Consider the following 72,089-nt stretch of genomic DNA (forward strand, 5'->3'; position numbering starts at 1 on the left):
TCAAACTCAAGGCCTGCAGGCCTGATCTGGCCCGTGGGGTGCTTAGATCTGGCCCACAGGGCTGGCCTGGAAACAGTGAAGGACTGGCCTGGACTGGCCTGCCTTTGCCAGTGAAAATGGAGCTGGGAGAGGGGGGGCATGTGCGGCCCCATGCACCCCATTTTTGGCCGCAATGGCCTCTTGCAGGCCTCTGCCAGTGAAAAAAGAGTTCAGGGGGACCGTGCACAGAGGGCTGCAGGAGGCCATCATGGCTGAAAATGGGGCATGGTGGGGCATGTGTGTATCCCCAGGCTCCATTTTTGCTAGCAGAGGCACCACAGACTGTTTTCACTGGCAGAAGGCTGCAGGAGGCTGTCATGGCCGAAAATGAGGCATGGGAGGGCCACATGCCAGCTGATTGACTTTGGGCAGGTTACTCTCTGTCAATTCAACTACCTCATTGGGTTGTTGTTGTGGGGAAAATAGGAGGAGGGAAGGAGATTAAATATGTTTGTTGCCTTGCTTATAAAAATAATAAACAGTGGATATCAGTAAAAATACTCATAAAAGTAAATGAAAAAATAAAATAAAAAAACTGAAGTACAGATAGTGCTTGACTTACATCCTTTGTCTGGTGACTGAAGTTATAAAGGCACTGAAAAAAGTGACTTATGGACATTTTTCACACTTACGACCCTTACTGTATCCTTATGATCACATCAAAAGTTGGATCTTTGACTCATATTTATGACGGATGCAGTGTCCTGGGATCATCATATGATCAATTTTTGCACCCTTTAGACGAACAAAGTCAAAGGGGAAGCCAAATTCACTTACTAATGCGGCAAGAAAAGTTGTAGAATGGGGTACAATTCACTTAACGTCTATCTTGTTTAGCAACAGAAAAATTTGCACTCGACTGTTGTTGTAAGTCAAGAGTTACCTGTATAACTTTAGATCTAGTTACCGCAGTTGGGACTACTCTGTCTGCCATAGCCAAATGACTACTAAATAATAAAAAAGAGCTACTAGGCTATTCTTAACTCTACTGGTTGTCCAGATATATGGTCCTGCCAAAGCTAATTCTATGAGTCAAAGTTTGGTTTCATCGTTCTCTTTTTTTCAATGTTGTCCCTTCCTTGCAAGCTGATGCTTGGTTTTTCATTTCATGAATCCATATGCACAGCATACTACTAAGTAGCCCATGCCATGACACTGAACAGAAGCAACACAGAGAACTCTTTCACAAGAAGAGTTCTCCACTCCTCTACTCGTTACAGAATATCTTATACCACCAGACTTGAAATTCTAGATCGAGACAACCTTCAGTCCGATCTAAGTAAAGTGCATAAAATTATATATTGCAATGTCCTACCTGTCAATGAATACTTCAGCTTCAACCATAACAATACAAGAGCACATAATAGATACAAACTCAAGGTAAACCGCACCAAACTTGATTGCAGGAAATACAACTTCAGCAACAGAGTGGTCAATGTCTGGAATACTCTACCTGTGGTTTCTTCACCAAACCCCAAAAACTTTAACCTTAGACTGTCTACTATTGACCTCACTCCTTTCCTAAGAGGTCTGTAAGGGGGCGTGCATAAGCGCACCAATGTGCCTACTGTCCCTGTCCTATTGTTTCTTTTTTATTTTTCTTATATGTATCCATTTCATGTATTCAAAACTATGTTTATACTTATACCTATTATCTTGTAAGAGATTGACAAAATAAAATAAAATAAAAAATAAAAAATAAAACAGTAGTAACTTCTGCATTTCTGTCCAGGGAAATACATAGCACGGAACAACTGAGTTGACTTAGTGTGGATCACTTTCTGCCTCTTTCTCGCAGATAAGAAGAAAACGGGGAAGCAGAAACTTCCATTATTTATAAGAGAATAGCAAATCCACTAAATAATCTAGGACCCAAATACTATACAGCCTCTTCCTAATCAGCGTAGCTGGCTGGAGAATTCTGGGAGTTGAAGTCCACAAGTCCTAAAGTTGCCAAGTTTGGAGACCTCTGAGCTAGAACATAGAAATATGAATTCCTACTTTTCGTCTTCTTAAACTTGGGAGCATTCTAAAACCTGCAGAATTCAGTCCCAATCCTGTTCTGGTGAACCTGAGCACAACAGCCATAAAAATGGCAATATTCAGAATAGTCTTTCTGAAGACTCTTGGCTCTAAAGCAGCAGCTCTCGTTCCCCCCGCCTCAACCTTTTGGGCGCTAGGGCCCGTTTCTGTGGAGAGCGGTTGTTGTTTTTTTTAACCCCCAGGATAGGTACCGGGGAGCAGGGCTTGTTTCGCACTGTGCCTGCATCCCCGCGCATGCGCGGATGGGGCTTCACTGGTTTGCGTGGCCCGAGGGTTGGGGACACCTGTTCTAAAGCAAAAAAATGAAAAAGAGAGAGAAATGAGCTCCGCTGGGCAAATGTATTACAGTCTTGGCAGTACAAAGCAGCTCTCTTGGACTTCATGCCCTCCAGAACTGCTGGATAAGTTCCAATTCCACAGCACGGGGATAATGGGACGACGAAGTTGAAACATACGGAGGGTGCCAAGTTAAGGAAATAGAGTGGAATAGATTTCAAGAACTGTGGGGAAAGCTGGTTGGAATCTATTGTACAATCTGATTCCTTTGGCAACCTGAACATTTCTAAGTGATATTAATATTTTTTTAATCTGCTGGTTGAAAACAAATACTGAGGCATAAGTTGGGGGTGTCCACATATTCCTATCCCTCAAACCAAACTAAGTGCCTTAAAGCATTTTTTTTACAGGTGCCGCATGATGGGAAAGACCACTGCCTCCCCTAAGTACCCTAACCCAAAACCATTTATAAAGTTGGGCACTGTGGTTCCCAAACACCTTTGTGGGCATCAGGTTGGAGAAAAGCCTTTCTCAGCCCTACCTGAAGATGGCTGGGGAAGACTTTAACCCTTTCTACATTAAACCCCCATCTTCTCTCACTAAGCTATGGTGGGAGTTCCCAATGGTCATTCTTTAGTTACAGCGTTCTCCCAAAGGTGCTTTTTCAAGAGGCACGTGGACTATCTTGTTTTTTTTCTTTGAAGACCTTTCACTTCTCATCCAAGAAGCTTCTTCAGCTCTGACAGGATAGTGGGGAGCTGAAGATGTTTCTTGGGTGAGAAGCAAAACGTCTCCCCACCACCACCACCCCAAAAAACCCCGTCCAGTTGCTTCCTGAAAAAGCACCTTTGGAACAATCATGACTTGGATGACTGAAAATCTCTGGAGACTTTTAGCCCAGGATTCGTTTTTCTGTTGTTCCCAATCCGGCCCTTTTATTGCAGCAGATAATGATTTTATTTCTTTGAATACTGGAGTCGGGGCGGGGGAGGGGAGGGAGGGAAGCGGGACGGCATATAACACAAACAAGTCACCCTGTACCATTTTATAGCAGCTTTCCCCAACCAACCTGCTTACACGCGTTGGACTTCAACTCCCATCATTCCCGGTCCGCAAAGTTGTTAGCCGCGCTGTGCAGAGGAGCGATCCCTTTCCCGTCGCATTGCAAAAAAACACTGCCCGGCGGGGAAAGGGAGTTCTCACCTGCGCTCCCGGAGCTGCTCACGGGCGCTTCCCCGCAGGGACGACGGAGTGGAGGGGGGGGGGCGCGGACGGGACGCCACCCGAAAACGGCGGGAGGGAAGGAGGAGGCCCCGCGTTCCTCAAGCCCTGCCCTTTTCCCTGCTTCGCGCTCCTCCCCCCCACCTTCCACCTTCACTGCTGCACCGGGACATCTTTCAAAGCTTCGGGTCGCCTGCGTTGTTTAGGCTCTCAGCTGCGGCCGCCCACAGAGCCCCCTGTTCTGCTCGATCCCGTTGCGCTCTGCAGATATTTGCAACCTTCCTTTCCCCAGCGCCGGCCCGGAGAGGTGCGCGCTCGGTCTCTTCTTCCAGCCCTCCGATCTCTCGCTGCTGGCTACCCGCAAAGCAACCCGCAAAGCCGAAGTTTCGGGCCACTGCTTCGTTGTTTTTTTCCCGCTCCCCACTTCGCTTCCTTCTCCCCCCCCCTCCTCCCTCCTCATTCCCTTCAATCGTCCCGGGGCAAAGGAAACTTTACTCCGTGCGCTGCAGCGTCGGCGCCCTTCCTCGAGGCTTCTGGTGCTTCCAAGTTTTCCCGCCACCGGCGAGTGCTAAAAGAACCCGGGTGTGATTTCTCTTTTCTCGGTTGGGACGCCTTTCATAAAACGGAATCTCTATCGATGAAGGAAAGGAAAGCAGCGTCCGGGTTTATACTAGCTAGAAAATCGGAGCCCGGCCAGGACGGAGCATCTGGGACTGGGATCTGAAATCTCTCCTCCGTCGGCCTGGATTTGGTTGGGACGTCGCCCCTCTGCGTTGCAAGTGTGCGCTGGTTTACTAAGAGGAGGCGCGGGCTGCAGGGTAGCCTGCTCTTATCTAAACTCGTCAGTTCCCAAGGCAGAATTTTAGAGCTAAGTTATTCGTGTTTTGAGGTAGGATTAAAAGGCGGCGCCGGAGGGGAGGAGTGTCAGTTTGAGATGGACATTTTTCTTAAAAAACAGGTGTTTAAAGTGTCGTATAGGCACGGTAGAGTGGGGATGAGGAAAATTGTGTGTGCTTGTGGTGTATGGTGTGCGTGTGTGGAGGGAGAGGCAATCTAAGAAACAGAAAATGCTTTGAACAATGGTGATCCGGTTCCTTGCAAGATATTTTACCTTCTAACTTGAAACTGCTCTAGCCACAAACATCTGTGGAATTGGACTGTTCCTATTTTCTGACTGTGCTTTGTGAAGAGAAATGTTTAGGATTCCCAGCAAGGGTATTGTGCTTCCTTCTGCTACGGTATTATAGCTCCTGAAAGGCTTGTTATTTCCAAAGGAAGAAAATCACGCTGCAGAGATCTACTGTATTTTTCCAAAATATATTTTTAATGGGCGTTTGGATGGATTTCCTTTAAAGCATTGTTTACAACTGCAACCATGCACTGGTTCCTTAGGCAGTTGGCTGTAATAGTATTGGAACCCTAAAAGCAGAATATCCTTTTCAAATCAAGAGTTTGTTTGCTTTTTAGAACATCTTACTTGCATTTTAAAAGTGTGTTTGCAAGGGTTTAATGCTTTTTTTAATAGTTCTTCCCAGAAGATGGAAGGAGAGTTGATCAGCAATAAATGTGTCATTGATCAAAGTCTTATGCAAAGAGAAGTATGGGAACAAATTTTCCCAAGCAAAGGAGAAAGCAGACAGAAAATTCAGGTGCATTAATTATGGACTATGGAATGAGCTTGCTGTATGGTACAATTTATATTTCTGTAATGTGACCCATCAGTGAGAAGTATCTGTTTCTGCAAACATTGACTCTTGTTCTGCCTCGTTGTGCTGAATCTTAGTCCAGTTTGTCAGCAAAAGTGGAAAGTGATTAATTACAAGAGTACAGAAATATATTTCAATGCATTTCAGCAAGAGAAGGAACAAGGGAGAAGAAGGGCTGGATTGATGACTGCTGTGGATTTATACCTGTGTCTCTGTGGTGGAATCGGGTGGCTTATGTTTTTATTACTGTAGATGTTTTATATGGCCATTTAAAAATATAATTAAACTGCAACTTATTTGCTTTGTTGGTAGAAGCAAGTGTGGTAGAACTTGAGGGGATTTCTAAGGGCCATATGCCTTGTTACAGTAGTAGTATATTGTTATGCCTTGTTAGTTCTTAAAAAGAGCAATTATGATGTGCATTCATTCATGAGGAATCTGAAGCAATAGTGTAACCAAGAACATCATCAAAGGGCATTTTATGGGAAAAGAACATAGGAGGAACAAATAAAATTTGTTCTCATTATACTGTGGTCCCAATCTGGGCTCTTGCCCATTCCTACACTCTGGCTTCTTTTGGATAAGAAAGAACAAGCTGGATGCCCCCCCCCCCCGTCTTCCTTTACAGATGTTGAATTATAGTTTTGCCCAGCATCAGTGACTGGTTTGGGTCTCTTAGAAATTCCAAAAATGACCAGCAGTGATTTTGGTGAATTTTTTCACATGCACCTAAAGTTTTAGTGGATGACATGAAGTCTTTATCCTTGTTGCAGAAATTGTTGTGGAATATTGACTTTGCAGGTAACAGCTTAAGAAGGCCTATTGCTGGCTGTCTTGCTGAAATGGCTTTCTGACCAGTGATGACAGACTGAGAAATTTTTGCAAGCTCATCTGCAGAGTTATGCAACCTGCCAACTTCTGGGCCGAGGATCCAGAAACGACCAAACTTTGCAATGAGCCATTCCTTTCTACCTTTGTAAAAAAATGGAAGTTGATTGTTTACATTTGGCTACAGAATGCCTTTTTCTATGTACATCGAACCAGGATTCTGTTGTACTCCCCACACACAGACACAAATCCCAGAACAAATTTAAGAGTCTTTATTTACTGCGAAGGAATTCAGTAATTCCAGTTGTATACCTTAAGGTTTACTTCTAGACCACTGCATGTACATTTAAGATGCAGGATCCAAGCACACATAGCTTAAGTCTGATAGCAAAATAGATGAGTTTAAAGAGAGTGGATGTGTTGTTTACATGTATTTAAGGGGAAGTCTTGTTATTTAAATGTGTAAATAGACCCTATGGAAGTGAAAACATTCTCACTTATATTGCAATTGAAATTAAGAAACTTGTACTTCACTTCAGAAAATAAATGTTTTATTGGCTCTTCCAAAATATGAAGAATTAAGCGTGTTCTTAGAGTCTAGGGAATGCAGCTGATAAGTGGCCCCAAAACAAGTGCCAAGCTTGAGGTTCATAATCTCACTGTATGTAGAAACAGTGAGAAGCCAAGAATAATCTCAGCCCCTTCTGATTGTGTACTTAGGTTTGTTTCATGCACATGTTTGGATACACACACTGAACTTTAAATATATACTAATTATTAAAAAAGAAACATACATTGAACTTGCACCCCAGGTGTAAGTGATTTAACAACAACTAGAAAATGTGTGTAATGCTGGGCTGGAATTATTTCCTGGAATGAAAAGTAATATAATGTAATATAATGTACAGTATATCATACTGTATATATAGCTCTGGTGATTAAGCTTCATTCAGTTCCACAGATTACTTAGTAATAATGATGCATTCGTTACAAACTTTGTAAAGAAAAAGAAAATCAACAATAGTGATCTGGGGTCAAGAGTAAGTTTTACTGAAAGCAAAAAAAGGCAAAGGCAAAAAGAGCAGTGAATGAAGGAGCTGGCAGAAATGTTTAAAGAATTCCTTTCTGACTTCTTATTTCTTACTGCACTTTTCATTGTATAAGAATTTGAAATTGGTAGTAATAACAAGAATGCTCATGGACTATAAAAACCAGGGCTTCTTTTATAAATAAGTGACCTTTAGAAAAGATGGGAACATCTGCTTTGAATAATTCTTTAGGGACAAAAAGTACAGAGGGTAGGTCAATTTTTGCCCTGCCTTGACCCCCTGTTACATCAGGAAACATTCCCACAATTACAGTTCAAAACAAGCCATCATAGTCTGGTTGAGGAAGATGGGGGAACTGAATGAATAACTGGCATTTGGCCCTCTGGGTAAATCCTAATTATTTAATACACTTTCCCAGAGCAGTGAAAAGTCTTAATGGCCAAATCAATGTCACCTGGGAAGTGTAATCATGTGAAAGCTTTTGGCTCCAATTCAGGTTTTGCTGAATCACTTTGCTCAAAGAGTGTCTCGCTGCAGCGATCTGGAGGATTAGCTGGGTGACTGATGATATACAGTAATGGCTTTGCAAGTCCTCACAAATACTCCAAAGTGAAAGCGGAGCTGGATTAGACAAGCTACCTTTTCTCTGACAAAGCCTTCCCTTTACCCTCTTCCTCCAGTCCATAATGTATGGGTCCCACTGACTCAGAAAGGCTGAATGAAGCTGCCTGTAAAACACCACCCATCATCCAATGTCAAATCACTGAGTAGCAAGACTAGAAAGGACTTACCAAAGCTACATATATTTTCAATTACTCTTTGGCTGCAAAGCATCTGTAAAGAGATTGATACCATTCAGGCTTCTTCCTAGATGGGCTTGTTTTTGCTATATGTTTTTTCAGCAATTTAAACAGTCTGTGCCAAACTGCAGCTGCAAGAATGCATTCTCCGGCCCGGTGGGATTGAACCTGTGCAAATGATCTCCTTATTGTATTGCTTGTAAATATGATCTACAAAATGGAAATTTCTTAAGCAATATCATTGAATGTTCTCTCTTTGTAAGGCAGGGGAATAAAACAGGCTGAAATAAATGTAAAATGTTTTTTTTCTTCCTTTCTGAAAGGAAAAACAATGATATTCACATTTGAAAAGGAAACATTTTGCACAATTTGCTCATTGGGCTGCATAAACTGTTATCCTTAGGTAAGAATAAGAAACATTTCTAACTTGGAGAAAAAATACATTGAGACCTAGAGACCACTTTACTCAAGGTTTCATTATGGCTCCGTGACACTTATTCAACCTCCAACTCGTGAGACAATTTCCCAAACCATCTTCCTTTTGTTTTATTTTTTCCTCTAAAGCTGAGTTTTTGATGGTTCTTTGTGATTACGCTTCATAAATTCTAGTTAAAGTAGTATTCTTCCAACTGTATGTCAGCTCTCACTTGTAGGAATTACAAAGTCTGACCTTCTGGAAGTTTCAGACTTTGGTTGACTGAGAGGAATAAGGATGGGGGCCTGGCAAAATTTCTGCAAGGCAAAGATGGTAACCCATCAACTAAATAGCAGAGCAATGCTGATAAAGAAAATTAAAGGAAAAACAAATAACATATCTTCCGGATCACAGCCAATAGGAAAAATTCTAGCTTCAACCTGAAGTCCAGAATTGGAACAAAGAAGATGGGGGTTAAAGGAGGGAATAGGTATTTGCAAAATGTTCTGTGTGTAGAACTGCTCATGTCTAAGCTGGGCAATCAAGTATGAAGTACACTTGGTTTATACATGGATTCAGAACACATGCATCTGGTTCATGGGCAAAACCTGCTGTAGGGATATTATGATGTGGAAACAATAGGGTGAAAACCTGCTTGGCAAATGAAGGGCAGAGAGGTTGGGTGGCATTAGGGTAGCTTGTAGGATTGTGGGGATAAGGGCAGAGAAAGGTTTGGAGAAGGTAAGGAGGGTGCCACATGGGTTAAGCAAGTATATTATAATCTTTTTATTCTAATTTCCAAGTCATTAGAACCTTCTAAGTTATTAAAGTCTTCCAGAACCTCCCGAAGAATGCTAATTCAACTATTTTATGAATCATTTAGGCCAGGGTTGTCAAACTCACATCATCAAGGCAGCGTTACTGATGTATTGGGACTTTTTTCCCTTTCGCTAAACCAGGTGTGGGCGTGGCCAGTGCGTGACGCATCCAGCCCGTGGTCCAGAAGTTTACAGCCCTGGTTTAGGCCATTTAAATTTGAATGGTCCATTTAGTACTTTTGCTGAAGATGGCTACCCTAGAGTTAGTGTCAGGTGCAAGCAACCAGAACCACTCATCAATAATCTCAAATAGAAGATTTATTGTTAGTTACATATGTTACAGGAACCTTACCAACTCACTAATTTCTTTGGAAATGTTCAGATAAGTCTTCAGGGATTCTGGGGGGGAGATAAGACCTGTGCCACATTCTGCAATGCAAGGTACAGTATCTAAGCTCGGTACCGTTTAACATCTCCCTCTAATCTAGCTGGATTAGATTCTACCACAGTTGGTGATGGAATATCCTCCATAACTGAGAGTTCCTTTAATGATGTTAGATGTATTTCTTTTAAAAAAAATATTGCTCAGAAATCAACTAGCTTTTCCTTCTATATTTGTGTGTAGTATTTTGCTACTTGGAGACTCTTCCTTTGCCACCAGTATAGGTGTGAAACAACTTCAGGTTTCCTTGGGTGAAATTGCTGGTTAGGTGATACTATAATATTTTAAAAATGTCTTTTGACTTCAAGTTGTTATTACAGTACAGTTATAGTTTAGACGAATGTTGGAGGCCTCTGGTGGAAACAACAGTTAGCAGCCTGCCTTTTTTGTATTACAGAGCCCACTAGAAGTCTGCTGTGGAATTATTTTACCATGTCTGAAATGCTAACCTCAAGCAAACATGCTTTTCAAAAGCCGCTTGCATTGGAGAAGGCAGATTAAGTCCAAGAGGTTCAATGAGCTAAATTTCTCTATCCAAAAGATTGAATAGAAATAGAAATACTTGTAATGGAATTGACTTTGTGTATTAAATTGATGCCTATCAATGTATTGGAAATGTGTTAGAATTCACTTAATAGTTAGTATTTTTATTTCCATGGACCTATTTGGGGAAGGAGATGCATTGTTATTCATGACTGGGAATCATTCTTGAGAAAGAGTTGTAACTATTAAACATTAGATTCATATTGAATGATGGAGAGAGGTTAAAGGGGACTTTATATGAAAAATTAAAGTCATATTTTATTTAAAAGATTTGGGTGGCTACTCATTTTGAAACACAACTCTGGGTAGCTCACAATTAAAACCTCAAACTGTAAAAAAATAAAGCCACAAAACACCATAAAATATTTGGTGATATTTTGTTCCTCATTAGTTGTTTATTAAAAGTTCCATAATCATAATTTTATACTTTTTTATTAAAAAGAAGGGAAAGTAGTTCTCCTTAGTCTGGCTACATCTTTGTTGGCACAGTACCTGTGCGAGCTACTTGATCATGTTCTACACAGTTGAATGATAGGATTAGGCATTCATGCTGGATGGCGTTTCAAGCCAAATGCAATGGAAAGACTTTTGGCAGAATTTATTGCCGTATACATTCAAGAACGTGGCTGAGAGGAGGTGCAAAACTGATTTGGGGACAAGTAGTTCTAGTTACTTAATCTTTTATTTTATTTAATGGTCCTAGCTTGCACTTTTCTGAAATGCCTGATCTGTAACTTGCAGACCTCCCAACCTGTCAAAGAACATTTGATCATAGTGGCTGTCTTCAAGGCAACGGATGGAAAGGAGTCTACCATTACAATCTTCTAATTAGATGCACTATGTTTCATTCAAGTGATATAAACTGTCAGGATTTATCTTTATTAAATCAGAGTGCCTAAAGCTGTGTTGATTATCTTGGCCCAAATAAAGCCAGGCTGTAGTTGAAGCGATATATACATTTTAGGTAAATGAGCTTCATTCAAAGAATCTTAGTAAATATTTGTTTATGGTATATTCTCATATTCCCTTTTTAAACTGACCAATTCATGTCTTGCAAATTCTCATATTTTGTGGAATCAGCGTTGTACTGTTGGAGGTTGAACAAAATGAAGCTAATGATCCATATATAAATACAGTGAACTATCTTAAACAAGCTATTCCCACTATGTTTTTCTGGTACTGCTTAGCAGTCCATTAACCTTAATTAACTCTTTTTTTAAAAAGTACTTTTTTTGGTATACCAAAGTCAGTACAATATGTTGTTAATTTTTTTTGTGGGAGCAGCCCATTCCGGGTGCTCACTAATCTCTTTATAGTATAGATAGTCCTTGGCATATGACACAGATGCAACTTGAATCTCGGTCATTCAATGAGTATTCATTAAGTGAGACATCTATGTGTCCTTTTCAGGATTTTATTTTTAACATCAAAATAGAACACTTTGGATCATTTTGGGAATGGCATAAGGCATGTCTATAGGATTATTTATTTAGTATATGGCATATCATATATGGACTAGCAATATATATTAACATTTCATCTAGAGGAGTAGAACACAATGAAATATGAATGTTAAAAAGATCTATGTTCAAATACCAAGGTCTAGGCCATCTAACCATTGAAGCGAAGCATAGTTTATATTTAAAAAAATCAGATACTGGGCTGATATATGCCCTCAGCTTATAACTGGTCATGATGTGATCTACAGTTTGACGTGGCATGCTGCAGTCACACTAAGGGGAGGATACTATGCCCCATTTATACAGAGACCAGAGATGCCATGTTAGGTGCGAATTTTGTTCAGGATTATCCATTGCTGATGTGGTAGTTCAAAGCCTGGCACTTTTTTTGTGGGGTCAATTACGTTACCTTTATTGTTTCAGAGGATACTGTTTTTGACAAGTCAATGTTCTTTATCACTCCAACATACAGACACAAAACAATAATAATAATTAGACCCCCCCCCCCATATTACTTTTATAAGGAACTCAAGATGGCAAATATATATGATATTCCTTTAAGTCAAAAGAAGACAAATTTCACTGAATGGCAAGACCATTTTCCTAACAGTAACACCATTTGGAACGGAAAGTCAGTTACTCAGAGAAATAGTGCTTCCTGGACATGACCAAGCAGACCTTAAATTGTCATATATCACAAATACTTTAATCTGAGTGACTGCATTGAGCAGAAAATTGGATTTAATAACCTCAGTGGCCCCTGCCAACACTCAGAATTTATGATGACTATCAAAGTCTGTATTTTTGTAGCATCAACTGCTATTGGTATTTTATTTGTTTATCATTATGTCATAATAAATTAGAATTACAGAGTAATAAAATTAAGAACAAGCTGCTACTGAAATTGAACTCCCATCATTGTTAAAGTTTAGAAAGGAACTTAAAAAACATATTTACCCAGAATTTTTAACGTTCCTCTTTTACTTTAAAGTTTGTGTATCGTTTAAGTTTTTAATGTTATTGCCACGGATGTTTTTAGTGATTGAAAGGCTTCCAAACCCAATGAGAGATTGGACAGAATATAAATTTTCTAAACAACACTTAATTGCAGTGATTATCCTGATATTTTGAAGGTATATAAGTCAGATCTAGATGTAGCTATAGAAAATGTGACTCCTATAAAAGCCAATATGTGGGGGATATGTATGTGTATACACACACAAACACCACAGGAGTAAATTTCAGTTACTTGGTGCTTTGTGCCTAGCCATATGATCTTTATAATCCTTGCTGTTCGTTAAAAATAATGACCTCAAATAATTGACATCAAAATTTTAAGCTGGGAGGTTTTTTATTAAAATATAACAATATACAAAATTTACCTGTAAATGAATAAAGTAATTTTAAATTTTATAACTTAATGCGTTTTCTAGTCCTATGGTGGGAATTAGGATTCTTGAAACATAGGTGAAAGTTATGCTGTGTAGTGAAAGAACATACGGAAGTCTGAGACAGCTAGTAAAACCACAGATTGCATGAGGAAACCCAGAAGTAGAGGCAAACACTTCTGACTTGCTCCGTTTTGACCACAAAACCTCAACCATCAAATCACGGCTTCCAGAGGATCTGTATTGCAGATATATAGAAGTGAGAACCTGTGGTTGAACTTGGATATAGGGCTTATTTGGGTTTGTTATTGCTGTACTGGTTTCCCTACTGTGATGTGACATTCCTCCTGCCTGATTTGGTGCTGGATCTTGAGATTGATAATATTAAGTAATTTCAACTTGCCCTTATGTGGGAATTGAGTTTTGGGAGCAGCTCCATAGTTCATGGCCCCAATGGCAACCATGGATCAATTCAGAGGTCATGAAAACCTCTAACATAAATCTTTTGTAACCACATTTCGTATATCTCTTTTTTCTTATCAACATTGTTTTTATCACCACTTGTCTTAAAAGCTATGTGGGTAATAAAATAATCATGACCTGTTTTTGGTTTTTTTCCCTGTCCTCAGGTATCTTTGGATGTTTTTGAACGTGCAGAATTTGGCAGCTTGAAAGTCATTCCAGTTCTGGTTTGGTTGCAGCCCCTGAATGCTTGTAGATATAATCTGCTACAGTAAGAAATGCTTCTAGAACTGGTAAATGCTGTAAGAAGAGACTTTTTATCTTTCCTGGTAAGTAGCAAAATAAGAAATGTCAGAAAATGAAGAGAGAGAGAGGGAAAAAAAGACAATCAGTTATTTCCCAACTGAATTAAAATGCCAATATTAAGTACCGTCCTAAATAATGTGCCTTTGCTTGTTTTATAGATACTAAACTGGACATGATCACCATAACCAGTTTAATATCAAAAACAAATAATAGGAGAGATAAATAGAGGCTAAAAACAAGCCTTTGCAGATTATAAAATCTTATCTATTATTTATACAGCCTCACACAAGTCACTGACGATGTTACTTAATTGGATAATGAAACATCTGCAAGCAAACAACCAAGCTCAGAGAGCACCAAGGACTCCACAGTTCAACCCTGAGCTATATATATTCTCTTTTTTGGGACCCAAATGCTAAGCATGTTCACGCGGGACAAACCAGTTCTATGTGCAGGAGGCAGTCCTGAAGATACCCAAGAGCCAAGCCTTCTAGCTTTTACCTTTTGGCTTCTCCCTGAAATCCTACGTGAAGCTAATCCAGTGCTCACAACACAAGCATTATTTGGTTCTCAGCCACCACCATGTGGGTATCTGCACTGGGCAGCAATAGCAGTTTCCAGGTGGATTTCCAAAGAACCTCACATTGAACATGTTGCAGTAGTCCGTTCTAGTTGTGGTGAGTGTGAGTTGTCAAGGCCTCTTGCTTCAAATATCCACCCACCTGTCAATCGAGCAATCACTGGGAGTCTTCCAAGTTGCACATCTGCACTTTGAAATAAAATGAGATTTGTCCAGAGTTAGAACTCGAACAGATCAGGAACCAAAATCCATTCTGGACTTCTTCCTCGTGAGAAAAGGAAAAATAAGTTTGCTTAGGAAAACAACTTTTAAATTATCTGAAAGATTAATATTAATTCAAATGATAAAACTCTGAGAGCAGTAAAATTACTGATTTGTATTTTTAGATAGCTGGGTTGATGGAAAAGGTAAGAGAGTGTAAGGCATTCTTTGTTGTATACAAACTTGCTATTTCAGATCTAATTAACTGTCTTTTAAGTAATTTAACAGCACTTCATTGAAAACATTTAGTACTGCAAGATCCAATATGGGTCGGTCATCAGAACCAGAAATGTAGTCTTTCGAGCTTTCAGACTCATGCTAGAGGGAACTTCTGTCTGCCAGAATATGTTGGGCTCCAGCATGAGTCCAGAAGCTCGGATGACAAAACCACTGGTTCCAATGACTGACTTAGATTGGAACTTGCAACATTATTTGCCTTCATTCATGACATTTAGTATTGTTCATAATTTTCATCCTTCCTTTCTAAATAGTTGCAATGAACACCAAACTAGATTGGATCACCTACCTGTGTTTTGTGTTGCCTTTTTAGGTGCCGTGTAATATTATGTGCCTTGCAAGCAGAGCTCACAGTGATCAAAATGGTGTATGGTGAATTCTTCCACAGACCAGGACAAGATGAGGAGCTTGTCAATTTGAATGTTGGTGGTTTTAAACAGTCCATTGGTCAAAGTACATTGCTCAAATTTCCTCATACAAGGCTTGGGAAGCTACTCAGGTGCCATTCAGAAGAAGCTATTCTGGAACTTTGCGATGATTACAGTGTGGCAGACAAGGAATATTACTTTGATAGGAACCCTTCTTTGTTTAGATATGTGCTGAATTTTTATTACACAGGTAAACTCCATGTTATGGAAGAACTTTGCGTCTTCTCCTTTTGCCAGGAAATAGAGTACTGGGGGATCAACGAGCTCTTCATTGATACTTGTTGTAGTGGTTGGTTCCAAGATAGAAAAGAAGAATGTCCTGATAAAGAATGGGATCAAAGAAGCCCAGGTGGAAGTCTAGATTCTTCTACTTCTGATGATGAGTCTTCCATATTTGAGAAGGAGCTTGAGAAGTTTGATAAACAGTGGTTTGGAGAGTTGCGCAAGAATATATGGATCAGAATGGAGAACCCTGCATATTGTTTATCAGCCAAACTGATTGCTGTATCTTCCTTAAGTGTGGTCCTAGCATCTATTGTGACTATGTGCATTCACAGCATGCCAGAGTTCCAGAAGGTGGGTGTCAATGACAAAGAGGTTGAAAACCCAATCCTGGATGTTGTGGAACTCATATGCATCATCTGGTTCACCTCTGAGCTTATGATCAGATTAGCTGCTGCTCCAAGTCAGAAGAAGTTTTGGAAGAACCCACTGAATATCATTGACTTTGTATCGATTGTTCCATTTTATGCCACTTTGGCTGTCGACACCAAAGACGAAGAAAGCGAAGACATCGAAAACATGGGGAAGGTGGTTCAAATTCTACGCTTAATGAGGATATTCCGAATATTGAAACTAGCACGACATTCCGTTGGACTGCGGTCTTTGGGGGCAACTTTAAGGCACAGCTATCATGAAGTTGGACTTCTGCTTTTGTTCTTGGCTGTTGGGATTTCTATTTTTTCTGTTCTGGTCTACTCAGTGGAAAAAGATCAGGACAGTTCAGAGCTGAGTAATATCCCTATTTGCTGGTGGTGGGCCACAATCAGCATGACTACCGTTGGCTATGGGGATACCTTCCCAGTTACCCTTGGAGGGAAGATCATTGGCACAAGCTGCATTATCTGTGGAATATTGGTGGTAGCCCTTCCTATAACTATCATTTTCAACAAGTTTTCAAAATACTATCAGAAGCAGAAGGATATCGATAGAGATCAGTGCAATAACACTCCCAAGGAAAAGACAAATGACCTCCCTTATTTTAACATTAGGGATATTTATGCAAAAAGGATGCACTCCTTTATTTCTAGCCTTTCTTCAGTAGGAATTGTAGCCAACGATCAAGATTCAACAGATGCTTCCAGTATTCAAGATCTTGATGATGTTTATAACACAACATCTTTGCAGAATGGTACAGGAAAATGAATTGAATCTCTCTTTCTTTAACGGTTTCTTTCTAATATCAGCACAGCTTTTATAAAGACCACTTGATTCTCAGGGTATTTAACTCTCTGCCATATAGGGGCATTCTTTGCTGTGAAGATGTCGCACATTCTTTACTGTTTAGATGAGGCTTAAGGCTAGACAGATTGTGGTTTAGCTTTTAACATGACATAGGAAAAAGGCGTTGGGTGTTTGTTTCTGGACTTACATGTATGAAAGTATGGTTTGGATTGAAGTCTCCAGAGAAAGGGAGAATTGTGTGCAAGTAGAAAGTGTGCCCCAGTGAGGTGGAATTCTAAAATGCAGATATTCTTGGAAATGTATACAAGTTCAGATGAAAACCTGTTAATGTGGGTTACAGATGTTTTTAACGTCAATCATGGGTACCTGCTAGCACAGAAACTCCTGTTCCATAGAGAGGCTTCATTTCTCAGCCATACTTTTGTTAGTCCCAAAGATGCTTTTTCAAGAGGCAACTGGACTTTCTGGTTTTTCTTTGAAGATGTTTTGCTTCTCATCCAAGAACCTTCCATCAGAGCTGAAGAAGCTTCTTGGATGAGAAGCAAAATGTCTTCAAAGAAAAACCGGAAAAGCCAGTTTCCTCTTGAAAAAGCACATTTGGGACAACCATGACCTGGATGATTGAAAATCTCCATAGACAACTTACAAAAGCCTCAGGTGTTAATCAGCAACCCAACCGAAGAGATAAATTTAATCTCTGCTTCCCATTTATAAAATGCAATGTATAGCTTCATATTTATCTTGCGACATTTGGACATCAAACTTGCATGCCTGACCAGAAGAGATTAACAGATTATATCTCCTAGGTAGCCCCTTGGGCTTCTATTATGCTGCTTGAATCTGCTTTCTGAATCTTGTGAATCAGATTGTGGTAACGATGGGAGTGTCAGGTTGTCAGTTCACTGACCTTGAAATTTTTTACATAAGATAGCTATAAGGATGCTAAAAGCCATAGTTTATTTACCAACCTGTACAATCCAAGTCAATGCCTCATGGTTACTGAGAGTAAACCACATAGTGTCCTTTGAATCAGCAGAGCAGAACTATATAACAGGAAGTGAATTTCAGGACTCTCACTGACCCACTTTAAAACCTCACCTTTCCATCCTTTCACATGACTCTGTTCTTCCATGGCTATTTCTGCTTTGGCTACTGGGGAGAGTAGAATAATACTTAGCAACCAAGAGGTTTGGCTTTGTTTGCTCAGGAAGAATAATGAGCTCCCGGAAGAGCTTCCATAAAGTCAGTATTTACATTTCTGCACAATAATGACCAATTCCATTGTTGGTCTGAGCCTCCTTCCTACTTCCTCCTAGTAATGGAGCTCCTGCTGTTGTCACTACCATAAATCGCAACGCAGCCCATAAAGGCAAAGTTGCTGGTCAGGTTCTAGGTAGCCTGCTGTTGACCAGGTATCGCAAGTTGCCAGCTGTGGCTCCAGGACCAGAAAAAAATGGAATGGTGGCAGCAGTATTTGCAGTACAATAGTGCCAATTACATGGGTAGTGGAGAGGCAGTTCATCTAGACAGCCTTATTGAGGGTTCCAGTGCCTAGCCCTATAGAATTGCTGCCCAATCTGACCTTCTTAAGTGATAAGAAGAACCTGGGGAGAGGACAGGAGGCTGTAGTAGTTTTGAGGCTGACCTCCTTTTCTTCTTTATCGATCAAGCCCCAGTGATGTCTTTTTTGCTACTCTGGATCCAGGACTACTTGAGGGAATTCATTCCTGTACGATAAAATGTGATTCTTTTCCCCCCGGTTAGATTGGTTTCTGATTTTGAAAAGCACAATGCCCTCTCTTTCCTTAGTGTGGCAGACTTTGTCAAATGGCTGAATAAAAAACCTGGATGTCAAGTTGTGCCTTTGCGTTGTTGGAAGAGTTGTGGCTTCTCACCTGTGTACTTCTTTGGTTTTTGGTAATGATGACAGGATCCAGGATGATCCAGGAAGAAGCTAGTTCCGTTTTTCTATACCAATAACATAGAAGGAATTCATTAGGAGCTGCTATAAATGGTACAGCCTTCATTGTTTATGGCATTGTCATTCTGATAGACTGGCGACAGCCAACCAGTGCTTGAAATCTTGGGGAACCCTTATAAGATGTCAGATTACCAGATGACCTCATACATAGAGAGCAAAGGTTTTAAAGCCAGGGAATCTATTGCAATAAACTCCCTGAAACAGAATGTCCTACATTTGTGGCAGCCAGAGTGTGTGACCAGCTCCCTGTCAGGGTTCCAAGTAACACCCCCAAAATTTTAAACCAGCAAAATCCATTTGCAAATTACTAACCTGTCATTCCCAGCAATTTAGCAAAATCATCTGTGGAATATTAGTGATAGTTCTTCCTATCACTATCATTTTCAACAAGTTTTCTTCTGGTCATCTTGTATCTCAGCCTGCCTATGTTTGAGAAGGCCAGTAACTGTTAAAGAGAAGAAACATTATCATTTTAATAGAAAGTACCAACTAGAAAACTTCAAGGTATTGTTATTCTAGCTGTAAGTTTTCCTGCTCCAGTATTTGCAAAAATCACCCCAACTCACAAAACTAAAACTAAAACAAAAAAACCAATAATAACAGCTCTACTGTTGAAGTGCAAGAAATACATATGCGTTTTCTTACAAAGTCACCAGACTTAAAGGAAACTACTTTGTAGAAGTTAGAGGGATAATATGATTACTTCTCTATGCTGCAAAATAGTCTTTCCTAATCTCATTGGTCCTGTATTCTTGAATTCTAAATTAATAAAGTTAATACACATTGGCTACGGGATATGGGGTCAAAAGTTAACTTGGCATAGCAGCACCTTTTGCCAGCTGTGGGTATGCAAAAATGACAAAGGGGTAATACATCACTTTCCCCAGCTGCATGTTAATAAAAATAACAATCTTCCCTTGGCCTTGTAGAAACGGAAATGAAGAAAGTCCCGCCTTTCCATATTTTTTTCATGAATGAGTGGGGTTCCCTTACTAATGAAGATAGATATTGTCCTTTATCATTTTGCTACAAGCCTTTCCTTCTTCCTAGATTACAATGTTGAACAGCCGGGGTCAGTCAAGATTAAATTTCAACTCAACCACAAAGTTTCCTTGATAACTTTGGACCAGCAAAGATCTCGCAGTCATATCTACTTGCAACTTGAGATGTGGGGGCGGGAGGGGATAACCTTTAATCTTTCTAAGTGAAAAGACAAATAATTCATACATCCACTGGCTCATGACATCACAGGGTTACTAAATATATCTCCAAGGGCTCCAGGCAGAGCATGGAAAAATTAACCATCTGGATTTGAAAGAGGGGAGGGAATCCTCTACCAAATTTCATGCCTATTCTATCAGGAAACTCAAAAGAGTTTTTGGCTGAGCTGACTGATCTCCCAGCATATCTGCAGGGCAGCAGGTTAAGAATAATTGATTCAGGTTCTTGCCTTTATTCATATTTGAAATGTTTCCTTCAGTGAATCCCATATTGTCTCATTGCATGCTAAATGTATAACTCTGCATAATTGCATTGGTTATATTGGATCACTGAACTTTTAATTCAAATTACCTGAGCAATTAATATTCATGATATAGTCCACTTCTTAAAATGGTAATTTCTACAAGTTCTGCTGTTTTTGAAGAATCATCTATGTTCTGTCTAGTCAGGTTATGCTGGATTCAGTGATACACATACATCATTAATCATTAAAGGTGTCAAATCTTTAGCTGAATTCTGGAAGCTTTTCACCACTAGGCACAACACTTTTAACATGTCATAATTTTTAGGAAGTATTATTCCCTTAAAACTTTTCCCTTTTTTCAAGGGTCTCCTCCATTAATTTTACATGAATTTATCCACAAATTCAAATCCTCTTGCATCATGTGGGGTTGGCCAATTTTGTGTAGCTGCTTGCATTCTTGGGTTGCTCATTCTTGATTGCTCATTCTTGGGTTAGGAGAAGGATTATTTTGAGGCAGGATGAACAAGACTTCTGGTAGCAGCAGTTAATCGTCTAAGCCAGAGGTCTCCAAACTTGTCCACTTTAAGACTTGTGGACTTCAATTCCCAGAATTCTGGCTGGGAAATTCTGGGAGTTAAAGTCCACATGTCTTAAAATTGCTAAGGTTGGACACCCCTGCTGTGGGTCTTTCAAGCAAACGCAGGAAGAGCACATATATAGCTTAGAGACAAAGCTCACTTTTCTATAGTGAGTTGTTTAAAAGAGTTTTCAGTTAAAAGAGTAAGTATTACCGTATTCAGCCATTAATAATAGAAGCAAGATTGAGAACTGGGATAGATGACTTTTGAGACCCTTTCCAAATTATGGCTTTTTGTGTTTTAGATCGGGGGTCTCCAACCTTGGCCACTTTAAGACTTGTGGACTTAAAGAGTTGAAGTCTGCAAGTCTCAAAGTGACCAAGGCTGGAGACCCCTGCTTTAGACTGTAATAATCTGCTGCTGCAGGGACCTTTCCTGCTATTTTAGATACAAGCCTTGCTTGTGAAATGCAGATGAAATACAGGGTTCATTATATGCATTTATTTTGTGGATGTAACTTTTAAGGTTGTTTCGTACAGTATGAACAGATGGAAGTTGTAAATGGTTCACTGGGAATGGTTCAGTTTTTGAAAGCAATGTGTCGCTTCCTAGATGAAAGGAGGTTTGCTTTTTCTTCACTCAGCTGGTCTATCAGTTTGAAAATGCAAAAATGCCCTTTTGGTTTCCTTGGTTGTTGTTTTTATAAGCGAGTTTGGGAAATTCGATTGAGAAAGGCGATGCAATAACTCCAGCTTCCCGAATGCAGCAATTCATTGGGTGTTTATTCCCACCACTCCTCCATAAATCTGTGCTTTCTGCAGCAGATGTTGAAAAAGACTGAAATCTATTAGAAATCTGGAGAAAGCTCTTTTGGAAGAATTGATAGCTTTTAGAAAACCATTACCTCTTTTTTGATCTCCTGGTTCCTTGATGCTCTCTTTTTAAAAGTTCTAAGTAACCACATTCTGCAATTTGTGTAACTTAGCAGGGTTTATAAAAATTCCTGTGGCTGATGGGAAAGGATCAGTTAGGTATGCCTCTTAGCATTATCAGTCATTTAATCGCAGTGAAGTGAAAATCATTAAAAAGTTAGGTACATCCTGCCTTGTGCTCAATTTTTTAAGATCTCTTTCTGTTACCTTTGAACTGTTAGGATTAAAAGTCATTTTATCCAGTGGAATTAATAAATCAGAAGTCTCCTGCAGTAATATTTGTTGTAGAAGCATATAAACTTGAGAATACTGTAGTTGTTCTGTATTGCCTCATTAGCATTCTTGTAACCCCTCGTTCTGATTGGCCAGGACACACGGCGTTCGGATTGGCTGAGTAAGCCGCAGTGATTGGCCTGCTGCGAATCACCCACGATTGGTGGAAACCGATCGCGGGGGATTCAAAGCGGTGTCATTGGCCACGGCTGGCTAGGCGACTTTAATATAAGCCGCCACCGATTCGAGGGAGCCGAGCCAGATCTCAGACTAAATAAAGAGCTTGAATAGAGTCACTGAGCCTCGCACCTCCCTTTGTTCTGGCGATCGGCGAACATAACATTGGCGACGAAGGTGGGATCACGGAACTGATACCCTAAGCACGTGGCGCCGGACGAAAACAATCAACGAGATGGCCAGCAACATCGTACCACCTGCACCCTTTAACCAGGCTACTGAGGACTGGGAATCATACATTGATCGATTCCTGATGTTCCTGGAGAGTAGCAACCTCAAGGACGCGAATGGACAGAAAAAAAGAGCCGTGTTCCTGACACACTGCGGGCCCGCAGTGTTCAAAATGGTGAAAGCCCTTGCGAAGCCCGAAGACGTAAAAGCCATGGACTGGGCCGATCTCGAACCCTTATTGAGAAGCCATTATGCCCCTGCCGTGCCCACCCTCATCAGACGGCACGATTTCTACCAAAGAGACCAGAAGGAGGGTGAGAGCATCAGCGATTTTGTGGCTGATTTACGAGACCTGGGGGGCATGTGCGGCTTCACAGACATGGATGAGGCCCTGAGAGACTGCGTTGTCCTGGGACTCAGGGATCCTGTCCTTCAGAGTCCATTGATGGCGAAAGGCAATATCTCCCTCACAGACGCCATTGCCGAGGCAACCGCAGCTGAGGCAACCCGGAAGTAAGCAGCGCAAATGCGACGGGCAGACTGGCCCGCAACCACCGAAATAGCACCAATGCCCGAAACACATCCCTAGACGAGCTGCCAAGTGTTCACCACCACCCATCATGGCGACCTTGACTTCCTTTCCGACACCACAGACGAAGAAGAGGACATCCATTGACTCCAGACAGAACGAGACCAGCGCGAGCGGTGCGGTTGTAAGTCGGGACTGCAATGCTCTGGGTGCGGGGGTGATCATCCTCGGTCAGAATGCCATTTTTTCGATGCAATTTGCCGACAATGCGACAAGAGGGGCCACATCGCCAGAGTCTGCTGGCTCAAGCAAACCTACAGCCCCCAGCAACGAAACAGCAGTGGCAGACGACGAGACGGCACCCCCCAAGGCGAGAGACCGACAAGCCGAGAACCGGTGGAGCCGAGACGGACGGAGTCGACAGAATGGCGAACCCAGACAAAGGGAAGAGACCCATCAGACGGTCATCATCGGCCTTTCATCAAGTTGGGATGCCCGTAAGGTACATGTGGAGGTAGGCATTGAAGGCTAGCCATGCAAAATGGAGGTAGACTCCGGATCCTACCTCTCCATGATTGCATGGCGGGAAATCAAGCGCCTGGTGCCCACAATCAACAAGTGCGAGCTGGAAAGTCAGAAGCTAATCCTAAAGGACTACCAGGGGAACCGCATCCCCATAGTCGGAACAGGACAGTTCAAGATCACATTCAAAGGGCGCACTGAAAAACTTCCCCTGACAATCGTCGACAAAGACCGCCCTAGCCTCCTGGGACTGCAATGGTTCGCGCCGCTCAGGATCGAAGTGACAGGCACCGACCACATCGCCGAGGCAGACTGGGAGGAACAACTCGCGAGGGACTTCCAGGAGGTTTTTGACGGCAGCCTAGGCAAGTACCGAGGGCCCCCGATCTCTTTCAACTTAGATCCCAGCATTCCCCTGATCCACCTTAAACTGCGGCGAGTGCCCTTTGCACTCAAGCCCAAGATCGATAAGCAAATAGACAAGCTCATCGAGCAAGGAGTACTAGAGGCAACTGACCACACGAGGTGGGAAACCCCAATAGTCACCCCAGTCAAGCCCAATGGGTCGGTGAGAATTTGTGGAGACTATAAGGCCACCCTCAACCGCGCTTTACAACAAAGCGCCTACCCTGTCCCAGTAGTACAGCACCTTCTGCACTCACTGGGGGGAGGCAAGGTTTTCGAGAAGCTCGACCTGGCACAAGCCTACCAACAACTGCCGGTCGATGCAGAGACCGCCGAAGCGCAAACCATAGTGACACACCGGGGGGCTTTCTGCTGCAAGAGACTCCAGTTCGGAGTCAGCGTAGCACCAGGGGTTTTCCAGAGCCTCATGGAGAGGCTCCTACAAGGAATCAAGGGGGTAGTGCCCTATTTCGATGACATGCTGGTGTCAGCGGCCAACCAAAAACAACTGGAAGGCCACCTGAGGGAAGTGCTACAGCGTTTCAGAGACTCGGGACTAAAGGTCAAAAAAGAAAAATGTCAGCTGTATACTGAGAGGGTCAAATTCCTAGGGTACCTCCTAGACCAGCACGGGATCCACCCAACGGGAAAAAAAATCAGGGCCATCAAGGAAGCCCCCAGACTGAAAAATAAAACAGAGCTACAGGCGTTTCTGGGACTGATTAATTTCTATAATGTTTTCCTGCCCCAAAAGGCGACCGTGGCGGAGCCGCTGCATAGGCTGTTGGACAAAACAGCCACCTGGAACTAGGGAAGGCGAGAAGAAATTGCATTCAACTGGACCAAGGACCTTCTCACATCAGACGCCGTCCTCATCCAATACAACGAGACCCTTCCGCTCACGGTAATGTGCGATGCGTCACCTTTTGGCGTCGGGGCAGTCCTCAGCCACACACTCCCGAACAGAAACGAGGCACCCATCACATTTTATTCAAGAACCCTAGTAAAACCGGAAAGGAACTATAGTCAACTAGACAAGGAAGCCCTTGCAAACATTGCCGCCGTAAAAAGATTCCACGAGTACCTCTACGGCAGAACATTCACCATCATCACCGATCACAAACCACTGTTGGGCATCCTGGCAGGGAACAAGGCCACCCCGAACATACTATCTCCAAGAATGACAAGGTGGTCCGAGTTCCTTGCTGCCTACAGCTACCTGCTGATTCATCAACCCAGCAAGACAATCGCAGAGACGCCTTGGGCCGCACCCCACTACCTGACCCGGACGCCGACCCGGCACCCACAACATCCACCCTGTACATAGAGACCTTACCCAACCTCCCCCTAACCGTGTCAGACATTGCCCGCGAAACCAATAAAGACAAACGTCTGGCGCAGGTTTTAAATTGGGTGGAGAAAGGGTGGCCAGAAAAAGACGACAACGAACAATTTAGGACCTTCCGAAACCAACAAACAGAACTTTTTACTCAAAAAGGTTGTTTGCTATGGGGGGACAGGGTTGTTATCCCAGAAAAACTACAAGAAAGTGTATTGGAATTACTACATGAGGGGCACCCAGGCATTGTCAGGACTAAAGTCCTGGCCAGAAGTTATGCTTGGTGGCCAGGGATGGACAAGCAAATCGAAGCCTGGGTGGCAACCTGTAGACAATGCCAAGAATCCAGGCCGAGCCCTCCCGCCGCCCCAATTCTGGAATGGGAAAACCCTAGAGGGCCATGGTCCAGGATTCACATAGATTTCGCAAGCCCCACGAAGGGGCACATGTTCCTTATAACAGTAGACGCCAACTCCAACTAGTTGGAGGTAAGCGACATGAGAACTACCACCACAGAGGCCGTCATCAGAGAACTCAACAAACTATTCGCAACTCACGGCCTCCCAGATGTAATTGTATCAGATAACGGGCCACAGTTCACCGCATTGGAATTCGAAAAATTCCTAGCGGAGTGAGGAATATGGCACGCTCTGACAGTGCCAGCAGATCCGGCGGCGAACGGGCGGGTGGAAGGAATGGTCCAATTTACCAAAAATACAATCCAAAAAATCAAAACCGGGGAAATGCAAGAAAAAATAAATAAAATGCTATTCATCCAGCATATAACTCCCAACACAACAACTAACAAAAGCCCGGCAGAACTATTAATGGGGAGAAAATTAAGATCCCCCCTAGACAGGCTGCACCCACTTACAATCCCGAAAGACCCCCCGACTCATCGAGCAAGCATCGAACATTCACACCAGGAGACGCAGTATACGCAAAGAACTTTAGAGGGGACCCACTCTGGGTACCGGCAATGATAACCCAGGTGACAGGTCCCCGCTCGTACTGGCTACAAACAAGAGATGGACGAGCATGGAAGCGACACATCGATCAACTAAGATTGAGAATTACCACGGGAAACACAACCGACACGCAGACACAAGCGAACAAAAATCCAGGAGGGGAGGGGGAGCACCCAAACACCAGCCAAGAAGGAATGACAAACCCCAAAAATCAAAACAGGCAACCCCAACAGGAGAGAAACCAAGAATACTCACCAGCCGAAGCACTGGGAAACGACCAGCCCGAAGCCTCGCCTGGAAGGAACAGCCAAGCCAGCTCATCCAGCCTGGAAAAACTGAGCGAGAGCAGCGGAGGCCGCAGCTCGACCAGCCCAAGTAGACCGAGAGGGAGCTACAGCGAAAGGCCTGACTCACCCTTCCAGACGGTTCCATCGATGAGGCAGGGAGCAACACAGAACCCAAGCGAACGTCTCAAAGACCAGGCACCAACTAACCTGCGCAGGTCCAGTAGACAGATACGGAGCCCCGTCTACTTACAGGACTACGTTACCTAGGATCATACCAAGAGGGGAGGGGTGTTCTGTATTGCCTCATTAGAATTCTTGTAACCCCTTGTCCTGATTGGCCATGACGCAGGGCATTCGGATTGGCTGAGTGAGCCACAGCGATTGGCCCGCTGCGAATCGCCCACAATTGGTGGAAACCGATCGCGGGGGATTCAAAGCGGTGTCATTGGCTGCGGCTGGCTAGGCGACTTCAATATAAGCTGCCACCGATCCAAGGGAGCCGAGCCAGATCTCAGACTAAATAAAGAGCTTGAATAGAGTCACTGAGTCTTGCGCCTCCCTTTGTTCTGGCGATCGGCGAACATAACAGTAGTATTTTCAAAAGAGGCTGAGGAAAGCGATTAAGTAGAATAATTATTTACTGTATTTTAGTTCTGTTTATATTTTTATTACATTTTATTAATATTATTGCTTAAACTATTCTTCATATATTGTGTGTACATTGCTGTCAGGCGCCAGGGAAAGCAGGAGACCCAAGCAGTTCAAAGGGGTATAAAGATCTATTGCAAGTGTAAGCTCTCTATAAGAATATGAAGTACTAATGGTCCAAGCAAATTGGTGGTAGATAAGGAATTCAAAGTGGACTGGTCTTAGAACTCTTGTGGGCGAGAAGGAACTCATGACTTGTTCGGACTCAGCCTAGTTATCTCCTACAACAGAGGTCTCCAAACTTGGTAACTTTAAAACTTGTGGACTTCAACTCCCAGAATTCTGCTGGCTGGAGAATTCTGGGAATTGAAGTCCACAAGTCTTAAAGTTAGCAAGTTTGGGGACCCCTGTCCTACAACTTTATATGGGCCTGTGGCTACCATTAAAAAGTTGTTTTAATAGGAAGGTTTAAGATGTCTTCAATCCTATTAATAAATTAATCCATAGCTAAATAGTGAAACACTTTTGCATTTTCATGGAAGGGGTGGGGAATTTTCTGGAAGACAAGGCTCCAAACTAGGATGTTGCTACACTGTATTATTAACCATTATTCACAGTTCCTTGTCTTTTTATGGGGCATTTATGTGTCTTGTTTGAACCTGGTAGCTGTGGTCTCCTGGGAAATCATGCATTTAAGTCAAGTGGCAACAGCAGTGCACCCCTGCTTGCTCCATAGTGGCCTCGTTACAGTCTGTTGGCTCCTCCTGAACCTAACTGTATATTTTTCTCTGGTTTATGTGATTCCTGTGAGCCCAGGAAAAGATTAAAGAGATGTTAACAATATAGTCTGAACACCAAACCTACTCTAAAGCATCTTCTTGGCTTCAAATTCAAAGCCAAAATTCAAAGTACATCCCTATTTCAGATTTACTTTAAACAAATATTTAATGTTATTTTTTTTTCCTTTTATTAATAGACTTGTTGAGTGCTGCGTAAGATTTGAAGTATCTTAATCTCTGTGGAGGTCCACCATAGTGAAGCTTTATTTATTTAGGGCTTTAAGACTGCAATATAAGGTTTTGAGAGAATGGGAGATGATACAGCACTGGAAAGTATCCAAGAATACATTTTTCACCATTTTTAGCCAGTGATTAGTAATTGCTTTGGGAATATGGATACTCTAGTAAAAATTGTTTATCTTTTGAGCTCATGCTAACTTACTCATTGAACATAACACATTAGGAAAAAAACACATGAGTAAATTATGATAGAACTGGTGCGTCATCTTGAATTATTTCTGTTCTGTTGGGCTTTCTTTTTAAAGACCCTGTTATCTCTGTAATTTGAAAGTAGGGAGGGAGTGAAGATTCTCCTTGAAGCTGAATGTCAGGAAAATAAGGTTTTGTTATGTGCAGTAAAGGTTGCTATATTTTTCTCTTTTCCTCTGCCCATATGCACATGCGCACACACACATACATACATACATACATATTACTTCAGAGGCTCTAAGGTACGCAACCAAGCACAATACAAAACATAGATTTTTTAAAAAAAATCAGGAAACAATAATAAACTATAACAGCCCAAATTTACTCCAGCCTAATCACCAAAGATTGTCTGGAAAAGCCAGGTTGTACCTATTCTCCAGAGGGCCACAGGAGTTGGTCATTAACTAGTATAGTAGACTCCCTCTCTGAGTAGGCAACTGTAGACAACAAGCAGATATTATCAGTAGTAGTAGTGGCATAAACACCAGAATGTTTTTGCACCCCTGAGAGAAGCATATGAGTATATCTGCTTCCAGGTTCAAGAGTTTTCTTTGATCACTGTTGGTAAACCCAATTTCCTTTTACACAGGCTAAAATGACCTGTGTTGATGCCCAGATGGCTTATTGTCGTTTTAAAAAGTAAAGATGCAGATTTTGTTGCCAAGAATCCAAGAGGACAGATGGGAATTGTCAACCGCAGTCTCCAGTTACCAACATTTCCCCATTTCTAGCATAGAATTTGTCCTAAACTCTTATATAGTTCCCTATGCTTTGTGGTTGCCTTCTATATATAAACTAGGGATAAATTTTCTTTGGTGTGGTGAGGTTGCATTTGTACTGTAATTAATGAATCTTGTACTCTGTGGTTATAGAACCCTTTCAGCTCCTGGACTTGATACATTATGCAGTATCTTCATCTAGCCCTAAATTCTATGAAGAATGCGATGAAACCCAACACTGTGAGGACTGACACCCGGACATTTTGTTCTAGACGGAACATCACCACCATCAAATTCCCTACTTAGACTTTAAAGGCCTTTTTGCAGGGCTGCTCAAATTGTTCCTCTCTGCTCCTGAAGTAGCGATGATGGGCTGTTTATAAGGGTTTGAAGGGTGTTGTTCTGCATTGTAGAAATAGGGCAGGAAGCACAAGGTTAGCACAATATTCCCATAGGAAGACATCCTTTATGTTAGTGGAGGAAGGTGGAGGAATAACTGCTTCTAAAGTGCCTCTGTTTTTATCCCCATAGCCACAGATTGCAAGTGCTCCACCCCACGTGGCTTCTGTTTTTCTACGTATAACAGAACTTCTTTAAAAAAAATCTACCCTCCGTGCCTAGCATTGATAGCCTTGTTCATTTTAATGACGATAGCTGTTTATATCACCACTGCCTAAATCCTAAAAGCCTTTGCTGAACTGGGGTGCAACTGGATCTAAAAAAAGATCCCAGTGTTTCCTATAGCGACCAGCCAGGCAAGGAATCCTCCGTTAGAAAATATAACCTTTAAACATCAAAAGTTTGAGGAAGCAGTTGAAACCCACAATTTTTGAACCTTATTTTTATTTATTTTTTGGGGGGGCGGGGCATTGCACAGTAATCTCTGCAGATAACATCCCTTGGAGCTGAAAAAGTTTTACTCTGTACTGTTCCCTGGATTAGTCCTATTCAAAGTCACCTTCCCATGATATAATTGCCTTTGTTTGGATTGTGAGGAGCCCTGAAATTATACTGAGATAAATGCCTATTAAATGGCAGCCAGAAGTGTTTTCAGGAGATAGAAGACAGTCACTGATGGGCTTTATTTCTGATGGCTTGAAATGTTGAAAACAAGAACTAAACATCACTGCACACAGTGCTGCAGCTTCTAAATTTAGAAGAAAGCAGTGAATAAAGCTATGCTTGATTGTGCACGATTTATCAGTTTTATCCTCATTGTGGCTGAAAGAAGATGGAAATTATATATATATGCACACATACAATGTGTGTGTGCTCTCTATCTTCCAGCCAGCCAGCCAGCCATCTTAAAAGGCATTCCTAATCTACAGAGCTGAAGAAAAGCAAACCTTCTCCCTTGTTTTCAACTCTAGGAGTGAGGTATCTGTGGCCTTTTGCGATGTTGCTCAATCACAACTTCCAGGACCTTTTAACATGGTTCATGGCCTAGGCTGATGATTAGTAATATCAAGCAGACCCCAAGTTACTCACTCCTGCTGTAGCTCCAAGGCTAATGCAGTGTCTAGCTGGAAAGAAAGCTCCTTTCCTTTTTCTCTTTTCTGGTTAGCAGATGGCCATGATGTTCTTCCTAGTGGGTAGGGAGTAACAACTTTCCAGGAACAGTTTGTTTTATTTTGGGTCCAGTCCCAGGCAATCGGAAGGTAAAGCTTTTTTGTCATGATAGGTCAGTTGCTCATAACGTTTGCTTCAAGCAGAGGTGGGTTAGGGTTAACCCTTTTGCGAAGATCTACTCTCAGAATTCCTGCACCATTCCTACTTCCAGCCATCCATTCCATTCCTACTTCCAACATGGCTGGCTCTGGAATTCTGGGAGTTGAAGTGCACAGATCGTAAAGCGACCATAGTTCCCCGCCCCTGGTTTAAAGGATAATCTCAAATAATGATAAGACTACATTAGCAATTATAACAAATGCTAAATTTATCGTCGCACCGTTTCTGGGTTTTCTCCCTCTTTCTAGACTACTAATGTGTGTTTGTGCATCTATTTGGTAATGCATGTTGCCCGCTGTTTTGAATAGATTCTGATTGGATAGCTGTTGCCGTCGTCATTACTTCCTAGAAAAGTTGGTATCTGAGTTAATGCCTGCTAATGTTGAAGTGCTGATCAGATCATCACATGAGAAAAATATGTGATGCGTTCAAAGTAGTTCATAATTAATTCAGATGTAAAATGTTTGTTACAAGCAGAATAGGCACATGCGATTCCAGAAAAGGAAATTTGAAATTGTTCAGTGCAAGTGAAAGAAAACTGCCCCTATGTATAATTCTGATGAAACTATTTTTTTGAACAGCAGGGTTGATGACCCTACAAAGTGAATATTGCACTTCAGTGTTTGGGCCTACTTGTACAGCTTTAAGTAAGTGAAACAGATTTAACAATATGAAATCTTCAAAAGTCCCTCCTTGGGGGAGATAAGATAGTCTAGAAACACAAAACATAAATAAATACATAAATAAAATATGCCAACTCCCTTCACATTTGAAAGGTTTCACTTAATGAGCCACAAATGGTGGAGGCCTGGATTAGAGATTTACCTGCATTATTGTCAGGTATATATTCAAACACTCAACTCCACTTGGTCACCCTTACTCTACCCTAAAGCAAGGGATTACAGGGTCATTAACAACAAGAAGAAAATGTCAGGTATACATTCAGTCTGAACCCAAATTAGAGGTTTAACTATCTGCAGTTGTGGGTGATTTTTCTCCCCACCCCAAACTGTATTTAAACACTTTTGTGAAAACTCTTACTCAATGCTAATTGTTGAATGGGAGCGGATGAGGAATGAGCAGAACTCAGGAGTTTGAGAAACTCTTTATTTACAAACCGGAATCAAAAACAAAGCAACGCGGTCAGTGCCGGCTTTTTATAGCATCAGACTCCACTTTGCATGATGTGACTCATGTAAATGTAGTGTCATGAATATTTAACACCCCTCCCCTCTTAGTTCAGTCTGACCATCACCGCACATGCAGCAGAGGTAATCCTTCAGGTAGGAGGGGCTTCTGTGGGTGCGGCTGGGCCTGCGCAGTTCAGTTGTTCCTGAGGCGGCGGCCTGAGCGGACAGGTCCACCGCTGCTCCAGACTCTGCCTTTGGAAGTGCCTCGAAAGCTTCCGGAAGCATGGCAGTTTCTGTTGAGCTAGAGGCCTCAGAAGTACTACGCTGGACTCCTCCCCCTACAGCTAAGTCCTTGCTATCCTGTTCGGGGTTGCCCTTGCTAATATGTGTTTTCATGGGGTTTCTAATTCCCAGGGTTTTGTTGTTGTCAGAGGTGTGTTGTGTTGTTCAGCTTCGTGTGGGGGTTGAACCAATGTTGGGATTCAATTTTTTTTTACTACCAGTTCTGTGGGCCTGGCTTATTTGGTGGGCGTGGCTTGGTGGTCATGTGACTGGGTGGGCGTGGTCAACTCAATGTCACTCACATCAGAGGGTGCCTCGCCTGGCCCCTCCCCTCCCGGCGATTCCTTGTCATACCCAGCCGCAACGTAGCTATAGTTCTGTAAAAATGTTGTTCACATTTTTTGACTTTATTATCTACATACTATAGATGTATTTCCATGGACCACTGAAAGGAGGAAATGGCTCACATGCTTCTTAATTTATTATTACTATTCCCTTCAATACAAAACATCACATACTAGGAAGAGCATATTAAGCGGGACTTATGCAACCTGATGTACAAAATAAACACACACATATTTATGCTCTGGGCTAGACATTGAATGCATGTAAATCCCCCCAAAATATGTGGTAGCCCTGGGCAAAAAAGGCAGTAAAATCACTCTAGGTGTAGGGGCAGTGTAAAATATTAATACGTGATAAATAATGGAACAATTAAAAATAATAGCAGAGAGTTTCTCTCTTTCTCTACCTTCCTATTTCTTTTTCTTTTGTTTCTCTCTCTCTCTCTCTCTCTCTCTCTCTCTCACACACACACACACACACACACACACACACACACACCCCTGTTCATCCAGGCCCAAGAAGGGGGTGAATAAGTGGGAGGAAGGACTTCTGGGTTTCTAGGAAGAGACACCCCTGGAAGCTGCTCTGCTCTCCAACCACACAGATTGCTGATCAATTGGTCATCAGTGTTTAGGTGTCAAGAATGGCTCCTAATTGCAAATAGGATCTCTTTGCCAATTCTATTTTAAGGCGATAAGAAAAGATCTGATGGAACAGACAAAGGTCAGTCTAAGATTCACAGGGAGCACACAAATCCCTCTGGTTCTCCCTGATCGGTCAGGCGAGGCCATACAGGCGATCTCCCCGCCCCGTGCATGGAGGATGGAGGGGAAGCAGCTCCCCGGAAGTCGGGGTTTTCGTCACAAGGGGGAGGACGGGTCTTATTGAACTGTTATTTGGATCTCTTCTGCCATGTGACCTGTGGAGACAGCTTTTTGCCTTATTGCAAGGATAAGAGTTTCTACAAATGCTCCAAGAGCTTCCAACCCCAATCAGCTTGCATGTTAAGTGGCAGAGAGGTCTGAGGGCACCGTATTCCCTAAGGAATTGCTCCACTGAAATGGAATGAAGCTGCACAAAAGAAGCCTGCAGAAAGCTTGGATAATTCTGCTCTTTCAAACATTTTTCCCTTGGAGCAATTCCAAACAGGCCATCCTTCAAAAGCAACTATAAACAATCCACTCTGGGAAGAACTGAATAAACTCATGAGCAGCTCTAGTCAGCAGTGGGGCGGCGGGATAAGGAAGAAATCAGGCGGTGCACTCTCCCAAAGATCTCTGCTGCCCCACTCCAGCCCTCTCTCTCTCTCTCTCTCACACACACACACCATTCTCTTCCTATTTTTTTCTTTCATTTCTTTTTCTTTCTTTCTGATCTTTTCCCTTCTCTCCCTTCTCTTTCGCTCTCTCTCTCTCTCTCTCTCTCTCTCTTTCACACACACACACACACACACACACACACACACACACACACGCATCTGGTCTGACTGGGATGGCACAAGAAGTCAGCGAGTAGTGGGGTGCAAGCTGGACTCGCTTTGTTTATTTCATTTCCCAGCAGTTATGGTGGCGGTGCTGGCGATATTCCAAGAGGAGGTGGGGCAGATGCATGTACCAGGGCTGCCGCTGCTGCATGTGTGCACCTCTGCTGCCCCCTCAGCCTCAGTGCAGTGGAGATGCCCCTCAAGGTCCGCACGCCCACCCATTGGTCAGGCTGGGATGGAAGTGGCACATCCCCTGGGAGCAGGCAGAAAGTGGCCAGTGCATGCAGCCACCATGGCCGGTCACTTTGTTCATTTTGTGCCCTGGGAGAAGGCAGAAAGTGAGCGGTTATAGGTGCAGCGGTGTTGCTACGGGAGGCAGCCCCGGGAGTCCCCCCACCCTCCCTTTTGGAGCACCTCTTACCACAGGGTCGGACAGATATTCCTCCCGCGTGGAGTCAGCTCCTGAACAGCCCCGCCTTCCCAGAAGAGCAGCAAAAAGCCTGCTTGGGTGGAGAGGAAGGAAAGCCCCGGCCCATCCATTCTGGCTGGCAGCTCTGCTCTCCTTGCTATTCCAAGTTCCGGCACACTGGCCAGCTTGGATTCGGGGCATTTGATGCCCTGCCAACAAATGCTGCCCTGTCAGCTGCTCTTACCGCTGAGAGCGGTTCTCGCCCATCTCTCGCCACTGCTCTTTTGGGGAGGCACAGCTGCGTGTGTGAACTACCGCCACCCTCCTACCTGCAGTGGTGGCAGGCTGGTCAATGCGCCGGAACCTGGAAGAGAGCAAGGGGAACAGAAGCGTCGGCCTGGCACGCAGGTCCACCCATTGAGCCCAGTGCACCGGAGGGACTTGCCCATGTGCCTTCTCCTTGCAGAAAGTCCCGGCCTCACGTGTGCACATATGAGATTCCGGGACTTCCTGCTAGGAGACGGCGCGTGGGCTATCAGCTCGGTTCTGGCTAGCAAAGAGGCATCAATTGGGAGACGACTTACACCAAAAAAAGAGAGGCAGCAGCTGCTGGCGGGGAGCCCAGCGGCTCTTAGTCTGGCTTGCCTTCCCTGGCAGCCAGCCACTGGAGGAAGGTAAGGTCGCAGCCATGGATGATGAAAGAGGTAGTTGTAGGGGAGGAAGGGCCAGGCCAGGGCCTCTGAAGGAGGGGAAAATAGGCAATGCACCGCACCTAAGGGAGAGCGGGTGGCAAGTGAGCGGTGGCTCCGGGACAAGGCTGTAGCTGGGGAATCACGCATTCCCCGACCCAGCCAAGGCAGCCGGTGGTTCCAGGGCCTCAGGGAATAGTGCGACCCTGGGGTCCCAGCCCCCAACTCAAGGCGAAGGATCAGTGGGGGACATGCATTGCTTACCTTTGGTGAGCTGAGCCAGGCATCAACAAGGCAACTGGCAAGGCAATTAGCTGGGCCACGTGGTGAAGGCAATATATATAGGGTGGGGCGAGCATCAAACAGCCGGAAAAGATGATCAACCATCCAGAAGGGGCGAGTGACTGTCGGGCAACCGTACCAGTTCGGTGGTGTGGCCAGCCAGAAGTCGCTACCGGCTCTGTGACCCACACCAAATTCTTCCTACTGGGTCGCTGGAACCAGTGCGAACCAGCTGAATACCACCTCTGAGTTGAACTATGCGGCCCCGCAGTTGGTCTATGTGCCTGTTCCATGTTTTTCCCCCTTCTACCTCCAGTCTGTATGATCTGGGTCTAGTACTTTCAATTATTTTTGCCGGGACCCAGGTTTCCCCTCCTGTGTAGTTGCGTGCATACTCTGTGTCTCCCAGTGTGAATGTTCTGCACTTCCCTTTGGAGTCGAGAGGAGTGTCATTTGTATAGCTTGGATGGATTCTGTCCAGGGTGGACCTTAATTTTCTGTTCATGAGCATTTCTGCTGGGCTTCTGTTTGTTGCTGGGCTTGGTGTTATGTGTTGGGTTAGCAACAATTTGTCGAGTTTTTTCTTGCCAATTGCCAGGGCCTAATTTTTTTAGAATTTCTTTGGTCGCCCCTTCCAGATGCTTGATCATCTTTTCTGGCCATTTGATGCTCGCCCCACCCACCCCACTCACCCCACCCCCTGCCCTATATATATTGCCTTCGCCACCCATGGGCTACCCGATGTGCTGGTTTTGGACACTGGCCTGCAATTCACAGCACAGCAATTTGAAAGCTTCCTTGCCCATCTGGGGATCCGACATGCCCTATTGGCGCCGGCTCATCCGGCGGTGAACAGGCAAATAGAGAGAATGGTCAGAACGACCAAAGAAATTCTAAAAAAATTAGGCCCTCACCATACCCAGTTTAAAACTCACTCCAATGTTTTATCCTTCGCGGTGAGTCTCGAGATGTCCGCTGCCGTCAATAAACCTGGCTCTAAACATTCTACGAGGAATACAGAAGACGCGGGGGCTGGGTCTTCCACTAGGTCTGGCACGGGGCACCTGCTGAGTGCATCGGTGTGTGGAATGTTCTTTCCTGGTCTGTGTAGAAGGCTGATGTTATATGCTGCCAGGAAAATTGTCCATCTTAACATCCTAGGTGATAAGATGTTGGGTATGGGTTTGTTTTCTGAGAGAATGCCAAGCAGTGGCTTGTGGTCAGTGACCAACTTGAAGTGGAGGTATTCGTGAAAACATTTTACTCCAGTTACGGCAGTGAGGGCTTCTTTGTCTATTTGGCCATAGTTCCTCTCAGCTTTTGACAATGTCTTAGAATAATAGGCTATGGGGGCTTCCTTTCCATTCAGTAGTCTATGGCTCAGTACTGCCCCGATGCCGTATGGTGATGCGTCGCAGGTCATCCGTAGCGGCAGGGTCTCGCTATATTGCATCAATACTGTGTCAGATGTCAAAATGTCTTTTATTTTGGAGAATGTGGCATCCTCGGGGGGGCACATTTCCAGGTTGTATTCTTATCCAACAGTCTATGGAGTGGCTTCGCTAAGGTCGCTTTCTGTGGTAAGAATATGTTATAGAAGTTTAATAAGCCCAAGAAGGCTTGGAGATCACTTTTATTCTGTGGGGTGGGGTCTTCCTTAATTGCTTTCAGATTGCTGTTCGTGGGTCAGATGCCTGACCCATCGATTTGGAAACCCAAGAACTCTATGCTCAGTACAGCAATGTAGCATTTGTCCCTTTTAACTTAAACCCCACTTCTTGGAATCTTTCTAATACTGTTTGGACCCTTTCCATTAGTTGGGGCTTGGCTGAGATTATTACGTCGTCAAAGTAAGGAACTACTCCTGGCAGACCTTGTAGCAGCCTTCCCATTATGGTTTGGAAAAGGCCGGGGGCTATGCTAGCTCCAAATTGCAGCCAGTTGCACTTGGCTGCAACTGGCTGCAATTTGGAGCTAGCATAGCCCCTTGTGGGTTACGATCATTTGGGCTTCGGCGGTGGCTGCATCCGCAGGCAATTGTTGATATGCCTGTGCTAGGTCCAAGTTAGCAAAAATCTTGCCCTGGCCCAATGAATGTAGTAGGTGCTGGACTACCACTACCGGATATGCGCTCTGTTGTAGCACGAGGTTCAGGGTAGTCTTGTAGTCCCCACAGATTCTGACTGACCCATCGGACTTTACAGGGGTCATTATAGGGCTATCCCACCCCGTGTGGTCTACTGGCTCAAGGGATCCTTGAGCCACCAACTTGTTTAATTGCTCTTCAACCTTGAGCCACAGAACAAAAGGGATCCTCTGGGACTTCAGTCAGACAGGGGGTATGTTGGGGTTGAGGTTAAAACTGATCGGGGTCCCCGTATACTTTCCCAGTTCACTGTGGAAAACATCCCAGAATTCCCTCGCCAACACATCTAAGTCATTTCCGCTGCTTGCTCTGGTGATCGCTGTCGCATGGATGCTGGTGAGGCTGCTTTGCAGCAGTGCAAACCATTCTCTCCCTAGGCAGCTGGGAAGGTCTCGGTCCACAATGGTCAGTGGTAGGGGTCCCTGGAAATCTTCATATTCCACATGGCAGATTTTCTTTCCCAGCACTGGTATTTTGTAGCCTTGGTAGTCTTTTAGTATTATCCGTTGTAGCTGGAGTGGTTTCAGCGGATGTGGGGTTTGATCTTCTGGAGAGCTGTCCAGGAGATAATTGATATATAAGACCCGGAGTCCATTTCCATCGACTATAGAGTCCCATCAATCCTCACTTTGGTGAGGAATTTGTTGGAATCCTCAGTATCTGTGTGTCCCACACAGACATGTGTGTAGCCCCCGATTGTATGGTGGGTTTCTTCCCGGTCGCCATCTTGTTTTTTGAATTTCGCGCCAAATGTCTTTTGACCCTTGTATTGTCTGGTTGGGGAGTATGTTCTGTGGCTTGGTTTGTCCATTTGTTGGCTGGCTCTGCAAGCTTCCGTGATGCGGCCTTTCCTCTCGCAACGCCTGCAGATTGCTTCCCTAAAAAGGCAGACAGACCAGGGATGGTTCCCTCTGCAGTTTCCGCAAGGCTTGGTTCCCTTGGTGGTTCCAAGTTTGCTGGGTTTACCTGGTGGACATCTTCCTTCTCACTGTTGCTGCTTTCGGAGCAGGATGGACTTCGTGGGGCCCCCCTCGCGGAATGGGTGGCGTGGACCTTGCTGCTGCCCTTGACTCGGGCTGCCGAGCAGTCGGAGGCTTCCATGGCTTTTGCTTCTTGAACAGGACGTCCTCCCTTGTGAACAGTTTCTTCTGCAGGGTTAAATCCTTTAGACGGAGCACTAGCTGATCCTGGATCATTTCTTCGGTGTTTGAGAACTTGCAGTTCTTTGATAGTTTCCTAAGCGCTACCATGAAATCACTTCTGCTTTCTCCCTCCTTTTGGCTCCAGATGTAGAAGTTGTTCCAGTTTGCCAGGTATGATGGAGTAGGGTCGAAATGCCCCTTCAATGCTCGTTGCAGTTTGTCCCAGGAGATGTTCGCCAGCTCATCTGCAATGAGGGCTTTGGTTAGTTTGTAGAGTTCAGAATCACAATAGGTCAAGAAATAAGCCTTCTTCTTTGCGTCGGATGCTGTCTGCATCCCATTTACCTCCAGATTTAGGTTGAATCTTCCCATGTACGAGGACCACTTCTCTTTGGTTGGCTCGGATGGGATTGATAGGGGTCGGTAGGCCATGTTGGTTTGCTGTCGGTTTGAACAGTCGAGTTCACAATTCAGCTGGAAAATGGCTGCGGTGCCCCACGAGGTCCTTTGTCTTCCTCAGTATCCCATCCTCATCGACAGTGTTGAATGGGCCTGGATGAGGAAGGAGCAGGGCTAAGGAGTTTGAGAAACTCTTTCTTTACAAACTGGAATCAAAAGCAAAGCAACGCAACCAGCGCCAGCTTTTTATAGCCGGCGCTGTCGGATACTTCAGCCACTGACAGGACTTCAATCTTCCTGCCAGCATCAGTCTCCACTTTGCATATGACGTAAACTCATGTAAATGTAGCGTCATGCATATTTAAAACTAATCTCTAGAAATAATCCTTTTAAAACGTTACTTGGACTTTGTTAACTACTTTGAGAATACTCTATTTTTAAGCTGAAGAAATAGAAATGTTTGGGCAGTAAGGATGAGATGTCTGCATAGAATTGGTTTCAACAAAAATACTTTTTCTTTAGAATAGCTCTGTGGGACACTCCATTTGAAGTTCTTGGTTTACTTTATCCTTGTTAGGGAGTTTCTTCTGTTCCAATGGTAATCATATGAGAATATAGTTGGGCCTGTCTCATCCCAGATGTCACATTCCTTTGCCCCCACCCCTCCCCCATCAGGAGAAACATTATTACAGAAAAACCATCTGTGTGCACAAAGGATTTAAAATTCCTGATCATGTAGCATTTAAATCATAGCAAAACCTTGTGTGCATAGAATAGTCTTTTCTTAATTAATGTTTCTCCCTGCTGTAAGTACAGAGGTGCTCTAGGAATGCTAATGTCCTCAATCCTTCCCAGACTTCAAAACAGATCCAAAATGTTCCCCATTCTTGAAGGCCCTAAGGGGATCTTTAGGAGTTGCTTGCAATCCACCTAATCTTTTCCCACTTAAATTGAAGGGAGGCAGTCTGGTTCTTGAAGGCACCAGTGTGTTGTGAGACATTTTACTTGAACAGTTTTTTAAAATTAAAAATATTATTTTAATTTTAAAAGTAGGTGGATATCATGCTGTAAGGCGAAATGTGAACCTGTAGCATAATACTCATTTGCAACATGCAAATATTATTATAATGGAATAATAAAATGCCTCTGAGGGTAGGACTAGTTTGACATGTTGTAAATTGGTATTTTGTGTTTTAAAATGCCAGTCATTTTGTAAATAAGTCTTTATGCTAGCCTTTTTCTCCATGAGCCAATCAGAAAATTCAGAGTGGGCTCATGGTCTCCCACAAAATGTCTACTTAAAGCTAAATGTTTGATTCTTCTTGCATATGCTAGTTGTTGGATAGAAGTTGGGTAAATAAAGTTAAAAACTGTTGTATATCCAAGAGTGGATATTCAGCTGACTGAATAACAGTCTTAACATGTGAAAGAAGAGGTGTGATAATAGATGCAAGGCCATTGCACTTCGACATCCTGTTTCCGTCATAAATTCTTATGAAAGAAAAAGTCTGGTTTGAGTTATATTATCTATCATAACATATCTATCATATAACTATCATCTATCAGCTTTTCCCAACCAGACACTTCCTTATTATGTAAACAGGGCAATTCCTTATACGGTATTTGTAGCTTGGAATTCTGGAAATTGAAGATCCAATATCATCGTCTCCTCCTCCTCCTCCTCCTCCTCCTCTTCCGCAGGTGCAGGATCCACTTCTTTTTTTCCCAATTCAGGTCCCTGAAATTTGTACAGAGAAAGCAGCCACCATAATACTGCATTGTTCCACTATTCCAGATACTGTCTTGGAAGGAATTTGCATGAGAATATGCTCTCCAGTTTTGTTTTGCTGTAGGGAAGATAGAATTTGTTGAGTACAAAGAGAAAGAGTGAATCATGTAGGTACATCTTGGAAATTTCCCACTGATGCAGAAACTTTTGATGCAATCACATTTTCTGCTGATTATGAGCTCTTGGTAAGAGAAATAATTTGGAACCGATCTCATTTTAGTTGATGCCAAAATAGCCATTAGTATTGTTTCCTTTTATCATTTAGGATGCACAGGGAACTTTTGCTGATTGCCAACAAGATTCCTGCTTTGCTCCTAAGCTTTAAATTTTTAAAGTTGCTATGTTTGTCTTTATATCATCGTCATGTTGCTATGTTTGTCTTTATATCATCATCAAAAACAAAGGCATTTTGGCTGCAGCTGAGCTCTAAAATGAAAAGAAAGAAAAAGAAGGCAATATTTTCATGTATACAAATTATAAGTATGATTTCAGACTAGTATATCATACTAATTTAAATAAACTAAAATAAAAATATGAAGAATATTTCTGATGACTTCTTAGAATTGTCTTGGTTAGAGGCATAAACAGACTGTAGTAGTATATAGGAGTCTGTAGGAGTAAATAAACAATTGTAAATGATACATATAATTCTCCCTTAATGACTGTCCTCTTTATGAACCATTCAGAATTATGATGGGGCTGATAACTTTACAACCAGTCCTCACGTTTACAACAGTTGCAATGTCTCAGCAGTTGTGTGATCGACACTTGTGAGTTTCACAGCCATGTCATGCTAGGCAGAGCCAGTGAGAAAGTCTGCAGTAAAATTGCAAGTCATGGTCACAAGATGTCTTGCTTCACGACATTGGTCGATTTATTTAACAACCATGGCAGAAGTTAGGTTGCAAACCCATTGCAATCGCATGATGTCTTGCTTAATTGCTGCTCATTTAGTTATTCATTTGTTGGACCCAGTTGTGGTTATTAAGCATGGACTATGAATAAATGGTGAAAAACTAGAATAAGTGAAAAATTATGTGTACCTTAGTACCTTGCTAAAGATGGGGAAATGGATATAGAAGTTTTAAAACATGCAAACGTGGGTAGAATAGTAGTGATAATATTTAATTTGTTGTAAGACATGAATATTTGTTGACTGAACATTAGACAGCTACCTGTTTCTGCCCATTTATTGTATGGAATAAGAACTGGGTATGTCAGAAGCATCATAAAAATTGGAAGCAGTGGGAGTAGATACTTAATCTGTGTAATAAAACAAGAAGAGACAGAGTTAAGAATGAAGGGATGCAGAATATATGTGGGCTGAATACAAAATAAGGTTTCTGTCTGAAAGATACATATGGAGGTAGTTTGATCATAATGAGATGGTCAAGAGATAAAGATCAAAAACAAATATAGAAGAGTGAATGGGTTAAGAGGAAAGGGGAGGGCTGAGGAGGTTGTAGCTGGAGAGAGTTGAGATTTTCTGAAAGAAATGGGAAATCTAATAGTAATAGCACTGCTTTACAGCCCTCTCTAAGCAGTTTACAGAGTCAGCCTATTGCCCCCAACAATCTGGGTCCTCATTTTATCCACCTTGGAACGATGAAAGGCTGAGCCAACCTTGAGCCTGGTGGGATTTGAACTGCCAAATTTCAGGCAGCCGACAGTCAGCAGAAGTGGTCTGCAGTACTGCATTCTAACCACTGCGCCACCACGGCTCAAATCTAAGGAACAAAAGGCAATGCATGGCATGGTATATGGATGTGTGTTGGGAGCAAGATGATTTCCAAGGGTAGAAATGCATGGAGAAGTATAAACATATAGTATATTCATATACTATAAGTATAACGATAAATTGTATTTCCTTAGTGCAGGTAGTCCTCGACTTAACGACCACAACTGAACCCAGAATTTCTGTTGCTAAGCGAGACATTTGTTTAAGAGAGTATTGCCCCAATCTTGCCAGTAAGTGAATCACAGGGTTGGTAAGTTGATAACATGGTTGTTAAATGAATCTGGCTTCCCCATTCACTTTGCTTGTCAGAAGCTCGCAAAAGGTAATCACATGACCCCTGCAACCACCACGAAATATGAGTCAGTTCCCAAGCATCCGAATTTTGATCATGTTCCCATGGGGATGCTGCAATGGTCATAAGTGTGAAAAACTTCCATGGGTCATTTTTTTTCAGTGCCATTGTAACTTTGAATGGTTGCTAAACAAATTATTATTAGTTGAGGACTCCCTATAGTTTATTTTTTCACCAGTTTTTTCAGTGGTGGGATGCAATTCTTACTACTGGTTCTGTGGGCGTGGCGTGGCTTGGTGGGCATGGCAGGGGAAGGAAACTGCAAAATCTCCATTCCCTCCCCACTCCAGGAGAAGGTTACGGCAAAATTCCCATTCCCTCCCCATCCCACTAACCTGCTTTCCAGCTCTGTGCAGGGCAACAAAAGAAGACCCAGCCAATCAGCTGGGACTCAGGAGGCAGAGAATAGATGGAGGCGGGGCCAGTCAGAGGTGGTACTTGCCAGTTCTCCAAACTACTCAAAATTTCCGCTACTGGTTCTCCAGAACTGGTCAGAACCTGCTGAATACCTTGCCTTCGGAAGTTGTGGGAGCACCATCACTTGAGACTTTCAAGAAGAGATTGGACTGCCATTTGTCAGAAATGGTGTAGGGTCTCCTGCTTGGGCGGGGGGGTTGGACTAGATGACCTACAAGGTCCCTTCCAACTCTGATTATCTGTTATCTGAATACCACCTCTGAATTTCTTATGTTTTATAATCTGTAGTTGGTCCCGTACTTAGAAACTGCAGGTACTATACTAGGGCTTGCTATCATGTTTCTGTTAACTTGTGATCCATGACTAATGAGGGCTATTCTTAATTACCTGAATTACCTGCATTCAACCAGTAAAAACACTAACCTTTTAATCAAGAATCTAACATTAGTGTGGAATATTTTAAGTGGATCTCAGGCCTTGCATATGCATTTCTTAGCAAACAGACCATGTAACCATATATTTATTTAAACCCGCTAAGAGCCCATTTAATGGTATGTATCATTTCTGTATCCAGGCGGTTGGATCACAGTATAATTGATTATCGGTCCCCGTCACTCTATATCTATCCATGCAAACCACTTAGAAAAATGCTTTGACAAGCATAGTAGTACAGCTGCAGCTTTGTTTTTGGGGTATTAAAGCAGCCAAGGTTTGCACAGCTGTCTCGAAGGCCGGACACCGGCATTTTCCTCAGCAAAGCAAAGAGGTTCTGTATTGCTTTGCAAGAGGAAGCAGCTGTGAGCAGTTTTTGAAGCAGTGAGCCTGGGAAAAGACACCTTTGCACCAACAGTTTGAAAACTGGTATTTTATACATACTGCCATGTATTAAAAATACGCAGAGGTTGAATGTAACAGTAGAAGGGAAGCTGCCAAGAGAACAGAATATTTGTAATTAAGGACTGAACTGTGGGGTCCTTGGTGCTCCCTGATCTTGCTGGTTTTCTTGCAGACATTTCATTACCAAACTAGGTCACATCATCATGGCAATTACCATCATCGGCACGGAAGGGTTGCTAGTTAAGTGACTTGTCCTTCCATAACGAGTGACAGGAAATTAGACTGCGCTTTTCCCTTTGAAATAAACATGTGGAGTGTTTTTTTCTAGTGGAGATGATGAGAATGAAGATGAGTTTAAATTGCTTTATCCAAGGAACCTTCCTTAAAGTAGGATGAAGATAAGTGGTTCTTTTGGGTGTGCAAATACCTAATATAGTTTCCATTTTCTGGCAATAAAATAATGATGTCTCTTGAACTAAATCTTCAATTATTCATTCCCTCTTCCAGATGAATTAATATTTTTATTGTATTTTTTTAAAAAAACACCATAGGAAATAGCATTTAAAAACTTTTTAAAGTTGATATAATACACACATCTCATCCAACAGTTATGGGATATATGCACATCCTATTCAATTAGTTTTTAAGTTGCTGTACACAAAAGACAAAAAACCCAACATGCAAAATGGATATAAATCCATTAAATATATCTCATATATATATATTTAAAATTGATCGATTTCTGCATAAAGCTATTCTTGCAAAATATAAAATCTATGCCAAAGGGAAACAGTATCTTTTTTAATTAGTAGGAAGAAACCTAGCATTTTCAAAAGCTATGAGTTTTTTAATCCAGTCTATATTATAAAGAGCAGTAATATTTTCTAGCCTCCAATGTAAGTCTCTTGAGGTGCAAAACCCCAGAGAGCCACTACGTGGCAGGCAGTATAGGATTATAATTTTTGGTACCTGTTTGCTGCCATCTGGTGATCGTGGCTTTGATAATCTTATTGAAAAGAGGAAAATGTGATTAGTGTGCTGTCTGTTGCCTTCTTTTTAAATGAAAATTAATATACTTAGAAAGAAAATTCTAATGTCTCTTATGTCTGAAAGTCTAAAAACACTGTTTAAGGTGATCAAAATATAATGAACAAAAATTATGTGTGATTAAATGTCTAAACCTGTCTTTATTCAATATTCTTCTTAACATTTACTTGGATTTAAGTACCTTACATGTCTAAAAATTAATAAAGGCCATCATTCTGCATGACAACCAATAAAGACAAAAAGGGAAGAAAAATAAGTGACTAGCAACCCATAAACATTGCTGTAAGGTTTTTAGAAGATGAGATTTATTTTTTAGATGTTTAGTTTCCAGAGGATTCCCAATAAAAAGGTAGGATGTGGAAATCTAGACATATCACCCTTCCTATGACTTTGAGAACTTAGTTTTAAATAAAGGATGTGCACTTTATGCAGTCTGTGAGGCTTTGACTCATAGCAGAGTTTTGCACTCGATTGAGTCAAATTACAAGAGCCAAAATTGACCATTAGGATAAATTGGAAAATTGCTTTGAAATTCTCATGGCTGATGACAACTGTAAAACTAGGTCCCAATTTGTTCAAATTTGAAGTTCAAAAGCAGGGCACTATGATTCATGTCTAAAACTAAGTATAAGAGGACTTTAATCTTTGTCTCCCACAATGATCTGTGCTCTGCATTGGATATTTTCATTGAAGCTCTAAGTCACACATCATTGGAAGCTTTTCCAATGCAGCCTGGAGGTGTAAGGAACGTAAGACAGTATAGAATAGGGGTGTCAAACTCACGTTGTCACAGCAGCATCACGTGACATATTGGGACCTTTTCCCCCTTCGCTAAACTGGGCAGGGGCAGCATGTGACACATTCAGCTCGCAGGCCACGAGTTTGATACCCCTGGTGTAGAACCATAGAGTAAACATACTGCATACCACTGTGGTGCATTAGCCTCTTACATTTGCTATAGGTAGTTTTTCACAAATTCATTGGGGTATTAGGCTGAGTAAGATTATTATGGTTTGTTGCAGAGTTAAGCAGTCATTCGGATTGAACTTGGCATTTTCGTCTAGCTACTGAGTCCTTCCCAATTATTATCGTCATTATTTTTATACGGCCTTTCCATTTCATTTAACTTGGTTCAATCCTATTTTTATTCTCTTAGTAGGTACATAAATATAGCCAGATATTACTTTGTCTATACTAAATGCATAGTTTTGGTTTTTTTAGCCCAGATCTTGAATCTGCAAAGAATAACAGCCCAAGATTAGCATTACATCACCCTAGAATCTATTAGCCCAAGGGTGTCAAACTCACGTCGTCACGGCGGCATCACATGACATGTTGGGACTTTTCCCCCTTCGCTAAACTGCGTGGGTGTTGCCAGTGTGTGACGCATCTGGCCCATGGGCCGGGAGTATGACAGCCCTGTATTAGCCAAAGGCTAATATATATACATCGCCCAGTCCAAGATTTTAAGACACACACAGTTCTGTTCAATAGCCAAGGACTTGTGGATGAAGCAATAAAGTATTCTCAGGTTGAAGCATCAAATGACAGCGCTTCCAGATAGCTGGGTAAGTTTTGTAGATAAGACAGAAAATACAAGAGGCTGGTTATGTCAGCATTTAAGTCTCAAAGCAAAGGCTCAGATATTGGAAGTTTTAGGTTCTGATCATAGTTGTGAAAGAAAGGTTACTCGAGCAATAATCTATATCTGGATAGATCACTGCTCCCAAGAGGTTCTCTCAAAAAGCTCTCCCTGCATATCTTTCTGTGGCAGTGACATTGTAAGGATGTGCAGAACCAGGCCTGCCCAGGGACCCACCTGGCCACTACTCATCTTGTCCAGATGAAGCTCTTTCCCCCAAAGTCATTACATTGTGAAGAAAATATCTGTATTTTTCTCTGTATTTTGGTACTCAATTCTGTTTCCATATCATGGTTGTGCAAATAGTTTCATATTAGGGTTGAGCGGTATTTTGGAATTACAAATAGTTCTTCATACAAAGAAGAAGGAATTATCTGCCTGCAATTTTTGAAGCAACTGCATCTTTTTTCTGGGATAATGATCCCAGGAAAAGATATGGCTGCTTTAAGGAGTTGCAGACAAAGTGTTACATTCATGTATACATAATACAGTACAGTGAACCACTAGAATGTTGCTCCATCCATCCATCCATCCATCCATTGATCTATCTCTATCATACTGCCATTCATTGGGCAGTCTGATGATCTTGGGAATCTTCAGTCATCTTGTACTCTGATACAAACTGGTAATTATTGGAAAGCAAATGGAAATAGAACTAAAACGATAGGAATGGTTGGTGTAATAGCAGGTATTGTTCTCAAAGCCAGGCAGACTGTTAAAAGTATGGGGATGAGAATGAAACCACTGCTGTTCTTCAGTTTGATTCTTGCCATCTCTTCCACTTTTATTTGCTTTCTAATCATGTCCATACTGCTTCTGCTGGCAGAGTAGTTGCACAATATAAGACCAGGTCATATACAATTGAAGCTCCCAAAATTCATTTTGTAATTCTCAGTCTCTCTTATCCAGTAATGGTACATTTATTTCAGAGAAAATAATTGGGTAGGGGGTGAATGTTCCGCCTTTTTGCTTCACTATAACTCTACTCATAGCTCTCAAATCAGACTTCTGAACTATTAGTCCAACAACAGGAAGAAATGTGAAAGGTCTTTTCGGTGGTCATGTAGCTGAGATGTGGTAGAAAACATGTCATTATAATGCAGGTTGATGTAGGCTAGAAAGGAAACAAAGTTTAAGATCAATGGCAATAAAGCTCATGTGGCCATTTTGATGTGGCTAAATTATGATTTCCAACTCCCCTGCGGATGTATGGCAAATAGGCAGAAATCCTAAGAACTGTAGTTCAATACAGGTAGTTCCTACTTAATGACTGGTATTAGTGATGGTCTTAGGAAGGGATGCGGTGGCTCAGTGGCTAAGACGCTGAGCTTGTCAATCAGAAAGGTCGGCGGTTCGAATCCCGAGCACTGTGTAACGGAATTACTTGTCCCAGCTTCTGCCAACCTAGCAGTTCAAAAGCATGTAAAAATGCAAATAGAAAAATAGGGACCACTTTGGCAGGAAGGTAACAACGTTCCATGTGCCTTCGGTGTTTAGTCATGCTGGCCACATGACCACAGAGATGTCTTCGAACAGCACTGGATCTTCAGCTTTGTAAGGGAGATGAGCACCTCCCCTAGAGCCGGAAATGACCACCATGTATGTGCGAGGGAAACCTTTACCTTTAGGAAGGCTGCTTTATGACTCGTAATTTTTCTTTGCAATCATCTCTGCCAGTTTCCCCAGGGAGTCATCCTCACAGGGGAGATAGCACAGAGTTAGAGACAAGGATTATTTTACATAGTAAAAGCTCTCTGCCTCTCCATGCCTATACACAGGTTTTAGTGTGTTAAAATCCTTCTGTCAAATGCCTTATCTCCTTACTACTTCATGCTTGTGCAGGCATGGAGAATGGGGAATGCAAGGATTTTAACTTAACGATCTATCAGATTGCTCAACAATTACAACTGGGACTATAGTAATTGAATGGTCACACAATATATCACTTAATGACAACAATTCAGATTTTTGTTCCAATTGTGATCATTAAGCAAGATATACCTGTAATATCTTAGGTATCATAATTTGATTCCATTTTTGTGGCATTTTCTGCTATTCTCTTTCAAAGGATAACCGGAAAGTCCGTTGACGAATTCACTTTAAAAAAAACAAAAACAGAAAGCCTTTAAGATTCCTAATATCGTGCTGTAGCTGCAGTCAGTCAAGCAGGATGCTGTGGTTCAGGATAAAACATTGTAAAGTGCCGTGAATTTCAGTGGGAACAATTAAGCATCCATTGAATTCTCATCCTGAAATCAATAGAATTTGAAAGTATTTTCCAGTATGAGAAGCAACGGCCCAATATTAAAAACCTTCGGATGGGGTTGCTTGATCAATGAAAGTCATTTGGAAAAATGTGAAATTCTTAATATAAATACCACACTGGACATGTTTCAAATGATCATGAATGAAACTACATCTATATTTTTTGATAGGATTCGGTGGCTCTCTAATTTCCCCCTCCAGACAGGCAGTGTTAGGGGAATACTTCTTACTCCCATCCTTCCACTTCATTTAACATAAACATCGTGATTTAGAGCCTAAGAGCTTAGCATCAAATGAGTAAGGGACGGGGCATAGGAGACATGAACACGTTTTCAGTTCATTCTTCCTTCTTGCCCGTCATACATAGTTGGTGGTTGGTGAAAAATAGTACCAGGAAAGATTCTTTATACCCAAAAAGCATGTGAATTGAAAGATGTCTGATCAGTAGTAGTCACAGGGAAAAGGTTTTCCTAACAAAATAACAAGTGTTGTGATAAATGTCTCCTCTTTTTCTTTGTGTGTAGCAAATGCCTCACACACATGTCCCCAAAAATGCAGAGCTTGCTGTGGAATGCTGCAACGTTGTTTTTGTCAGAATAATGAAAGCAGCAAACGTCCCTTTATCTGACTTTAAAGAGCATAATCTGATTTAATATTTCATAGTTGAATTTTGGCTATATTGCATTATTTTGTGAGGAAAGTGAAAGAGAGCAGATCAGCGCTGAACGGTTTCATTATAATAATATTCTAAAATAGCATTTTAGCTACTGTAGCCTCTGAATCATTGTATTTTTAAGGAGGAAAAAACCTTGTGTAACTTCAATAACTGGAAGGAAGGAAGGAGAACTGTGGGATATTCCTATTCTTTAGGGACACAAGGAATTATTAGAACCCCATTAGAGTCAGGGTGGCGCAGTGGTTAGAATACAGTATTATGGGCTAATTCTGCTGACTGCCAGCGGTTCAATCCTGACCAGCTCAAGGTTGACTCATCCTTCTATCCTTCGATGGTCGGTAAAATTAGGACCCAGATTGTTGGGGACAACATGCTAACTCTGTAAACTACTTAGGGCTATAAAGCACTGTGAAGTGATATATAAGTCTAAGTGCTATTGTTATTAGCATGCCAGTGCATTGTTTCCAAGCACATCATTGACTTATGTATAAAAAGTTTGATTTTGAAGAAACCAAGCATTAATGTTTATATATGTATATATATATACGTGTATATATGTGTTGTGTGTGTTTGTCTCCCTCATTTAGAACGTGCATCTCTAGTCTCTTCGAAGACCCATCTGTGACTGGACCTATCTGGTTACCTCGGGCACTAAGCACAGCCAAATGAATCCATGTATTGTTGGCGAGACGCTTCAGCAACCCAACTAAATCAGGATGGTTAAAGGAGCTCTCTCTCTCTCTCTCTCACACACAGCACTAGGGGAGAAGCAGTAAGTGGCAAACATAAGGCACTATTAGCAAATTTCGTTACCGCTTACTGTGCATTTGCTGCTGCAGCTTCCTGCCAACCCCCATTTCACCCTAAGCAAGCCATATGTACCATTAATAGCCTCATTTTATACTATGGGCCAGGGAAAGAATTTATACAGAATCCAGCTCCCCCACGTGACCTTCTTTTCATGTTCCCTCCTCCCTGTGAATTAACAAAGCACCAGCCCTTTGGGTCCCTTCAAACGCTCCCCCGTCCCCTCAATCATAACTGCTGCCATTGACTTTGGCTGCTGGATGACAATGATGATCCTGAGAACTATGTATTTGCTTGCTGCTCTTCTGCTTGTTGTTGTTACCAATGTCAATAAAACCGAAACTTCAGCGGGGCAACTCTGCAAATATCTCACCCAACTTCTTCACAAGAAGGAAGGCTACCTCAACACTAATAAAGTTTTGACATGAGCAATTTTCCTTGGCGAGTGTGAGTGTTCTTGCTTGCATTGTATGCTGAGCGATGGGAATTTCTGTGGAGGATTTTCAAAAGTTTGGACTCCAGAGCCCGGGAAGGGCAAAATCACCCACCACCACCACCACCAAGAGGTCGACTAGGCCACGCCCACCATGGCCATACCCACCCAGCAACCAGACAGAGAACTGGTTGCTGAAATTTTTGAAACCCACCCCCTGCAGCCTACCATAATAGGCATGTTTGTCTTGAAAGGCACAGAGTTAAAAATTTTGCATACACCTCTTGGTCTATTTACCTTAAGAAGGCTAGCAACAAATACTGTTAGGTTTATCTGAAATAAGGCAGCTAGGAGATCTGGCAGTGCAACACAATTTTATGTGAAAAGTAGGAAGAGCAAAAATCTCCTAATGTGTCCATACTAGCCAGAAGATCCCAGTCATTTGGCGGTATCCAATCGGAGGGGAGCAGCTCTCCCTCCCTAGTCAATCCATTTCTATGGGCCATGGAGTTCTCGGGAAGAAACTTGGGAGAAGAGTTGCTTCCCTCTCCCATTCCACCAAACAATTCTGCAATGTTGCTTCTGCAACAATGGATTTAGTTCATTGTATGTCACAATGGGAAGCTCCCATTGTATCTTATTAGAATTTTATTTTTATATTAGTTATCAAGTCACATACATCATAAAGAGCAGGCAAACAACATTTCTGTCTGATTAAAACACATGGCCATAGGCAGATGGTGCATGACCACTTAATTGAAAATTGCCTTCTGTTTTTTAAATTTGCATAATGCTAGTGGATAAATAATTACAGCAGCTGGCTCACTTTGTGTTATAGGCTGTTGCTTTTTGAAAAATCAGCTCCATTTTCTTTCTTTAATAGTTTTAATTCAATGATGTGTTCATTTCATGATTATTTTGTCTGTGCGTTGAAAAGCCAAGATTACGTGCTATCAAAGTTTGCTTACAGTACTTAGTTAAACCAATGTTTTTCAATGTGGGCAACTTTAAGGTGCAGGGACTTCAACTCCCATAATTCCTTGGCCAGCATGGTGGATAAGGAATTCTGGGAGCTGAAGTCCGTACCTTAAGATGAATAGTTCCAAAAGTTCACATGTTCAGTTGTAATTCCAAAATAGATATTGCAATAAATAAAGCTACCATAGGCCATAGGACATAATAGCCTTTCATAAAAGCATTTGATAAGGGTCATCACACACTTCATAGTCATTTTAGATTTATCAATTTGAAAACTAGTAGCTGTATTTGTGGGTGATTCCAATCAAAAGTTTTGGATCTATGGTGATGAAACTCATAATTAGTTCCTACAATTTAGGAACATTAAGAGCCTTGATGGATCAGTGGTTAGAGTCCTGTACTACAGACCACTTCTGCTGACTATCGGCTAGCTTCAATTTGGCAGATTGAATCCCATCAGGCTCAAGGTTGACTCAGCCTTCCATCCTTCTGAGGTGGGTAAAATGAGGACCCAGATTGTTGAGGGCAATAGGCTGACTCTGTAAACCACTTGGGGCTGTAAAGCTCTAAGTGGTTTATAGAGTCAGCCTATTGCCCTCAACAATGTAAGTCTTAAGTGCTATTGCGGTATATAAGTCTAAGTGCTATTGCTATTGCAATTTTGCTATTACAAAATCAGAATGTGTACGTCAGCAAATAATCACTGAATCCTATGGTCAGGGAAACCTGCTTCAGTGGTGGTATTCTACCGGTTCGGCCAAAATGGTAGCTCCAAATATCATCTGTGAGTGAACTGGTTCACTCTGACGATCAGCTGCTGGGCCCTCCCACGTGCCCCGGCTTCATACTGACCTTTCCTGCTTTTCAACCTCAGCTGCTTCACGCAGCACAGCTGATTGCGGCGGATCAGCTGTTTTACACACAGGGCTTGCAGCAGAAGGTGAGTTGCAAATGTGCCTATGCAAAGCCCGCACTCACACCAAACCGGTAGCAAAACTTTTTGAAACCCACCACTGACCTGCTTGTACTGTGCATGACATGTGAAGCTCAGAAATTCAGCTAATGCACATAACCACCATTTTCTCCCACAAACTGCATTTAATCAAGGTTGGAGAAATGTACCATTTGAAATAGTTTCAGTTTGGGATTTGTGCAGACGAGCCTGCAATTTCCACTGTGCGTAAATCCATAATGTGATTGAGGTTTGGACAATAGGGTAAGCCTCGAACTGTTATTAAAACAGTGGGAAACGGAATAAAACTGTGATGTATTCCCTACAGCATGGGTGCCAAACGCAAATCAAGTCATGTGATATATTGCAATTTTATTTTGCCTTTGCGGAGCCAGGGTAGGCGTGGCCTGGATGTGACGCAGCCGTCCCGCGGGCTACCAATTTGACACCACTGCCTTACAGGGTTCTTTATTTTGTAAATAAAATGCAAATAAACCCAAATGATATATAATATATAGTCACTCACGTGGATGACACTTCCAATTACCCTTATAGCTATTGCTAGGCAGAGAATTCCAAAGGTTGGGGGTGGAGGCCTAACTAATGATTTTCAGAGTCCTTCCTTGCACTTACCTTGTGCATGAAGAGTTAAACTTTATTTTTGCAAATCTACCGATATAAATTCCCATGAGATAAAAAAGCTAGTCATGAATACGAAGTATATTTTTCTTGTTTCTGCAAACTCAACATGATGTTATGTGCTTATCACTTGTACTCTTGCTTTCTGCTTTCCTCTCTCAAAAGAAATGCTTTCCATTCCTCATGGGAGAGATTTATCATCTTCTGTCTCCATTTGTATGTACATTGGTAGTAATATTTCAAAACACCTCAGAATTCAGGAGCCTTTAAGCTTTTAAGTTCCTTCAAGGAAAACAAAATATTTTTCTGTCTGCAAAATAAAGAGGTAGAAGCGTTAGAGAAAACTGGGTCTAGGCGGGTATGGGACCTGGAATATTTCAAATAAAACCTGGAACTTGTCTTTGAACTAATGCCATGCACATACATGTAGTCCTCGACATACGACCATATTGTTTAGTGACCATTCAAAGTTAATAATGGCACTAAAAAAGTGACATACAACAAACACTTGGACCGATGACTGTCACAGCATCCACACAGTCAAGCGATCAGAATTGGGATGTTTGGCAACCGGCATTTATTTACAACAATTGCAGTGATCCAGGGTCAAGTGATCACCATTTGTGATCTTCCCAGCTGACTTCTGACCAGCACAGCCAAAGGGGGAATCTGGATTCGTTTAACAACAATTTGATTCACTTAGCAACTACAGTGGTTCATTTAACGACCATGATGAAAGAGGTTATAAAATTGAGCGCGACTCGACAGCTACCTGGCATAGCAACTGAAATTCTGATCCCCGTTGTGGTTGCAAGTCAAGGACTTATCCTGAAGGAAAAGCACTATAAAAACCAATTTTAGTAAATGAAAGAGCAAAGACAGAAGGAGAAAACACTTAACGTTTCCTATCAAGGCCAAGAAATTTTCACAGGATTCAGTAGTTAAATCACAGTGATAATGTAGATCAATTTCATCCATATACATTGGACTATAACTCCAATTCTCCCACCCACAAATATTCATGGTCATAATGACTAAGATGAAAGTTCTATATTTATTTTTAATAAATAAATTTATTTTTATTTATTCAATTTCTATAGCTACCCATCTCAGTCAATGACTCTGATTAGCTTACAATTCAATTAAAAATATATATATCATGGTTAAAACACTTAAGAACATTTAAAAACAATTAAAAAAAACAATATACTCATTTTAGAACAACTGAGCTGAAACCATTTAGCTGCTTTTGTGCTTCGAAAAAGCTGGCCACTTTTAGTGATTTGCAGCCCTTGCCCAAAGACATCCACGCTTGCACTGATGTTTTATTTATTGGCTGGCATCTTTTACTTTCAAACTCAAAGGTTTTATTCTCATTAATTCGTATTTCCACCCTCTCTTTGCTGACAGAGGAGACGCATGTGAGTTTTATTCAGGACACAGTAATGTTCCATCTGAAGTTATTGTGTCATAGCCTTGAAGTTTCATAAAGAAAAGGGGTGTGGCTTGTCATAGCTGGTCAGCTTACAATAAATGGTAGCGCAAGCAAAGGGTATAGAGGAAGTGAACCATAAAGGACAGAAATGGGGAAAGAATGCAAATGTTTGATGAGTTGCTTTGTTTTTAATCATTACTTCATTTGCAGTATTCAAATTTTTTTAAAAAAATATTTTCAGTGTGAATGAAGGGGTGAGGGTGGGGAGGATGCAAATTGGCCCTGTTTCATGTGGACTTCGAGAAATCAATAAGTTTTAAATTAGTAATGACTGACTGAAATTCCATTGATTTCAGCGAAACTCCTAAATTACTTGCATGAAAATTGAAGCCAATCCATTATGAGATAATATTGTAAATTTAAGGGATAAAATGGGTTCTTAAACTTTACTGAAATACAGTACACAGATAAATCCCTCCATGGCACAGATAAACCCCCAAGTGGCCTCAGCAGCTCTCAGAGACAGTGCTAATAACCAGATGACTGCAAAGAAATATAATCCTTCCACTCCTCCCAACACCTTGTCAGAAATAATTCTTCCCCCACTACCTCCAGCCAGCCAGAACTAATGAAGCTTCTTGGATGAGAAGTGAAACATCTTCTTCCTCAATGGAAAAAACACAATCCAATTGCCTTTTGGAAAAAGCCACCTCTGAGACAACCATGAACTGGATAACTGAGAATCTTCGTAGACTTATAATACTTGAACACTTTTTTTACAAAAAAAAAAAAGAAGGAAAGAAGGGACGGAAAAGGGAGAAAGAGGTGAGGGATCAAAAGAAATTGTGACATTTTGAATTATGATTGTTTTAGTGCATCAGCTTGGGAGTACATGGGAAATTTGATGCTGGGTTAGGGTTAGGGTACAGCAGTTTCAATGGAATATATGTATCTCAAGAGTTGAACTGTGAAGTCTTAAGTGCTCTCTAAGTTTGGTTATTTGCTTGCAGATTTTTCGAAATACATCCTCTCCAGATAAGCAGCTTTTAACAGCAGACAATCAAGCAAAAAACAATAATTTAATCAAGAAACTAGTTAGAGAAAATCACAACCCACCAGCACTGGGAAGGCAAGGGAACTACACTCCCTAACGCTGATGATATTTATCAGAAAGCAGCAAGAATCCACGGCTACATGCACCTTTGAGTCACAGGTTGTTGTCAGCTCTGCTTAAGGCTGCATATTTATCTTTCTCTTAATGATAATCTAAACTACATTTAGATCTCAGCTTCTCAAATAAATGTTCTAGCTTCATTGATGCACTTAGCATATCACAAGTCAAAATAACATTTTCAAAAGATCGCATTGACTGAGTGACTTATGTAAATAAAGAAAGAAAAACCTATTTGCTTAATTGCAAGCCATGACAAAAAGAACAAAACATACACAAAGTCTTTAAGCCATAAAAAACCTAGTAGTATATCAAAACATATATACTTAAATACAGTCCTGAAACTCAAATAATTTTGACCCCTCACCTACTTTTTCTTAACCATCAAAGCTGCCCAAACATACAATTCACTGTATAAGAATAATAATTCGATCCTTCAATAAATAAGCTTTGTGGAATTTAGACTTTTTATCTGGGTAATTCAACATCAGTAGTAGAACAACTGCTACCTTTACCTCTATAAAATACATAGAACAATGGTTTATGGTCTGCTGCTCTGTGGTCCATGAGAGACATCATGAGTTTCTCCTTTGCTAGCTTTCTCAAACTTTCTCAAGCCACAGATAGAAAATGTCACATTTGGCCAAAAGAAACATTAATTTCATACAGTTGTGGCCTGTCAGCTGCCAGCCCCTCCAGCAGCTGAATCAGATGAAGAGGAGGTATGGGAGTCAGGGTCAGCATTTGGTAAACTGAGAGGTCTGAGCGGGAAAAGGGAATTGAGCTGTCAGAGAGCAAGACAGAGGCGGAGCCTGGGCCATCCATCAGCCCTCTGAGAGTCTCCATCTGAGAGTCAAAAGCCCCCAGGTCTGGAGGTGTCTGATGAAGAAGAGGAGGAACAGCTGGGTCCAGTGCCCGATGCGCAGATACACAGAAAGCAGAGGAGAGGAGAGCAGTGAAAATCTATGGGCTGATCCTTGGGACTGAAGAGCCACAGCTGCTAGTGAAGCCCCACTCTAGCTCTGGAAATAAAGGGCAGGGGGCGGAGATGAATAGATGTGGTAGACAACTATACATCTCCCTGCTGGACAGATTTGTTAGCCTGCGGTGAGAATTTTTTTACTGAGGCTGCTGGCGCTCCTAATAAAAGAATCATTCCTTCAACTACAGAAGGTTTTTTGTGTTTGAGGAGCTGGGTCAGAACATAGGGGTTATCCAATTAAACAAATAAAGTGCTGCTTATCTTCTTTCTTAAATGTATATGTTGTCCCTTAGCTCTTGAAAAATGGTTTTCATATTCAAAATACAGTATCTTATGTTTTATATCTTTGATGGCCAGGTCGCGATATTTCATGATTTTTCCAGTTCTTTTTCTTCGACTCTGGCATCTTCTGGTACAGCGATATCAATACATTGTACACTTTGGCCCTCAACAACCATAATCTTTGTGTGTTGTGTTCCAATAATGGCGATCTGTCTGTATTTGAAAGTCCCATAAGATCTTCACTGTCTCATTTTCAACAACTTTTTCCACTTTATGTTCCCATGACTTTTCGGATACAGGTAGGATGTACTTTTTACACAATGACCCATGGATTAATTTAGCAACTCGATCATGTCTAACTTTGTAGTCAGTTTGCGCAATTTTGCTGCACTCACATATTCAGTGTGAAACTGTTTCAACTTTGTCATTGCAAAGTTGGCAGTTTGGATTGTCAGTGGATTTTTGTATCTAATTTGTAATTTTTATTGTTGTTGTTGTTTTGTTGTTATTCTAAACAGTAAAATTAAGAGGATAATCTTAAGAGTGACAGCAACACCTGAAGGTTTTGAATTCAGCTTTTTGCAAGCCAACTGCAGTGAAAAGTTATGCATTTTTTACTCTAGTGACCTAATAGTAACTCTCTTGGGCACCTCCTTGTACGTCCCCATTTACCCTTCCCAACCCACTTACCCATGTGGCATTTCTTGCAAACTGTTCCCAACCATCACTTCTGAGAAATCTCTCATTCCCTGAACCATCAGGAAGCAGCCCTTTACCTGCTTGCCTTAACCTTTTGCAACTTCCTGCTGGCTTCCCCACTGATTTTCTTTCTGCAAGTTTCCCACAAGCAAAGTAAATGGGGAAGCCAACTGGAATTTGAGGTAGGGAAAGAAGGAATGTGTTCTGTATTAACATTCTTGAAGACTCACATTCTGATTGGTCCGCTCAGACCGCAATCCGATTGGTTCGCTGAACGCCTGCGATTGGAGCGCTAAGAATCTGCCGCGATTGGCTGAGCCGATCGCGGGAGATTCAAAGCGCTGCCATTGGCCGCCGAACCGCCGGCCGGCTGTATAAAGCCAAGTGGCTCACACACTTAAAACTGTCCTTACTCAGAACTTCAATAAAAGAGCTGATTGTTCACTTCTGCGTCTCGCCTCTTATGTGACCCGATCCACCAATTTAACAGAATGAACAGAGATGGAGGAATACTGAGGAAATAAGAGGGAGGGAGGGAATGGAGGGAGGAAGGAAGGGAGGGAGGGAGGGAGGAAGAAGATTTCTGATGATCTCTGCCAGTTCTCCACAAGACAGCAGGAAGCCAACGGGGAAGCCAGCAGGAAGTCAAAAGTCACTCCCGCTCCATGGTCATTCTGCTTCTGTTCAGGAAAGGAAATATTTATGATGTGATATCCAGGGCACTAGATTATCTAGTATGAACTATAACTTTTCCTCTATAGTTAAAGATTCAGGACCCAAGAAAAAGATGCCTTTAGTAATCAACATTTTGGAAGTGCTTGGCTTGAAAAACTTTAATTGCTGATACGAACACAACATATACACCTACACCAAGGTAGGAAAAAGGAACATAACTGCTTATATACTGTAATTTGTTTTCTTGGAGGCATGTTTCCTACCGTGTTTCTCCAACAATATGGCCTCCCCCAATAGGAAGTCCCAGCATGTTTTTTAGGCATAAAATGAAATTAAGCCCCTTCCCCCAAATTAAGGCCTATATTAAAACATGTGAAATGGGGGGGAATGGCAGGGGGACTTGCCGTTAGGAGGTCCTTTGTTGCACACCCGGATATGGTGCTGCCTGTGTTGACCTCAGCGTTGGTGGGGCACTTCATATCGGGAGACCTTCTGCCACCATTGCTTTCCCTTCTCCCTGTGCTGCCGCAGCGTTTGGAGCAACGCCACAGCATTTGGCGCATCCATGCAGCATTTGGTGCAGCCACGCGGCATTTGGCTCAGCCACACGGCGTTTGGCGCAGCCACACAGCATTTGGCACAGCCACACGCAGCCAACCAGGGCTCCTCCCTTCAACTGGAGCCTGGTGGAGACACTCAACTTCAGGCGCTCCTGTCGCCGACTTCCCGGGCATCGTTCGAAAGCAAAGCCCATTCTTTTAAAAACAACGTCCTACTACCGGTACAACAAAGCCTCCCTTGCCCGAGAGGGCAACCCAAACCCATGTGGGGTGGCGAATCTCCCAGGGCCGCAGCGCAGGATTGGCCCACCCTGGGAGAAGCGCCCAGCCGTCATCCCTGCCTGGTGCTGGGCAGAGCACTTAGAGCTTCACCTGGGGTGCCCAGCACAGCTGACAGGCGGGCCCTCCTGCCCGCCGGTGGAGCTCTGGTCAAGGCAGTGAGTGCCTCCCCACCGGGCCCTCCGCTCATCCCGCGAGGGCTGCGCCGGAGCTGGGCAGGCTGGGCAGAGCCGGGAAAGCGAGCTGCGGGTGCGTGCCCTCTTGCCAAGCGAAAAAGCCAGGACAACCCGAGCTTGACTTCCTTCCCAAGTCCCTCCAGCCTGACTCCGAAGGGGCCACCGGGAGAGGCCACCTGAGGCAGTGATAGCACTCACCCATCCTCAGACAGGGAGGCAAGGTGACGGCAGCGCTGCTTCCCTGGCCGGCAGGTCCGGTGGAGAGAGCCTGAAGCCGCCCATCCTGTCCACCCCTTGCCCAGCCCATCCCCCTCCCCATGCATGTCCAAACACACTAGCAGCTCCAAACGCTTCAGCAGCATGGGCATTGGACAGAGGCACTCACTCGGAGGGGCTCAGCTCGGAGAAGGACACAGCGCAGGCTGTCACCTTGCCTCCCTGTCCACGGATGAGTGGGCACTATCACAGCCTTGAGTGGCCTCTCCCGGTGGCCCCTTCGGGGTCAGGCCGGAGGGACTTGGGAAGGAAGCCAAGCTTGGGTTGGCCCGGTTCTTTCAATTGGCAGGCGGGCGCGCACCCGCAGCTCACTTTCCTGGCTCTGCCCAGCCTGCCTGGCTCTGGTGCGGCCCTGGCAGGATGAGCAGAGGGCCCGGCAGGGAGGCGCTCACTGCCCTGGCCAAAGTTCCACTGCCGGGCAGGAGGGCCCGCCTGTCAGCTGTGCTGGGCACCCCAGGCAAAGTTCTTCGTGCTCTGCCCAGCGCTAGGCAGGGATGGTGGCTGAGTGCTTCTCCCGGGGTGGGTTGATCCTGCACTGTGGCCCCAGGAGATTTGCCTCCCCTGTGTGGTTGGGCTGCCCTCTCAGGCAGGGGAGGCTTTGTTGTACTGGTAGTAGGGCGTTGTTTTTAAAAGAATGGGCTTTGCCTTCGAATGATGCCTGGGAAGGCGGTGACAGGAGATCCTAAAGCTGAGTGTCTCTGCTGGGCTCCAGTTGCAGGGAGGAGCCCTGGCCGGCCCTGCGTGGCTGCACCAAATGCCATGTGGCTGTGCCAAACACCGCGTGGCTGCACCAAACGCCGCGTGGCTGCGCCAAATGCCGCGGCAGCACAGGGAGAAGGGAAAGCAATGATGGCGGAAGGTCTCCCGATATGAAGTGCCGAGGTCAACATCCAAGCCATCACTGCCCGCCCGCCTGAGGATGCAAGGGGGGGGGAATTAAGTCACCCCCGAAAAGACGGCCTAGCTGTTTTTCGGGGCTCAAAAAAAGAATGAGACCCGGCCTTATTATATGAGAAACACGGTATATGTTTCCTTTGAGTCGGAAGCCTGATGTATATTCAGTTTTTAAAACTGTCTGCTGCATACATTTTTTTTCCATTCCATTCGTGCCTCTTCCAAGAGTTATTGCCTCATTAGCATATTGCAATAAAGGTACGGCTTTATCTGGCACCCTTGAATACCCTCAGGTTAATGAGCAACAAAGCCATTCAGCTTTTAATTTCTCTCTTGCCCAAAACTCCTGAAACATAAAATAGCAAGTGCTCTAATGTTCAAAACATTTTTTTAAAGTTTAAACCAAACAAAAAATAGTTTCTCACCTTCTTTCCTGACCACCTAGCTATGCTCCAGGGCAGGGGTCACCAACCTTTTGGACCTCAGGGACCACCCAAACTCCTAATTTTAAATCCTGTGGACCAGAGACCCTGGGAAAATCCTCCCAAAAGTCTGCAGGAAAATTCCCCACCCCATTTTCCTACCGATTGATCATTCTTTATTTGGGATGGCAGGATACCGTCTCCAGCTCCATTCTCAGGGAGAGAGAGAGAGAGAGAGAGAGAGAGAGAGAGAGAGAGAGAGAGAGAGACTTTAGGCTTTGTGCAAGGAAAGTAGAAGAAACTGTTTCTCAGTCTATTAGTCCTCATTTTAAGACACCTATAACGTCTCCCTGATGGTAACAGTTTGAAATATGAATGACTAGGATGAGAATGGTCTGTGGTGATTTTTAGTACTCTAGAGAAGAGTCTGGACTTTGCAATCTGTTCCAAAGAAGAAAGAGAGCAAACGATTAATTTTTTTGCTGTGTTTATAACTCTCTGGAGCATCTTCTTATCCACTGCAGAGCATCCAGCATACCACACCGTTACACAGTATGCCAAAATGCTCTCGATGGTAGACTGGTAAAAAGTAACCAGCCACTTCTCACCTAGACCGCTCTTTTTCAGCAGCCTCAGAAATAACCCGAGGACTACCTGTGCTGAACATTTTCTAGGGATTCAATGGGATATAATGGCATCTTCTTTCAACATTTGTTCTCAAGAAGAATCTCAACACCCATATTATTTCCTTGTGTATCATAAACCTCCATTTTCCTATCTAGATATGCCAAAGAGGACTGCAACTTGCCCTTTGCGCAATTCATAATGTTCAGTTGCCCATTCCTCATCTTGCAAAAAAAAGGGGGAGGGATTTTTTTCCCGGTATTACATTACCCCTCAGCATAATGAAAGATTTATAGCTGGAATAGACAAATTGTGACAGACCTCCATCTCCATTTCAGGAGACCTCTTAAATTCTGAAATGATTTTCAAGCATCTGTGCAGAATCTGAGAAGGTTTTAATTATTAATCTGAAGAATTCCATTCTGGAATCAACTCATCTCGTAAAGGAAAGATTGCAAACAACAGAGGACTGCTGTAGAACCAGACTTTATACATATTTTTTTTTCAGGAGAAAGATTGCTTTGACAAATATCTATCTTATTCCTTATAATGCCTTTTAATCTTAAACAGCTCCCATGTCGCTTTATCTTATGGTACTTATTTTTCTTACCACAGCTCTAAGGGTTTGTTTAAACAGTTCCAACTTTTCTTCCAAGCAAACCAATTTGCAAAAATGGTCCTATCAGCTATGGACAGAACATTAATCTTCCATCAGTATTTGTATCCCCAAGTCTAATCATTTGACAATCCCACCTCCCTTTTTGTCTCTACAGATAATAGGAGTGTATAAAATGGTGGGATTAAAGTTGTTAAATTACCCAGCCCCCATTATCAAAGTGGATCCTGGCTGCTGCTCTGTGCTGCTATGGAGAAACGGGCAACGGAGCTGCTGGCATGAGGGAAGGAGAAGGCCGCTTTCCCTCCTCCTTACCTCATGCCGGCTGCTCCATTGCCCATTTCTCCTTTGCAGCAAAGCACCCATGATCCACTTTGATAGCGGGTGTGTATATGTAATTTAACAACCAGTTTGCCCAGGGTCAGGTTGGCTGTCATGGGAGGGTCATCCCGTATGTGTGGCGGAGGTGGAGGACAGGGATGGGCCCCGCCCTCCCACAACAGCCAACCTGAACCTGGGCGAACCGGTTGTTAAATTATTTGAATCCCACCACTGGGTATATATCAAGCCAAGGAAACTCTTTTCTCCCAGGTTGTACAATTTCCAGATTACAAATGCATTGAAATAAGAGGAAAAGAAAAGATTTTATTGCACCTCAGATCTTTTTGTCTCCTGTTAGACGAGGGAGCGCTGGATTATTTGCATAGGGGCCTGCATGGTAATGGCACTTCACCCTGAAGTTCATGAATTTTAATGCCTCATATATTTATTTAGAATTTTGTAGGTTAAATCAGTGTTTCTTAAAATAGACGCCTTTAAGGTGTATGAACTTCAACTCCTAACTGTCTTATACATGCAAACTCTGTGATGGCCATTCACAGTTTGTGCCAGAGACACAGTCACAAGCAGCTCACACTCAATCACAACAGAACCAGTCATTGCATCACCTAATGACAGGATTTAGATTGCCTTTCAGGTCCATTTTTAATCCTCGATGATACCGTCAAGATCACCGTCTGATTTTCCTGAGACAGCGTGTTTCGGGGAAATTCCTAACGCTACAGGGCATTAGAACATCTGCTGTCAACGAGTCAAATAGATTCACAATATGCTCAACTATAAAGAAGTGGCAAGACCTGAAATTTTGTTTTAAACCACTAGATTTTTTTTTCAGCTAAAGAGGTTTAATTTCTGGATTACAGGACTGGCTGGTAAATTGTTTAGAAAAAATATATATCATCTTTTAAGTATGGCATGGCATGCAGGCCTAAGCATGACATCAACAATCTATCTGAGCTACTCTTATTCATCATCAAGAATCTATCTTAAAGATTGGGCATTTGCAGTACTTAACTCCTGTGAATTTATATCCAGTTATTGACATTATTATTTTCTTTGTTTTGAACAAATATTAGAGAAGCTGGGAAGGTGCAGGAATTCTAATACAGAATTCAACCCTTAGGAATTTTTTTTCCTGGGCTATCATTATTTAATAATAGTTAAATGATTAATTTATGTATTGATTATTGTTCAGACTGAGAAACTCACATACATATTAAAAAGGATAAGAAAATGAAATAGGAACATTTATTGTCTAAAATTCTGTTTCCTTTTATTGTGCTTATTATGAACCAAAGATGTCTCCCTTTTTGCCCCAAAGACTCAGGTCATCTTTTAAAGCTATATAGTTTAGGCCTGAAGGGAAATAAGAGAAATATATCATATTTTTTTCATGGAGAAATTCCCTGCGTTTGTATAGGCGTGAGATGGACTATAATGAACAAATCCAGTAATGAGATAAGAGTGTTTCTCTGCATTAGTTTTTATTGCCTGAAGGTAACTAATTATGCTGTGGGATACTGTTGATATATTCTATATATTTCAAAAATTCTCCAAAATAAAGTACTTTTGAAAAAAATTACCTGCAAGTGGACCTCTACTTGTATTAGAGGCTTCACCTTGGTTTATTTATATTTATTCAGTTTGTCCTCCTGCCTGACTCCAAAAGCTCCCTATATCCCATTGGTCCCTCTGCAATAGATTTGGCCATGTGGTTTAAGTGAGTCTCATCCAATTTGACAAAAAATTTTATACTGTGGTTCTTAAGTGAATCACTAGAGCAGTTAAGTAAATCAAGCAGTTATTAAACACATCCAGCTTCTCCTATGGACTTTGCTGTTAAAAGCTGGCTGGGAAGGCTGCAAAATGGTGATTCCATGACACTGAGTCACTGCAGTGCATGCTGGCTTTGCCAAGTGCCTGGATTTGATCACATGACCATGGGGATGCTGCAACAGTCATAGATGCGAGGACTGGTCATAAGTCATTTTTTTTCAATGGCTTTGTCAGTCTGAAAAAAAAATCACTAAATGAATGGTCGTTGAGTTGAGGATTACATGTACCAAGGAATGATGACCTAGTGTCTCAAGCATTAGAAATGAAATGGCAACCCTTCAAAGTTCATTACCAGAAAAGACCATCATCATCACTATCATCATTTTCATCATCATTATCGTCACATTTTTCCTGCAGGGGCAGAATCTGCTTTTTGGGTCAACAAGCACCATTTTGTGCAAACAAATGCCTCATCCAGGTTCAACTGGTCATTTTTCATGTCTGCATTTATTGTATCTTACCATCTTTCCTTTGGTTTTCATCTGGGTGCTTGCCATCTGTAGTAAAATGGGAGGTGAAGTAAGCAATAATAATCATTGCTTGTAGAACATGGGTGTACTATTGTAGATATTGGCAGATTGCTTCAGCACTGCTACAAAAGTGCAAAACAATGTCCAGGGGGAAGAGAGAGAGAGGGAGGGAGGGAGGGACGGAGAGGGAGAGAGAGAGGTCTGTGCCTGTATCAACATTTATCAGTTTTGCATAATTTATTTTGTTGTAGTTTTAATAGATTACCCCCAAGAGCAGAATTTTCTCTTATGAGCATATCTTTAAACCAGGGATGGGTTGGCACAAACGACAAGAACATCTGGCCAGGACTAGATTGCCTGCTCTTGCTTAAAACATTCCCAAGATGTATGACTGCATTATTTCATAGCAACTATGTTGTTCTCATTAAAGTATAAGTTTTATGTCATAAAACTTTACTTGGAAAAGAAGGTTGAAGAGTGGATACTTTATTTTCTACCAAAATACTTTATTTTGTAGCAAAATGTTTGCTCAGAAGCAAGCTCCATTTACTTCAATGGGACCTACTATTATATACTGGGGAAAACTTATAGAAAACTCAGTGGGATAGAAATCTTTCTTACATATGCAGGACTGCAGTGTAAGACATACACATGTTCTAAAGTTTGACCTACAGAACATTGTTGTTGTTTTATAAGTTGTACCAGTTTGTATTTTGTTTTAAAACTTTTTAAGAGATAAAGGAAAAGTTTTATCATTATAACCAGTAAATCTTTTTTCAACAGTGGCACTTCAACTTATCTAGCCAAAGAGATGAGGGGAGATCAAATCAATATATCTGAAGGCAGAGGTTGGGAAATTTGGCATAGAAGAATAGAAGGAAGGCCCAACCATTTGCTCCTGAGTTAAGCCCCCAACTCTCATTTCCTTCTAAGTTACTATTATGTGTTAAGATTATTTCCCCTAATAGTTGTTTTGGGGCAGTTTAAAATGATGGCTGATAACTGTAAGGAGAATTGAACCCTTAATTTCCAAGGTAAGCTGGTAGGGAAGCCCAGTATGAATTCTGGACCACAAATATTTTGGTCTTCATTTTTTGAAAGAGAGTCCAGTTAACTAAGGACCCTGTGCAAAAATCCCCTTACATAGCGCATCCCCACATATATATATATTCTTCTCATATAGACTCCACAGTTACTCTAGTCTTACAGTAGGAAGTTCAGTGTTTCTGATATAATAAATATGTCTCTATGGTACAGCTGAGCATCCTTTTTCCTCCTCGTGACAGTACTGTGTTCATTATAGAAGTGATAGAAAGTCCATCTTTATTATTGTTACCTGGTGCTTGGACGAATCTAGATGATGCTGTAAGTCACCAACAGGGAAATATAAACAGCATATTTGTCTACGGTGGGTAGATTTAGTGAAGCTTATCTGGTTCTTCATGCCAGAAAGGAATATCTTTTGCTCAGGGTTGAACTGTGGAGTCCATGATGCTCTCTCATCTTGATTGTTTGCTAGTCAAACTTTCATTACCCAGCTAGGCAAAATCGGCAGTGCTAGGAAGGTGTGGGTTTTGCTCCCTGTTTATATATAGTAGCTTGCTCTGCCAGTTTCTTGATTCTTTTTACCAGATTTGGAGTAGGATGGGAAAGTAGGACAGGAGAGCGCCAGAGAGACCACACAGTGTTTTCCTTACTTCACCCTATATGTTTTCCTACAGAACTTTCTGTACACAGAAAAAGGATTGAGTTATTTGTATTCACTGGAATCTTTCCTATAGTATTCCTTAGGCAGCAACTTTTTATATCAAACCCTTTCACATTGATTTTTCTGCTTTCAAACTTTGCAGGGGAAAATGCCTAATCTCATCATTACATGGCTGCCTAACTTCTTTGACGCAGAAGAGTGGGGAGGACATTTATATCCAAACACTGTTAAAAAGTACCCCCGCTCCCCCAAGGGTTATGACCTAAAAAGTTGCTGTAAAATCGAGAAAATTAGCAAAGCTGCTGAAATTGATACAGGTTTGCTATGAGAAGCAAGATGATAACTTGAATGCTAGGAAACTGGGATTTTATGGCTGGTAATTAAAAGACTGAGGCCTTGAGGGTGTAGGTGTGGATATAAAGTAATTGGATCACTAGATGAAATAAATGATTTTTTTTTTTTTAAATGAGAAAGTCAAAATAAGGGAATGGAAGATTACCATAAAGAGGTACAAGAAAGATACAAATGAGTTTGGGAAACAAGTGGACTTGTGGATGAAACTAGCACCTCTGCTGAACCGAAACAGACTTGATCTAGAGCGGAGGTCTCAAAACGTGGCAACTTTAAGACTTGTGGACTTCAACTCCCAGAATTCCTCAGCCAGCATAACTTTGTACCAGATTAGCTGGCTGAGGAATTCTGGGAGGTGAAGTTCACAAGTCTTAAAGTTGCCAATTTTGGGGACCCCTGATCTAGAGAGACCAAGTTCGGAAGAAACAGCTAGGAAAACAAAAAGGAAGTGGTTAGCTTAAGGAAGCAACCTAAGGAAACAACAAGGATTTCGAGGTTTAAAATGAGACTAAAAGATGATCCGAGGGAAAGAAAAGAAAGAGGAAAAGCTTTAAAATGGGTGAAAGATGACTTACTTGCAAGCCAGTTTAAGAAGCCAAAAGGGAAGTGGGGAAATAAAATTAGGAAATAAAAGATTACTCATGAGCAAGGGGGAAACAAGAACCCACAAGGCTTTCTTTCTGCTGGGTGTTTTGTTGACTTGCAGTTTGCAATGTGGATCAGTGAAGAAGCCACCTTGAAGGGAATCTGTAAGGGGAGGTGTAACCCAATCTGTCAGCTGGAGAGAAGATTGAGAGAGTAAAGAGTGCTCAGGAGTTAGATTGTGACTGGAAGAATTGATGAGCCGCTGGCCTGGTTTTGACTGGAGCCAGTGAGGAAGAGATGCCAGAGGAATCTAGCAGAGTCAGAAAGAAAGGAACAGAAAGTGCTTCCTGAGACTTTTGTAAGCCATTTAGGATCAAGAACATTGAGTGGTGTTATATTTGGCATTTAAAATGGAAAAGTTTTGAACCATTGGGTAACAAGAGACTGTATTCACTAAGAAAGCACGTTAGACAGATAGGGGTGAATTCATTCTCACCGACTATGAAAGCTTTTGTTGTATAACATCATTCTTGAGCTTCTGTACAGGCAGTCCTCAACCTACAACCACAATTGAGCCCCAAATCTCTCTTGTTAAGTGAAACATTTGTTAAGTGAGTTTGGCCCCATTTTACGACCTTTCTTGCTACATTTTTTCAGTGAATCCTGTAGTTGATACGTTAGTAACCTGGTTGTTAAAAGAACCATTGACTTTGCTTGTGAGAATGTCGTAAAAGGGGATCACACAACCTTGGGACACAGTAATGGTCATAAATATGAACCGGTTGCCAAGCGTCGGGATGTTGATCACAGGATCATGGGAATGCAGCAAAGGTCACAAACTGTGAAAAACGGTCATAAGTCACATTTTCCAGTGCTGTTGTAACTTTGAACGGTCACTAAATGAACCGTTCATAAGTCGAGAACTCCCTGGATCTGTATAAATGTGGTTACAGATCTGTATGGTTATTGGTTTAATACAAGAAGTAAAATAGAAGTGTTCTATATCTGGCAAAGAAGAATCGGTCACATGACAATTGTGTTTCTTTTCCTATAAGTGGAGAACCCTGCCGGATCAAAAGTCCAAGCGGAGTAGGCCTCAACTAACCATTCAAACAACAACAATGAACCTAACCCTAATGCTTCACTTCCCTCTCTGTCTTTTTCCCTCTGACAACTATACCAATCAGGGTTATTTCTGGAGTCACAGCTCTTGCTTAAGCTGTTGTTAGCAGGACAGGCTTCTCTCAACTTCAGCTAGTATACCATTTGTGAACCTACTTAGACTAGGATGTCCTGGTGGCCGTGACATATGCTTAATCCCAACGTACTTGGATTCTTGCAATGTATTTGTCAGCCTCCAAGAATCCTTCATCTGCTTGTTTTTCTGGTTGCCATAGAAATTGGGGGAAGGGAAGATTAATTGGGATTCATGAGGGGGGAAGAGTGCTGGAGGTTTGAGTTGGGGTGTTTTTCTTGACTATGCTTACTTGCTTACTGCACAGATGTAGCCTCTTACCTATTCAGGCCAAGGTCAACCGCCTGGCATGCCAGATGTCTGAAACACCACCTGAAGATGCCCCAAATGACATAATATACGTCTCAGATTGGATGATCAGTTTGAACTATTGGGGGTGGGAACATTGGGATAACTTTGTATATGTGATTTGCGTGCCTATTGCCTCAGATCTTGAATTCTTTTGATGCTACCACTTCAATTTTTCAGTAAAAGTCCTTTTCTGTATCACAATGGAGTCTAAAGTTTTCTTTCTTGGATTTTGAATGGAGCCTCACCTGACAGTATTCTATAAAGGACTGGCCTTACAGATGATTCAGACTCTACATCTGATCCAAAATGTCTTTGCTAGATGTTGGTGGGGCAATGTCTCCATTGTAGAACAATATCAACTCCCATGTTGCTAAAATATTGTCATTAGGTTCTTGGGCTCAATTCAAACGTTCATTATTACCTTTAAAGCTCATTACAGCATAGTTCCTGGTTACATCAAGCACCATTTTAACAGAACAGAATCTGCCCATTCAACCCAAACATCTAGAGGAGGTCTGCTGAGAATTTTTCTTCCTTGAGAAGGCATAGAAGATGGGCCAGATGAGAAACCATCTCTATTGAGGTTACTGTACTCTGGATGATACTCCAAAGCTCCTCCCTCTTTCCAATCCACTTGGCAGATAAAGTCATATTTTTCATAGTAGGTTCAGCTCAAACTGATTGTTTGGGGGCATTTCTCTTGGGCATGTATTATACTATTTTTTTATTGTGCTATTAGTCTTTCCATTTTGCTTTACTGTTTGCAGCCCGGAGTCTTAAAATAATTGCAGAGGTCTAATCCATTTTATTTTATTCCTTTGTTTATTATTTTAAATAAATACATGATTTACAAATCAATAAACACAGCATAAGGGAGCAGGTAGCCATGCAAACAGCACCTGTTTTTCTCAAAACAACAATTTGAAGTTCTAGCCCTTTTCCAGCTGCAGTTTTGCCCACTGGCTTACATTTGGACATTGACTGATCTATCCATCACTTTAAGCCAGCTGGGAATCCAGCTATCGTGGTTCATATAATACACTGCACATTGGGGATAAAGGAAGCCAAGGCAAAAAAAAGAGACAATGTGAAGTTTAAAAATCAAAAGATAAGCTGGGTAGGTATCTGCTTGAAACAAGGATAGAAAGCGAAGGTTTATCATGCATGCGGTTAGTTTAATCTACATTCTTTATTTCATGCCTTTCTGCTTTTCTGCATTCTGCATCATGGAACTTACTCCTAAAGGTGGTTAGGTGATGGCGTGTGTGTAGATGTGTGTGTAGGTGTCTTGATTTGGTATGATATGACCTGGTCTCTTTTTACTTTTTTTAACTATAGTAGTTCATTTTGGACTGACTTGTTTTCAGCCTCAAATGTGTACCCAGTGTAGTTATTTCCTGCCAACAACTGTTACATATGATGTGATATACAGTGATACCTTGGTATCTACTAGTTTAAAACTCATCAAATTTGGTACTCAGTGCATTTTGTCCTGGTACTCATTGTTTATTTGGTACTCAATGCACAAGCTAGAACTTTTCAGTGTCGGCTTCCTTGTGACTCACTACATTATTCCTAAGGGAAAAAATTGGTTTGATACTCATTGTTTTGGGTACTCATTGTACTTCCTGGGACCAATTAACAATGAGTACTGAGATACCACTGTAGTGTATACAGTATCTTCTAGCAGTCAATATCCAGCTCCTGATGCCTTTAATAACATTTTTTAGTCAGGAAAGATTCTACTAGAATCCTTTTGGTATTTTTTTACCACTGTAAACTAACATGGTTCTCTTCCTACATGGTTGATATCTGGTGAATGAGTTTAAGTCTAAAGAAAAAGCTAGCCTCATAACACATTTATTAAGTTATACTTTAAATTTAGCTAGCAAACAGGGTGATGATTGTGAGGATGATGGCTGCTTCCTGTGGTAGGAATTCAAGTAACGAATGATAAGATTCCATCATGAATGAGGTTACAGAAAAATGCAAAAGAAGTAACAATATGCTTGAAAAAATCCTGAGGTTTGTAGGAATGTACTTGTATTTTTTTAGTTTTCCCCAAAGAGGCCACAGGGAAGGCTTAGTAGCCTGAGTGTTTGAACTAGGGGAGAGAGCTGGAATGGAAAATCCCAAAGGAGGCCCTTGTTGGTTAGCTGAACTATGGAACACAGTATACCACCACGTTGATTGGGTGCCATTTGTGCTTTCCTATTATTGTCTTCTCTATAATCCAGCTCTGGAATGGTTGGAAAATAGAGGGCAAATATTTTTCACACACAGCCAAGAAAAAAAATATGATTTTTTTCCCCCCAAAATTCAAAGATCAAGAAGTTTTAGGGTGGATTGATGCATTGGAACTTTGCTGTTGGAGGAGATTCTTAAGAAAACCATGAAGAGCCAAGAAAGCAACCAGTGGATCATGGAAACTACCCAGAGTTCTTAGCTAAAGCACAAATGACCAGGTA

At 42.2% G+C, this 72,089-nt stretch overlaps 1 protein-coding gene across 3 annotated transcripts; it reads left to right on the top strand.

Moving 5' to 3' along the window:
• The first annotated feature begins 13,667 nt into the window (after positions 1 to 13,667).
• Positions 13,668 to 51,109, top strand: KCNS3 (potassium voltage-gated channel modifier subfamily S member 3). 3 transcript variants are annotated; one of them, XM_026695320.2, is made up of 3 exons: positions 13,668 to 13,819; positions 15,188 to 16,713; positions 50,474 to 51,109. In XM_026695320.2, the coding sequence occupies exons 2-3, from the start codon at positions 15,237 to 15,239 to the stop codon at positions 50,509 to 50,511; spliced, it is 1,515 nt and encodes a 504-aa protein (XP_026551105.1). In that variant the 5' UTR covers positions 13,668 to 13,819; positions 15,188 to 15,236; the 3' UTR covers positions 50,512 to 51,109. The 3 variants fall into 3 exon arrangements, with proteins under 3 accessions (XP_026551105.1, XP_087773683.1, XP_087773689.1); XM_087917557.1 differs by having other exon boundaries at positions 13,668 to 13,783; XM_087917563.1 differs by lacking the exon at positions 50,474 to 51,109 and having other exon boundaries at positions 15,188 to 18,592.
• Positions 51,110 to 72,089: the final 20,980 nt, after the last annotated feature.

This window comes from Pseudonaja textilis, chromosome 1 (genome assembly GCF_049901715.1).
Source record: "Pseudonaja textilis isolate UNSWEBS1 chromosome 1, rPseTex1.2, whole genome shotgun sequence".
NCBI classification, from domain to species: Eukaryota; Metazoa; Chordata; class Lepidosauria; order Squamata; family Elapidae; genus Pseudonaja; species Pseudonaja textilis.

Bases quoted from the DNA above. Each gene is read 5' to 3' on its own strand.
- KCNS3 (XM_026695320.2), top strand. From the start codon at position 15,237: ATGGTGTATGGTGAATTCTTCCACAGACCAGGACAAGATGAGGAGCTT. The intron at 16,714-50,473 runs GTACAGGAAAAT...TCCCTCATTTAG, and splicing joins CACAACATCTTTGCAGAATG to AACGTGCATCTCTAGTCTCT.